This window comes from Malaclemys terrapin, chromosome 1, assembly GCF_027887155.1.
Source record: "Malaclemys terrapin pileata isolate rMalTer1 chromosome 1, rMalTer1.hap1, whole genome shotgun sequence".
Lineage (NCBI taxonomy): Eukaryota > Metazoa > Chordata > Testudines > Emydidae > Malaclemys > Malaclemys terrapin.
In genome coordinates, this window is record NC_071505.1 from 40,363,642 (window position 1) to 40,435,730 (window position 72,089).

Sequence of the window (72,089 nt, forward strand, 5' to 3'; positions counted from 1 at the left end):
TTTTTTCTGGTAACTTGGTCCTCCATCCAGATCCCTGTTTAGTCCATCCCTTCTGGGGTTATGAAGTCCAACAGAACTACTGTCTAAATGCCTTCTCTGGATAGTGTTCAGTCCAATGATGGAGCTCTGTGCCACTATACCTGTAGTAGGTAGCGGAATCAGCTGCACTGTGTTCCAGCTGAGGGATCCTAAAACCAGCAATCCAGGTCTGCTCAATCCCCATTCCAGTTTCTGTTCCCCTGGGCTCCTTCTTGCCCAGCCTCTCTCTCTCTTCCCTTGCCTGTTTCTAGGTTTACCATGGAAGCCTCCTCTACTCCCCATGGCTACTTCACCCCCTCCTAGCCTCTTGTTAGATTGCTTTCTTCAGGGCAAGATCACAGGTCTTTTTCTCTGGACTTCCTCCTTGTCCCTGATGACCTCCCTCATCCCAGGGAGTGACTGTAGCCTCCTTTCCCTGCAGCCCTTTTCTGCTTTCAGCCTCCTGGCTTTATAGTGCTGGTCCAGCCCTTCCCCAGCGGGGCTTCACTCTTAATTAGCCCTGGCCCTCCCTCTCAAAGGTGATGCTGGGTAACCTAATTGGCCTCTCAGGCCCTTGTTAATCCTAAAAGGGATGGTATGGGATGCACACCTCATCACAGAGAATTAGGCTCATAATGACTAAAGTGCTTTTGCAAATTTTACTTGATAACTCCTTGCTTCAGTTACATTGCTACAAACTCCACATCAGCAATCAACTGTTCACCAGAATTTCAAATTCTGTGAAATAAGAGTCTGAACTCTCATTAGAGTACTGTGGTATATGAAGACAGGAACCATAATCTGGTACCACGTACAAGCTAACTTCTCCTAATTATTCATATACTATTACATTTTTACTCCCAAGAGCTGTTCATATACCTCCAAAAATGACCAAGGCTGCAAAGGCCTTCTCTAATATCTTTTGATTATGCCAACGTGCTGCAGCCTCACTTGCATGTATGTTGTTTTGCTCTTGTTTTGTAACATCTTTCTGGGAAAAATCACTACAAAAGATAAATTGCATTAATTGTATTTTCCTTTCACCATCCTTTTTCTGGTCAGTTTGAAACCCCAATTCTCACAAGTCATATAGATTTTCAAACAAATAAGGAAATGATTGGCAGTTTCTTAACTTTCAGGATAAAACTCATCTTAACTGGAAACACTTTTGCAATTTGCATATATTGACAATTGCTGATCTCTGGTATCTCCAATGCACAAATAGACACAGATACAGGCCAGGAAAAAATAAGTCTCCCAAAGTACTGTAAAATATGGGAACAGTTAATATTTTAAATGAATGGTAATCTCTTGATTTTTGCCCTTATTTTTAACTTTGTTTTATAACGTAAATACAATATAGGGTCATTGATGTTAAAAAATTTCAACATTTGTTCAGTTCTACAGTGTTTCTTCTTAGAGGAGGGAGTAACTGCAAAATCTCTCATACCACTGCCTGATAACTGTAGATAAATGTTGATATTTTAATTACATCAAATATGGGTAAAAATGTTGTATATCTCCAAGATATATATGCAGCCCAGTTTATGACTTATGACCTGTACCTATACCTACAGATACAATATTATTATCAGTTAGATCCTGAGTAGCATTTTATAAATCTGCATTGTGTATTATTTATGCCAAATGCTCAGTAAAATCGAAGGTACAAATCCCCCCAGAGAGATAATACTTTTAACATTTTTTTTATTTTTAAAAGGAAAAATCCATGAGACATTTTGTTGTCAGTTTAATTATATCATTCAGGAGAATCAAAATGATGGCATTTTACTTTTAATTTCTTCAAATTTTGTTTAAAAGCATCTTGCCAGTATTCTAGATGCTTGCCTAGGCAAATAACATATAAAACATTTAAAGGATGAAAATAAATAGAAAGACCATTCAAACCAACCTGAATACACAAAATATAAAGTGACCAACTGTACATGAAGATTAATCTTCACCATCAGACCATCTGCTGAATCAGGCACTAGAGGAACTCAAACCTGGGCAGCTCATATCCTAGGGGAAGGACACTAACCATCAGGTGGCTCTTTTAGGAGGGGTCTGTCTTTGGATGTGTTCTTTGGATGGAAGTTCTGAAAGGTCTCCATTTTGTTCTGATGTGGAACAAAAAAAATTCGAACTTGCCAAAATTTTTCTGAAGTGGATTCTTGTTTTCTGGCCAGCCTGACTTCTTGCTTCCTCATCCCATGACCCTGTGGCACCTGAGAATTCTGCTGATTTACCTGCGTTCTGTCTTCCCTGGCTCTTAAGATGTGTCATAAACATTTTAAAATGAAAAAAATTAAATGAAATTAAAAAATACTAAGGACATTCCTGGACATTAAACTGTAGTTAAGATTGAGACCATACTCCAGACTGAAGAGTCAAAGCCCTTATCATTTCATAGCTGTTAGAGAAACCAACAATAGCTCTGCTAAAGATCTGCTTTTTGTAATTGAAAGAGTTCAAAAGTCTTTTCATGTCATGCATTATCAGTTCAGAGAAGCAGGTATGAAAATACCACACAATACTAAGTTCATTATTTTTAAAAGGAAGTAAAAGTGGTCAGTTATAATATGCACTCAATATATTCTATACTTGACAGCTATTACATGTCTCACGTAACTTATCTTCCTGTTAGGTAATTTTGCATTTCTTTTAGTATCAATATTCATTTATGGAGGTTTAATGTAGAATACATAATGAAAAATAAGATCCTACAGGGAGCACTAGGTGAAAAATATGTCACAAAATCCAAAGCTACAGGAAATTTGCATGATATCAGGTATTGTTTCAAACTTCTGACTCATAATAGGATTGCTGATAAGTTCATAAAAGTATTGAGCAGATGGTTTTCCATTTAAATTATTTATATTTTATATTTTGCAGGTTTTCAATGCAAAGAGAGTGGCAATTCAGAAGTTGTGAGTTACACCTTTAACTCATAGATTGCTCAAACCCAAAAGTCAAAGTGAACCATGAGGTGTCAACCTACACACACCAAAACCAAGGAATATAGTTCACAAACCGCTAAATAGCACATAGATCTACCCCAGGTACTTATGTGACTTCATTACAGTAGTGTCAGAGCACCTCACAATCTTTAATGCAATAATCCTCATAGTGCCCTAGACATGGGACTATGGGACATTCTAGCGTAGGGACTCTCTCCTGTTGAAGTTGTTCCACAGTGTAGGAAATACAAAATTAGAAATTTGTTGTACCAGAGAGATAATGACTCTATACTCAAATGGGTAGGACACTTATCTGAGATGTAGGGGGTCTATGTTCAAACCCCTTCTCTACACCAAGCAGAGGGGAGAACTAAACTGGAGTCTCCAACATCCCAAGTGCAGACCCTAACCAGGGGGCTAACAGTTATAAGGGAGGATGTCTCCTCCTTTCCTTCCCCTGCCAGCCGTTTTGTATGGAATTAGATGTGCTCTGAAAACCAGATCAGGCCCCGCAATCAAGATTACATGGGGCAATGCCTATTTTCTGGATCTCACTGAGGCTCAGTTGGGAGCTAAGGCTGAGCGTCAGAAGTGAGGCAGCTGTGCGCATGCTCAGGGCTGAAATTTAGGTGCTTTGGATTTTAAGGGTGGAAACTGAGGCACATTGGGGATTTAGGTGCCTACGGGGCTAAGTAGCTGCTGAGCAGGGATTTTGCTAATGCCATTGGAACCTAAATATTGGGCTTAAGCACCTAATTCCCCATGTAAATATAGCCCTAACTGACTTGACCAAGGTCACACAGGAAGCCTTTGCCAGACCAGAAAATTGAGTTCTAGTCCCTTATGTTCCGGGTTAACATCCTAACACTTAGGCCTGGTCCACACTAACCCCTCACTTTGGACTAAGGTACGCAAATTCAGCTACGTTAATAACGTAGCTGAATTCGAAGTACCTTAGTCCGAACTTACCGCAGGTCCAGACGCGGCAGGGAGGCTCCCCCTTCAATGCCGCATACTCCTCTCACCGAGCTGGAGTACCGGCGTCGATGGCAAGCACTTCCGGGATCGATCCCAGAACATCGATTGCCTGCCGCCAGACCCGGAGGTAAGTGTAGACGTACCCTTAGTTATCTCTCCTTTCTCGTCTATGTTTCATGAAACAGCTTAGATCATTTTAGTAGACATTTGGATCATTACTAGAATTTGCTGTCTCTCCTCCTAAATACTGATATCCATATTTTAACAGAACAGAGAGAATCATTAGAAAGTAGTCTTAGCACAAGTCTTATTAAGAAATATTACTTTCTAATAATTTTGATAGCAAGGGAAATGTTTCCTTTTTTGAGTTAATATTTTATGAGTAAGTGTATTTAAATATTTAAAGAGTAATTGATTTAAACTCTAAGCATCTATGGATTAATATTTCTTAACAAATTTTATTAGATTTGTGTAACTTTAGCACGTTCGTGGCCAAGATGGAGTCTGCTCTGCAAGCAGCTCTGACCAAGAAAAGGCATACACAGGAACTCAGCAGGGAAAGTCCCTTCTACTGGAGTGATCACAAATACACCAAAATAGTACAATGAATACAGGAAAGGGAAAATATTGATTTACAGAGGGATGAATGGAGAAAAACAACAGGGGGGAATATAGTGGAAGCAGTGAAACATGGTTACATCCAACACAAGGCCCCACAGGCCCAGTGGTATTACATGCTGAAAAGGCAGACACCAAGCAATGTGTCTGCACACAGAGTTCAGGAGTCCTGGGCACAGTTCCAGACCAGCAGTGAGTTTTGTGTGCTCCTGGTCATCTTCGGCACAATAAACTTTCTACAACAAACCCCTCCAGTGCCCCTCCTGCTGCTCTTTGCAAACCCACACAGAGTGACCGCCTCCCCACTTAGCTAGCTACAGCCTGCCTCCTTCTTCCCAATGCAAAGTCACAAGCCCCAGTTCTCACAGGCCCCATACAGCTCTGGGCAGCAGAGATACTGGGTCCAGCTTTGGTTTGTCCTTTTCAGGCACAGCGTTCTTCCTGGCTCCTGTCCTCGGCCATCCCCCGTCGGCCGCTCTGTCCCTTCTGGGCTTCGGGCTGATTCTTAGCTGCTTTACAATGTAAAGGTCGCCTCAATGTAGCCCTCTTGTCTGGAACTGAGACACACTCACCCTGTCCCTCTCCACTGCCCTGAACAATCATCACTTTCTCTCCATCAGGACAAGGTTTTAAAGGGGCCACGTTCTCTAAACCCCAAAGGGGTTACATTTTTAATAGAAGAAGGATTGCCAGTGCTCCATATTTCAGATCTCGGGGTCTGGTTTAAGCTGCATGATATAATTATTATTAGATATAATTATTATTAGAACTGGTCAGAAAAAGGTAAATATTTTCTGAAATAAATAATAAATAAATAACAATTTTTAAAAATCGAGTTTCAGTTTTTTATCCTAAAATCAGAAAATGTTGAAAGAAACTAAATAATCTGTTTAAAAAGGCCATTTGATATAAAATAAATATTTGTAATGGAAAATGTCAACCATCTGTAGATATTAATGCTAAGTAATGCACATTGGGAAACATAATTCCCATTTAACATGTAAAATGATGGGGCCTAAATTAGCTTTTACCACTCAAGAAAGAGATCTTGGAGTCACTGTGGCTAGTTCTCTGAAAACTTCCATTCAATGTGCAATGTCCGTCAAAAAAGCTAACAGAATTTTGGGAATCATTAGGAAAGGGATAGATAATAAGACAAAAAATATCATATTGCCTCTATATAAATTCATGGTACTCATCAAATTCATTATTCATTTTGTGTGCAGATCTAGTCACCCCATCTCAAAAAAGATATATTGGAATTTGAAAAGGGACAGAAAAGTGATTAGGGGTATGAAACAGCTTCCATATGAGGAGAGATTAATAAGATTCAGACTTTTCAGCTTGAAAAAGAGATGACTAAGAGCGGATATGATAGAGGTCTATAAAATCAGGACTGATGTGGAGAAAGTAAATAAGGAAGTGTCATTTACTTTTTCTCATAACACAAGAACGAAGGGTCACCAAATGAAATTAATAGGCAGCAGGTTTAAAACAAACAAAAGGAAGTATTTCTTCACACAACGCACAGTCAACCAGTGGAACTCTTTGTCAGAGGATTTTGTGAATGCCAAGACAGGGTTCAAAAAAGAACTAGATAAGTTCATGGAAGATAGGTTCATCAATGGCTATTAGCCAGGATGGGCAGGGATGCAAAACCATGCTCTGAAGTGTCCCTAGCCTCTGTTTATCAGAAACTGGGAATGGGTGACAGGGGATGGCTCCCTTGATGATTACCTGTTCTATTCATTCCCTTTGAAGTACCTGGCATTGGCCACTGTTGGAAGACAGGATACTGGGCTAGTCTGACCCAGTATGGCTGTTCTTATGTTCTTATTATAGTTTAGTCAATTATTTCCTGTCTCCTGACTAGTCACAAATCTTTCCATTGAACTCAGTATGACTCTTTGTTTGAGTACAAATAATTATATATTCCACTTACATAGCACCTTTGCTTCATTGATCTCAAAGTGTTCTAGAGCCCGACCTTAAGTCCACAGAAGTCAATGGACTTCAGATCAGACCTTTATAAACCTGAATGTGGGTTATCCGTTTTTTTCCACAAAGTGGGTAACTGAGGTATGCAACTTGCCTAAAGTAATCCAGGGATTCAGTGGAAGAATTGGGGAGCGGGGGAGAAACAGGTTTCCTGGCACCCAGGTACCTCATCCTGTGTTCAATCCATTAAAGTACAAGTTCCTCAGACATCAAAAGGCTGCAGGACATCATCAGTAGAAGTAAAAAGAGTCTTCAAAGTCTCCGAAGAGCTTTCTTATCCATTAACCTTCACTAATGAGTGCTGGATAGGAAATAATGGGCAATCTACAGTGATCCATGATTTGTAGTATTAACATAACCCAGGGTTAGATTTTCCACTGTGCTGAATCTGGTCTCCCTGTTATGGTGCAATGTGTACCCACAGAATTTGTAACCACATTTTGCTCAGGCAAAATGAATGGTGAGTACAGAAATGTGGCTGAAATGATTGCATAAGCATAATATGGCTTAATTGGCTTCCTGAGAATTAGCCTTGTGTAAGGGAAATTCCTCAGGCAGTGTCAAGCTGGTATAGTAGCTGTACACTCCTCCATTTCCGAGGCCCCTGAAGTAGGGGTGATTTCCAGAAGAAAAGGGGCATTGCCTTGAAAGTTATTAGTACACCTTGACAATCCCAACCAGACAAGTCCTTAAGGCTGTGGGCAGGCATGCATAATATAGAGCAGATCTGAGGCTTCTCTAAATTATGCTGGAGACCAGCCTGCCTACAGCCCCCGGAATGGGGGAATGCAAAGGTGACTTAAAGCTCAGCTCCATAGATTGAGCATATCTCAGTTGCAGCTAAGGATCTAGTCCATTCCCATGTAATAACTTTCAATTGCAAATGGACCAGGAATGAGATTACTGATCCAACAAGTCTTTTTATTAACTTCATTGGCCATTAAGACCCCAATTTAGCAACATGCTTAAGCACAAGTGTAACTTGACTTCAATGGGACTACTCACATATCTGAAGTTATACAGACTCTAAAGTGCTTTGCTCATCCAGTCAGTTCTTCCATTGCCTCTAGTGGGCTATGGATCAAGCTGCCAACAGGTCCCCTTCAAGGAACTGACTTGCCTTTGGGTATTCCAGCAGGAAACTAACTAATTTGTTGCTGGCAGCCCTGATCATTAATTCTCTAAATAGTGGTCCTTCTAGAAATAATAGCAACAGTCAATCAAACAGTAACACTAGTTCTGTGAAGTCATTCTTGGATGTACTGTACTTTTGGAGTATACTATTTGTACTATCATTTACAATGTTCTGTTGCAATGTGGTTAGTTGTAATATTTTACCCTTACATGAAAAAAGTATCAAATAGTCATCAAGCTATGTTGAAAAAAGCATCTTGACAAGAAAGTAAAATCAGAATGGAATATAGAAAGAAATGTTAGTTCTTTAAAACAAATGTTCCACACAAGGAGCAATTATTGCTACATACAGAGTTAAAAATGCCCTATAAAAATCTTTATGGCCAAATTACTGGCAGCTGTGTAGCAGGGTCACATGTTATAAATTTACTTCTCCACTGTATATCAATTTATAGTTAATAGAAACAGCTAATTCACTCTAGATTTTATAGACATTTTTACAGCATATCCTCATTACAGTGAAGAAGCAGTGTTATCCTTCTATAACATACTTGAAGAGAACAATAAAGTAAGCAATAGGCCCCATACTAGCAACTATGAATAATTTATACTGTAGATATCCTATGTGGATATCTTTTTATTGTCTTATTTTTTTGTTGTGGTTGTATTCATCAGAGTCAGGGCCACAAATGGCTTGATGGCAAAATGACAAAAATGATTAGGCACTAAATTAAAGCTACCTTAAAAGTATTATGAGGGATGTCCCTTCAATTCTAAATAGATTATGTATTTTTAAAATTGCCAAGAAATTACTTAAATGAAATATTTTTATGGTATGATCCTATATTTTTTGGTTCTGCTTTTACATAAAAATATACGAAGATAGAGTTCCTAACCTGCTCTGAATAGAATTTGATGGGCATAATTCCACCCATTTCTCTCAGTTGGCTTTACCGATAACTCAAATAACAAACACCAGTTATAGATATCAGCCTGAACTTTCTCTTCAGTCTTGGCTGTTCCTCAGGTTTTCCCTGCAGGACCTCTGATACAGACAGGGCCGGCTCCAGGGTTTTGGCCGCCCCAAGCAGCCAAACAAAAAACCAACAACAAACAAACAAAAAAAGCCGCGATCGCGATCTGTGGCAGCAATTCGGCGGGAGGTCCTTCGCTCCGAGCAGGAGTGAGGGACCATCCGCTGAATTGCTGCCGAACGTCTGGACGTGCCGCCCTTCTCCAAAGTGGCCGCCCCAAGCACCTGCTTGGTAAGCTGGTGCCTGGAGCCGGCCCTGGATACAGATCCAGTAGGGCTCCCCCTGCTAGCAACCCACCAGACTGCTTTGCGGTGTTTTAAACATCCCTGGGTCTCAGTAGGCTGCAGTACTCTTTCCTCCCTTGGCCTCTCTGGCATATTTTTGGGGCACCGACTCTTAATTAGTTACCCCTTCATGGAAATGGAGCCGTTCAGCCCACCTGCCTTAGGCCCCCAGGTCCAGCATTGACTTCCAAGATACTCCAGTTGCTTAAACACTTCCTCTCCCAGAATCTCATCAAAGGTATGAGCCTTCTGGGTTACAGTTTATCTCTCTCAGGGGGCACATGGAAGTTGTCATGCATATAGCATACAGAGAGTTTGCACTGAGTCTAAGACATTATTTTCTCTTTACTTAATCACACAAGAAAGACATACATCTGTGCAAAAATAATAAACCCGCCATGCATTTCCCCTGCCTTGACATCACCCTTCCTTTGGGAGTGCTTGGGGGACCATCTGAGTTCAAGTAGGCAGGGTTTCCTCCTACCACAGTTCATCCAGCTCCTGCAGCAGCTTCCCTCATCTTAAACTGGGGGGAAAAAGTCAAAGGAGAGCAAATAGATCAGCTTCTGCCCTTTAATAAACATCCAGTCCCTCAATCAGTCTCAACAAGTGACCAAAGCCTCCTACCAGGTGACTTTTGCTGCTAGGTGACCTATCTGCTTCTAAACCAGTTCCAGAAGCCAGCCTTTCATCTAGGATGCTTTCTTTTTGAATACAGGACAATCAAGATTTAACAACCCTCTATTGTTAGCTCTTTGCTGTTTCATTCACAAAGAATGAAGCTGAATGCAGGTTAAGTTGAGCAAGTGGAACTTTATTAAACCCTGTATTGCCTGCTCCGTCTATGTGGCTGAGTTGCCCCAGCCTAATTGGCTGGTGTTCCCTGTTTCTCTGGTGTCCCATCAAATAATCCCTCGAGGGGACTGATCCTGATACATTTGCCACTATCCCATTTGGAATGTTACTACAAATTGGAAGAAAAAGGGCCACAGAGAAGACAAATGGCTTCACTTTCAGAATGGAGTTTGCAGCTTGGTAAAAATACCTACAGAGAGTTCATAATTTCACATTGAATACATACATTTTACAAACAGATTCCCCAAATCATAAAACCTCCTGTGTCCCAGTCCTTATTTTCATCTACCCCAGAATAACTCTTTGTAGTTACTTGGACTCTTGATCTAGCCTTAACTTGACTTAAAAAAATCACCTGCACCTTTCTATGCCAGTTCAAGGACTAAACATTAAGGCTGGCTTTGGGGGCAGTTAAATCAGGGTGGTCGCTGGAGGCATGAAATCAACATCTGATGTGTGTGTGCCAAATGGTTTTTGTTTTGTTTTTAAATTGGGCCAGAGGACACACAAAAATGTTCTGCCTTAGGCAGCAAAACAACAACGGACAGCCCTGAAGCCCTATGTCACAATTCATAGAATCATAGAATCATAGAACTGGAAGGCACTTCGAGAGGTCATCTAGTCCAGTCCCCTGCACTCAAGGCAGGACTAAGTCTTATCTAGACCATCTGTGACAGGTGTTTGTCCAACCTGCTCTTAAAAATTTTGTCCCTACATACTTTTGTTATTTGTTTATATTCATCCTTTGTAATTTGACTACTTTTTGAAGGACTCTTTTTTGAGTTTTAGATTATTGAAGATCTCCTGGTTATCTCCTAAGGCAGGGTGGTCTCTTGCCATACTTCCTATCTTTCCTATGAAGTGGGATAGTTTGCTCTTGTGCCCTTAACAATGTCTCTTTGAAAAACTGCCAACTGTTTTCAATTGTTTTTCCCCTTAGACTTGCTTTTACCTACCAACTCCTTGAGTTTGCTGAAGTCTGCCTTCTTAAAATCCATTGTCTTTATTGTGCTCTTCTCCCTCCTACCATTCCTTAGAATCATGAACTCTATCATTTCATGAGGACTTTCACCCAAGTTGCCTTCCACTTTCAAATTCTCAACCAGTTCCTCCCTATTTGCCAAAATCAAATCTAGAACAGCCTCCCCCCAGTAGGATTCTCCACCTTCTGAAATAAAAAATGGTCTCCAATACATTCCAAGAACTTGTTGGATAATCTGTGTCCTGCTGTGTTATTTTCCCAGAGTAGTTGAAGTCCCCCATCACCACCAAGTCCTGTGATTTGGATGATTTTGTTAGTTGTTTAAAAAAAGCCTCATCCACCTCTTCTTTGTGGTTTGGTGGTCTGTAGTAGACCTCTACCATGACATCACCCTTGTGTTTTACCCCTTTTATCCTTACCCAGCGACTTTCAACAAATATGTCTCTTATTTCTATCTCAACCTCAGTCCAAGTGTATACATTTTTAATATATAAAGCAACACCTCCTCCCTTTTTTCCCTGCCTGTCCTTCCTGAGTAAGCTATATCCTTCTATACCAATATTCCAGTCATGCATATTATCCCATCAAGTCTATGTCATAGTTGTGTTTATTTACTAGCATTTCGAGTTCTTCCTACTTATTCCCCATACTTCTCGCATTAGTATAAAGACATCTAAGATACTGATTTGATCTCCCCAGTTCTGTCTTGTCTCTCATTTATTTCTGCTATAACAGCCCATGCTCCCTCCAGATTCTGACCTTTCTCCCAGGTCTCCATGTTTTTGAATTACCTGTAGGCTTTGGTCACCTGCATCTGTTGAACCCAGTTTAAAGCCCTCCTCACTAGGTTAGCCAGTCTGTAGCCAAATATGCTCTTCCTCTTCCTCTATAGGTGGACCCCATCTCTGTTTAGCATTCTGCGTTCTAGAATCTGCAACTCTTTTACATCAAGGTAACCAAGAATTCCTATTCCCAGAACTGTGGTGACAGTGTTGATAGTTTTCAAAAGTAAAAGTAAAAGTAAATAGTCCATTCCAATGTAAGTGAAAAAAGAACAATAGTACACTAGAAGATGGTGGGACAGTACCTAAAATTGAAGAAAAAAGGCTGCGATATAGAACTATGGTAGATTCTAAGAACCTTCTTTGTACTCAAGACCTTGTCAGAAATACCTTAAAAAATCGATACTTGACACAAGCACTAGCATATAATTAGCACACTAGCTGCCTTTAGCTTTTTTCCAATTTTGACTTAGATAATTAGTCAGTTTCTTTAGTTTTAATTTCATATTTTAATATAATGAATATCTAGACAATAGTGCAAATATTGAGGTAGAGTGCTTAATTTATCTAAGATAATAATTTTAGAGGGCCGCCATTGGAGATCATTTCTATTATTCCTAGAAAGGTCACCTTCAGAGTTATTTTAGAAGAATAGCTTTAGGTCATGATGAAAAACCTGATTTCTCTTTTGCTTTGTTTACCTCTTCCATTTTTGCAGAAGGGACAGCACCTGAGGCCACGCTGGAGCCCTAGCTGGCCAACACAGAGGCCATATGTCAAGCTGTGCAAACCCTTTCCAGCTTTAGCATTTGGTTCCTTGGCAACTCCCCAGCAAACTGTGTAGCAGCTTTCAAGTTGCCCATGGGCTTGTCATATGATTTGTCTTTTGTGAGCCTGAATGCACTGTCTTGTTGTTTCCCTGAAAACTAATTTGCTTTCACTCACCTGGTTTTAGGGATTATGCAAACAAATTGTCAGCACTACATGCTTGCCATTTATTTATAGCTTTCTAGATGTTAGCCTTGTTTTTTTCCTAGTACACAGGGATTGTTTTTATCTTGTGTGATCTCATGAAGGGGGATATATGGACTAAAGACTCTTTTCTTAAGATTTTTTTCTATATATGTAGAGTTTTCCCATCCACATGAAGATGGCTGTTGTGATCATACCTTTCATTTTGGTCAGAAATACTACTTCTCATTGTGCTGTGCAATCTTAACCACTTTTCAGTTTTAATTGTCTGATAAGTCAGTTCAGGTATTCAAAGACATCTCACAGAAACTGAGAAAGAAGCTTTGTTTTATGGATGAATTCAGGTGTAGAACTGATCAAGTTTCTTAATTCAACAATAAACTCTAGGGAAAGGAGAAGCTAGAACAGCAGAAACTGGGACAAGTAAATGCCCAAACTATTACCATTTCAAGGAATTTTTCTGCACTAAAATGGGGATATTCACACAGGTCTTGCCCATCCATGTCAATGGTGTCACTCCCAATGTACTCCAGTGTGAGATCAGAATCAGGCCCTACTGAGCATGTATTTCACTTTATTTACCTGGAATGACTAATCCTTTACAAAGATTATGTTTCATTTATCACACTCAGTTCAACCTATTTTTATTAATATTACTTATGAAGCTATAAAACACAAAAGTGTATCAGAAGGTTTTTCTCATTTTCCAAAGGAAGAGGTAGCAGAACCTGCTACTATATTTTGCATGAATCACAAAAGTTTTGTTCACACTAAACCCTCCTGAACTTGTCTTTTCCAAAGAGAATTGCTTTGTTTGAGTAATCAATATTAGGTTTACAGTCAGCCTGAGCATATAAAACTAAAAGCATGTTCCTAACAACTGAGTTCTTCTAGCATGATTAAAACAAGACACAAAATATTACAACCCAGAATTGATACTGAACCTCCTTTGAAGTTCAGAAAAATGTGGATAACATTTTATTCCTATTATTTTTCATTTTCACATTCATTCACCCTTCCTGGTCCCCAGCTGAATGCGAAAATGTAGAAGTACAATGAGACGTATTGTTCCCTCTGCATTGTAGGAAGAACCAGAAATCTATGGCTTCTAGTTCAATGTTAGCAGACCTGAGGTTAATCCAAAGCAAACTGAGCTGGCAAACCTTTTTAGGTACGTCAATGAGTCTTGTACAATTGTATGCTGAAGATTATATATAGTGGTGATATATTGCGCATTTTGCATAGCTTACGTGCAATTACTTTGTTCCTGGCTCTGCACAGAGTATTTTTCTATATACTGTAAGTCATTTTATTCTCTCTAGGATTTTATATAGCACCCATCCTTCAGTATCCAGACATTTAGAAATGCATGTTGTATACTGAAAATAAATATTCATATTTTGTTTTGGTTTTTACTGTACCTATTATCTTCCTCTAAAAAGAGAGATAGAGTCCAAAATCTTCTACATGAAAAATGTAAATCAGATATAAACTAGATAGTGCTTAGTCCTGCCATGAGTGCAGAGAGCTAGACTAGATGACCTCTTGAGATCCCTTCCAGTCCTATGATTCTGTGATTTACTGGGCTTATATAAGATATTCAAAGTAAAACTATTGATTGTTGAGCAAACCCAAATTGAAGCATCTCCATATTCTGGTGAACTCAGGGCAGTAGGGAGTGGTTAGGGCAAGTAGTGTAGAGGCTTGATTTATTTTAAACTTTAATTTCTGACATACTGACGGACAAAACCATGGATGAATTTTATTCATCGGCTCAGTGAATATTCAATGAAAATGTTAGTTTTCGCTGTGTTGGACAGCTATAGTCATCACACATAGAAACTTAAAACTGTCTGTAGGTAAATAACATACACCTCAACATCTGCAGTATATCCTGTTGTAAGTATAGGAAATTTTTTCCTCTGTATAACTGGCAAACTTTTAAGAGTGACCAGAGTAACATATCCCAAAATGGAATTACCACATCTTTGTGCGGGGGAGGGGGGAGGAAGAGGGTACTCTTAATCTGACATATGTAATGTGGTTATTGCATTGGAATGCTGTCTAGCTTTTCCCTTTCACCCAACTAATATTTATGGATGAGCTACTAGATTCCTCTTTTGTTTGCAAAGCATCTTGGAATGTTCTGTATGAATGATGCAGTGTAAAAGTAATTTATGTTTGGGACTATGACTGTATTTCTTAAACCAAGACTTTTCATAAACTTATGGCCTGATAAGTACTGTCTTTAAAATTACATTTCAATGTGTTGGGCAAAGTACTTGATACATGTTATTGACTATCCCAGTTTGGGAACTGAATTTCCAGAGAGGATGTGATAGAATAATTAGTTTATAAAAATATAGTAGAACCAATTTAAGTGCAAATACAAGTATAATTCTCTCTTTAATGAGCAACTGTAAGTGCAACTCTATTCCATGTTTTGTACAACCTTCTTTGAGTGAAATTCACCACTGTGCAGAAGACCATCATGAAGCCTGTGCTAACAATTAAGTCTCATTTATGACCCATTCTGAGGACTTAAGTGGTACATAGACCTTGTGCTGTCCCCCTGCACAGTGGTGAATTTTACCCATAGTCCTTACCAAAGCTGGTTTTACATTGTATTTGAAGAAGTTCAACACTTACTTAGTGAATGTCTGTGGAGCTATTAATAAATTATTTATGAGAAGTTTCAAGAGAGTGCCTTGTGCAATTCCAGTGTCATGGAGTAGATGTTTAGAGACCCTCAGAAGCCAGTAATTCTGTCTGTTGATGATGGTGGATGGTGCTGTATTTTCAGTTTCCAACATGGCAATCTAGAGCATGCCACTTGCCCCATCGCCAGAGATCACATGACGCCTAGATACTCTGATGACAGACACAATATAAATAGAACTGGTCTAAAATTTGCCAGTGCCATAAGGTACTGAGATGTCTACATTCTATAATTCTCAAAGGCCAAGACTGCAAAAGCCACAGTCAAGGTCCTAGTCTGACAAGTTTTCTTTAGATGGGGAATCCCTGTGAGAATAGAATCAGACCTGGGATTACACTTCACCAGACAGTTCTTAAAGGACTGCCTTAAACTGATGGGAGTCCCACAGAGACTATATGACCCATACAGAGCACAGTCATCTGGGATAGTGGAATGAACCAATCACATCATAAAAGTGATGTTGAGGAAGTTGTTTAATCCCATTAACTGGCACACCCAAGTGCGTTTGATTTTAATGGCATTAAGAGCCATTAAGATACTCATCGAGGTGATGACAGGCCAAAACGTGAAGCTGCTAGAACACAGAATATGGTACACAGGTGGCACTCAACTTCATGGAATCAAAATGCACACCTACCTGCAAAATATGCAAGAATATTTAAATCAGGTCCACTTGCAGGCAGCTGCTATATTGGGAAAATCCAGATGTAAGGCAAAAGACTACTTGGAGAAAAGCCAATGAGAGAATGTTTAGGAGGTTGGAGACCAAGTAATACTGTTGTCCTATAAGGCACCAGAACATGGGCTCAGAAATCGATGAATCAGACCTTTCCAAATCATTGATAAATTAAGTTTAGCAGTGTACAAAATAAGAGTGACAGGAGGCAAGTGTCCCAGACATAAAATCTACCATGCTAATCAGCTAAAGCTATGTCAATCACCGAGGTCACAGGTGGATAAACTTGCTTTTCAGGGACTAGGTGAACAACACTCTGTGGGAACACCAAGCGTGAAGCCAGCAGTCAACAACCATGAAGTGGACACTGGTATTTCTGATTTATTACACGCTTGTCTTTGCTTCAAGGGTAGGACTCTGCCAAAATCAGAATATTGGTACTCGTATACTGCAAAATAATACAGCAGGGTGCCCAAGACCAAGAAGTACAATGACATACAAACATCAAACCATTGAAGCACCTGAGACAAAATTCACCCTTGGAGGAGATCTAACCATAAGGTTGTCTTAAAACTACACAGCAGTTCTTTAGCAAGTGTTCCTACTTTTCTAAGGTTGTAAATATTTTGAATCCAAATTCAGTGATAAATATTGTGTGGAATCGAAAAGACGAGACATGGAATCAGAAAGATATGCGGTAATTTGGGGATGGAAATATGCAGAGAGACTGGGGAGACCAATAACTACAATATGGGGTGAGACCAAATTTACTCTTTGGACCATTGAGACTGCACTAACAATACACATACTCTTAAACATGTCAGGCAGATACTGGGTAGGAATTTGAGTAGGGGCCCACACTCCCAAATTCCCTGACAACTGTGTTTAGTGGAAACATAATCAGCTAATTGTTGAACCATTGAACTCAAGAAAACAATTCATAAGTGAAATTCTAGATGTTGTAAACTTGGGCTCTGACCCACAGTTCATCCATAGGCCTGTCCAAGAGGTTAAGGGAATAAGAGCTGAAAATGTTAGTTTTGAGTGTAAATTGGCAGAAGTAACTTCGCTACCATCTAGCAGTTGGAAAAAAGATATCATCAGAAGCTTCATCTGACTCCATTCCACTCAACTCCAACTCCTACTCCAAAAGAGCTCAATTAAATTTCCCTAGCTAGCTTAATTCTAAATTTGCACAAACTTAGCATTCAATGTGGCAGTGTCCCTCCCAAAATGGTAAACCCCTGACCTAATTAAACAGCTTAACAATTATTTCTCTCTGAATATTCCCAAAAGCTATACTGGATCCATCCTTACAGAGAGTACGTATTCCAAGAATTAACCTGAAGAGTGGGGGTTGGTTCCCTCTCTTCCCTTGTCAGCTAGTGTGCTTCCTAGCATATCAAGGGGTGTTTACTCTGTCAGGACCCACTGGTCACTGCGACAGCTATGGGCAAGCTTGCACAGTCTCTCCAAGATGGATGGCTCAGGATTGCAGTCCTCAGAAGCTGTGGGACTTAGATAAACTCTGTCGGTCTTAGGGTGACCAGATGTCCCGATTTTATAGGGACAGTCCCGATATTTGGGGCTTTTTCTTATTACCCCCCACTCCTGTCCCGATTTTTCACACTTGCGGTATGGTCACCCTAGTCGGTCTATCCATAGATATGGACAGATTCTGAACTATTGCAGCCTGTTGGTGGCTAAGAATAGAATAGGAAATCAGTTCCACTGCCACTTCAAAGTGTGAGTCTCCGGGCCCCACTGCTACTACTAATTTAACTTTAGGTACCTTTAATATCACAACACAATTCAACATACAAAGCACACTTAACATGTGTATCAACTTTAAACAGCATAATCTCTTCCTTCTTGCAAAATTCCAAACAACAAAGAAACCACACAATAAAATATGACTAATCGATAAATCAGTGTGAATCATGGTTGTGGAAATGGCCAAGAAGAAATAAAAGAAGAAATACCTCACTAGCCACACCAGGAATAAGAAGGAAAAACAGTGAAAGAGGAACTCTCATGCCTGAAGCTAATTCAGAGCACAGTACCTGCTGGCTGAGACACAGCTGCTTTGATATCTAACTCCGGTTTGCCCAAATGTGAGAGCAACCCATCTCAGGGGTCTAAGCCACAAGATGGGGGTCCCCACCATGCATCCATTCAGGTCCCATCTGGGTTGCCACCTGTTGCCTGATTCTTCAGTGGTTGTTCATTATTATTGATTTCCAGTTAGTGCCAATTTAAGAGTTGAGGATCGTAGGGTTCTAGTCCAAGAATCAGGCACAACAGAATCAATGTTATCAAGTTCAGAACCCCTGTGTGAACAATGATGACACCCACACTGAGGGCAAAGCAAAGCTTTAATCACTTTTATTAGTAGCACAATTAGTTAAGATACTAATACTCCAAAACTCATAAAAAGGTAGCAAACATGCAGTTAAGGTAATATCTCATACCATTCCTCACATATTTTCACACCCTCTCTTGGGGATCTGGTGGTAAGAGACAAAGATCTTGCTCTGTCCCTGGCATACCATATAAGTCTGATGGTCCAGATCTCCCTTTACACAGTAGTCTGGTTTATTATAGGGCCTTGAGATTGTCATGAATATTCATACATATGCTCAGCCTCCCTTGTCCATCTCTAACTTCCTCACCCTAATATTGTTGGGGTGCCCTTGTCCTATAGGTTAGTATATTAATGATTTTATCTTACTATCATACATGTCAACTCATTGCCAAGGCAAGTTTGTGGTTAAGCATGTGCCAACATTTCTATCCTACAATATCCAAGCCTAGTATTATTTCAATGTTCCTGTGGTTACCCGGTATCACTTTGTACAGACTCCCTGCCTAAGCACAATGTTCCCAGTTCCCCAAAGCGCAGGGTGACTTATCCATGCTGAAGTTCATAGGTGTCAAAGTCTGATCGCTAACTGCTTAAGTTAATGCCTTACAGGATACAGGTCTGTAGGTTCCTTGCATTCCTGATAAATAAAGTAAAATACTACAGCTAGCTCTGTGGGCTACAATATTAATAATTATTAGTGTTATGACAGTGTCCAGGGGCTCCAACCTAGGTCAGGTCCTGCTGTTCTACACACTGTACAAGCATATTATTTGCTGTCTCAAAGGATTTATGATATGAATAGACAAGACATATCGCAGAGGGGGGCGGGGAGAAGTACTATAATCCCCCTTTTATAGATGGGGAATTGAGGCATAGAGGTGCAGATCCTCAAAGGTTCCTAACTTCCATTGAAATCAGTCTGGAAACTGAACTATATCTGGGTTTCAGTCTGGTACCCTTAGCCACAAATGCATACTTCCTCTCCAATTTATTTAAAATTAATTAGCACCCCCAAAGCAATTATGAGTGCAAAAATAGAATAGAATACAATTCTGCCATTCGGGTCAAATTTGGGCCTTTGTCTTCATCCATGCAGCCTCACAGGACTACATAAATATAAGAGAAAAGTCTCTCAGGAATAGCATAGGGTAAAACTAAGGATTATTTATTAGCATATGTACTTTTCCTTTATGTTATATCCTTTCCAACCTCCTCCCTCTCCCAAGCTCAGAATCTACTTTGATGTTGTGGTTGTGTGTAATTCATCAAGTTACAGGACCAATGGCCCTAGACGGGATCACTTTGTTTGACTCTGATGAAACACTTATTAAGCTTGACATTCATGAAGTGATACAAACACTTATTCATTAGCATTTAGCAGCCTCATTTCATTGAAATTCACAACTTCATTGCATGGATGAAGTACCACATTTTAGATAAGAACGTGGAAATAAACCCAACAAAAGCTGGTTTATAAAATGGGATTAGAAAGGAGGAGGGAGAAAAACAGATACAAAATCAAATTGGTTTACAATTCATGCCCAGCAAAGGGCTTTCCTTTGCACAGCATTGATCCCAGTAATTCATGTACCATTTTAATTTTGCTGCTTAGTACTTTCAGGACTTCATTCACAGATGAATGCCACATACCTCAGTGAACACGTAGGTCCTAGCTTTTTAAATGGTAAGAGTTTTTTTATTATTTTATTTTAGCAAGTACTTTATTTGTTCTCTTTTCACAGTTTTTGTAACTGTTTCAAAAATGATGCATTATCTATTACTAAGCCTGGCACACTATACAAAACCTAATGTTATGAAAAAGTAAGAGGGGGGACAGATAGGGAGAGAACTGCATGAACCATTGTTCTGTAAAACTGAATGCCATGTCACTGGAATAAATTGAATGTCAGAAAACTGCACTGGACAGCTCTGAACAAACAGAATTTGTTGATTTATAATGGCACAGGATATGTGTAAAAATAAGTGAAATATTTTTATAAGCAGCAGATAAATAATCATTTGTCTTATTGAAAAAATAGCATTTTGGGGATGAAAATGTTATCAAAGGACAAAAAAAATACCGTTTTCTATGTCACTGACCTAAAACAACAAAATAATAATAAGTTAAGATTGTTGTACATTGAACTTGGCCACACTATGTCTCTATATAGGGACTAAAGAATACTGACCATATAAATTCAGGGTCTGTTGAGCTACATGGAACATTTCTATTCAATCAGTTTCATGGAGACCCAGGCTGGCATAGTTATTGATGCACAGACTCTTTTAAACAGAAAGTGGGAGTTTCTCTAAACCACCATTCCAATTGCACTTGGCTGGTACTAAGTCCGTATTGTGATAAGGGATTGATCAACAACTGTGCTTAGACTAGACAACTACCGTCATTGCTCCCATTTATTCTCCTCACAGACAAATCTGGTTGTTTGCAACTTCTTTCTTATACCATTATAATAGTTGGTACTATTTGCCTGGCATTTAACAAAGGCCCTAGACCAATCTGTTGCTTTTTGCAGCAAGGAATTTATGATAGGAAATTGTGCCAGGGTACTAGCTGAGAACCAACATAAGGGTGATCAGTGTGTGCCATAGCAACAAAGGAGAAATAATGCAAAAATCCTCAACACCCCAGAATGAAGACCCACTTTTCAGGCTGTTACTGTGGTGTCAGGCACATGGTTTTAGCTGGAAGAGCTTGAATATAGTTTCAAAATGCAATACATGAGACCATGGAAATGTAGAACAACATACAGTTTGTATTTGGCAGTACAATTACTAGAGGTGATAATAAAAAGGAATTATAGAATGTTTCATGGATGAAAGGCACAGGTGCAACCATGCAGATTTATTTTGGGAAAGAGGGTAAAGGAGAGGGACCAGGATTAAAAACAAAAAATGGGTCAGTCTCTGGGTCACCTTCAGAACATTTCAACATACAGATGCAAATCCCTGCATTCTAGAAGACTTAAGACATTCTGGAACTCTGATTTTTGCTGGGATTCTATCCGCTAAGCCGCCAATAGCACATTGTGTTATATTACAACACAGAAAATGCATACAAAAAACCACAGAGCCACAGATCTTATCTTCATCCTCCCTTCCCAGCATCCAAGGTCTCCAGTCTCTCGCTTTACCCAACCCCTCCAATATGGCATGCAGATATTGCAGTGATCAGTACACTGTATTTAGACATATACTATGCCAGATTCTGGTTCCTGCTACAGATGCTTTAGGTTTCTCCTGTAGCATAAAGGGGCTTCAACAGTGCAGGAGAAACATAGGAAGGATGTCAGCATCCCTACACTACTATGGCCCTTCTGTGTGAGAAATGGTGGGGACATCTGAGAGTGGGAACACAAAAACTCTGTCAATTCTGTGAATAGCCCAGAAACTAGGAAGTGCAAAAGTGGAGCAAAGCTCCCATTGTTCCCCCTTTTCCTAGACTGCACCTCCTGAGAAATGGAGCACCGAATGTGGCCTTATCCCTGCCCTCTACGTTCTCCTCTCACTACTCCTTACTATTAGGTCCTTTCTATTTCCTGCATATGCTGTTGGCTTCCACTCAGATTGTTCTGACCACTCATGCTGAACTTCCCTTCATGATCTAATTCACTAAGGGGGGCATGGGTGAGTCAGGTGGAATCACTGACTCAGGAGAGCATTCAGCAAAGAGGCATAGCCTTATCTACCTGCCCTGCAGCGATTAAAGGCAAGGGGACCTTCACATCCTCCTGCTCTTGAGAGGGATGGGCAGTCAACCGAAGCCCCCAAGCTCTACTGTCAGCCTCACTCCTGATGGGAAAGCATGCCTTCTAACTTCCAGTATCCTCCTCCAGTGGTTCCAGATGGACAAAATGAACATATATCACTAGGAACATTTGAGTATTTAGATCCTGCTTCTTGTAAATTTTAAACAGTGGTTTGTCCAATTAGTTATGTATGTGTACACTCAGCAGACTACCAACGAAAAGTCACCAGTTACCAGGGCTGGTGAAATTGCCAGCAGGTTGGCCGAGCATGCATGCACCCAAGGAATCGATCCCAGTTCTGCCACACCATAAAATTGCTACTCTGACATCCATGAAGCCTTCCAATGAGACTCTTTCTTACCCCAAACCAGCCCTCTACTGCACATAGACAGAGCTGTTTGGAGTCTGAGACACTGGGCACTGCTGTGAGTGAGAGCCTACAGACAACTCAAGTATATATAAAAGTAGTTAATGAGCCAGCCCAGAACAAGTTACCTGTTTTTTCACCTTGAAAATCTGGTCTCTCTAAACCTAGAATAGAGCAATGTGATATCCATTCACTCTCACCCACACCAACTCTCCATGCTGCAAATAGGAACAGTTGATAAATGGACCATATTCTCTGCTGGAATAAGTTGGCACAACTGCATTAACTTCAATTTGACTGCACCAATTTATACCAGTGAAAATCTGACCCAATAACTTTACTGCTCTAGAATTATGTTTTAATCTTCTGTGTGATGCTTAATCAGGCAATTCAGCTAGTGAAACCAAGCAGGTGAGGGGCACTGTAAGCTGTGAATGACTTCACCTTTGCTTTCCATATTAAGGGACTTTTTTGATTTTGCTAAAGTTGACTACTTGGGCTGCTTCATTTCATCCAATGCCCTTGAAGCATTAATTGTAGTGGGTTGGCTGTGAAATCTCTAATATTTCCTAATACACCTCTAACCCGATATAACACGACCCGATATAACACAAATTCAGATATAACGCGGTAAAGAAGTGCTTTGGGGGGGTAGGGCTGCGCACTCCGGCGGATCAAAGCAAGTTCAATATAATGCGGTTTCACCTATAACATGGTAAGATTTTTTTGGTTCCTGAGGACAGCGTTATATCCGGGTAGAGGTGTAGTTATAAGGATTTCAGGAGTAGTAGAGAGAGATTGGTGACTCCCACAGCTAGCAAAGATAAAACATGTGGGAATATATCCATAGATGCTACAGTCTCCTATTTTCTCAAGAAAAAACAAAAACAAATTTTATCATGTTTGTAAAAAGGGAATTTTAAGAATCTTAAAACTGTGTCTCAATGCAGCATTGAGACAGAGCAAAATTAAGACACACTGCTACTTTTGAAAAGGATTTGGTATTTCCTTTGGCTGATTGTCCTACTGCCCCTTGGCTGTAAGGCAGAGTTAAGGATGTATCATTTCAGTACCTTTTTCTCTCAGTTTGATAGTCAAAATTCCTATTACAGGAAGGGGTGCAATCCCCTTTTTAACAAAAATATATTTAATTTAGACAGCTTATCCATAACTGCAACAGCCCATAGTCTACTTATTTGAATGCTATCATGCAATGAAGATTTTTTTTCTTTTATGTTCCCTTTCCTAGAATAATTTTAGGATTAACTAAGAAATTGTTTAACAGATTGAACCTTTATTCATGCAAAAATTACATCCTGGCTAATAACATGAGTGCTAAACTCCAGCCTGCCTTAATTTGAAATGGCTCAAATATTATTAACTCTCCCAAGTCAGCACTTACAATGGCAAAGTTAATCAGACCTGAACTCCTTGGTCTTATTGGCTTTGATATTTGGATTGCTGGCAATGCACAGAAAACTTGGAAAATTTTACTTCCAGCAGTACACAATTAACTACATTGGCACTGTGGTACTGCTGTGCACTGTGCCTGTGCCTAGTTTTCAGAAATGTTGTGTGTCCAAAACTCCAATGAAATTAATTGAGAACAATGGGCACTCAGCATCTCTGAAAATTAGTTCCATAGTCGTGAATATTTTTTCTTGATAACTCCCAGACTGATTGCATTTGGACATGCTGATCCTGAAGTTATGGCTCCATAATTAGAAAATTGTTCAGTGGTTTTAAATGGACAAATCACAGTTTATTATTAATTTGGTGATCTGCTTATTATGTAAATATTCCAGCATGGTTTTTGGTATGACACAAGAATTTCTGATATGCTAAGTATGTTTTCGGAGTGGGAGTCGGCTGTTAAATGCACCAAGTCCCAGTTCAACCAGCAATGTTGCATCCTCATTATTATGTCATACAAGGGGGTACAAATACCACTTGGTATATGTCTAAGTAATCCTCATTTGTAAGCACAAAGATGCATTTGCAAAGTGAAATTGAGTTTAAAAAAAAAACAAAAAACTCCCCCCAAAACAGGCCCTGTTTTGTGTTGTCTTTTCCAATGTGAATCAGTTGTCACTTTTTTCTCCCCTCCCACAAATTACCTCAAGTTGCTCTGCTTCCCAGGCCTGGCAATGCATATCACTTACCTCTTGCTGTGTGCTAGGATGCTATTTTTCATATCATACTTATTCATTATGCATGTGATCCCTTTCTCTTTCTCTGTGCCCTTACTGCACAGAGGCAGTCCTTAGTCATCACACTTGGAACTGTAAGTGTAATGCTAGATCTCCCTGGGCTCATTGAGAGCATGTTTGTGCTTTTATTTTGCTCTCCTGCCTTACCCACAGCAGGGAAATAAAGGAAAGAAATCTAGGGGCTGATCCTCAGTTGGTGTAAATTCTCGTAGCTCCATTGAATACACACTGTTTATTCTGCCCCACATTGCTTATGGCCATTCTAAGCTCCTAGTCAATCATTTGGCATTTTTATAGGAAATATTTCATATCCCTACAGCTGCTACACCACCAATTATTTGTGCTAACAGAATTATTTAACTTCTACCAAAATTATTTACATATGATCCTTACTCTCCACTTAATGTCACACATGCATTGGTGATGTACATTATCTACCCACCCTCTGAGACATACTGTCCGATCATTGCATGCTAGCTCTCACCAGTCTGTACTGCCAGCAAGTCACTGTCTTCATGGAAAAGTATTGCAGAGAAGCGTTCACTCCATTGAAATCACATTCTTAAGTGGCAGCCAGAAAGATAACCTGTGGCTCGACTTTAAACAGTGATTTGTGCTTTCTTTATCTCACTCTTTTCAAAAAAATAAAGTATGTATCCTATTTTATTCCACGTTCAGTTTTATCTACACTACCCACTGTAATTCAAGACCACACTTCTCTGTAGTTTAAGGTATCTTAGTTCCGTACTGATGCAATATTTGCTGCTTTAGCCAAAGCAAAGTTTGGTGGTTTAGACAGTAGAGTAGTTTGTAGCAATATTACACATGACTTGCAAGTCATTTCTCCCTGTGCCTTCAGGGTATCCCTCAGGTAATTTCTCCCTCATATAAATAGAGGCCACAATCTCTCTTTAAATTCATGACCAGCCACCAAGCTGTTATTCACACAACAAAGGCATACACATATATATGTATTAGGGCTATCAAGAGATTTAACAAAAATAATCACAATTAATCACACAATTAAAAATTTTAATCATGATTAATCATGCGATTAATCACATTGTTAAACAATAAGAGAATACCATTTATTTAAATATCTTTGGATGTTTTCTACATTTTCAAATATATTGATTTCAATTACAACACAGAAAACAGTGTACAGTGCTCACTTTATATTTATTTTTATTATAAATATTTGTGCTATAAAAAACAAAAGAAATAATATTTTTCAATTCACCTCATAAAAGTACTGTAGTGTAAACTCTTTATCATGAAAGTTGAACTTACACATGTAGAATTATGTACAAAAAAACCTGCATTCAAAAATAAAACAATCTAAAACTTTAGAGCCTACAAGTCCACTCAGTCCTACTTCTTGTTCAGTCAGTCACTCAGACTAACAAGTTTGTTTACATTAGCAGGAGATGCTGCTGCCTGCTTCTTGTTTACAATGTCATCTGAAAGTCAGAACAGGTATTCATATGGCATTGTTGTAGCCGGCATCACAAGATATTTACATGCCAGCTGCATTAAAGATTCATATGTCCTTTCATGCTTCAACCACCATTCTAGAGGACATATATCCAAGCTAATCAGGAGTTCTGCTCGATAATGATCCAAAGCAGTGCAGACTGATGCATGTTCACTTTCATCATCTGAGTCAGATGCTACCAGTAGAAGGTTGATTTTCTTTTCTTGTGGTTCGGGTTCTGTAGTTTCCACATCGGAGTGTTGCTCTTTTAAGACTTTTGAAAGCATGCTTCACACTTCATTCCTCTGATTTTGGAATGCACTTCAGATTCTTAAACCTTGGGTCCAGTGCTGTAGCTACCTTTAGAAATCTCACATTGGTACCTTCTTTGCGTTTTGTCAAATCTCCAGGGAAACAACATGTGCTGGGTCATCATCCGAGACTGCTATAACATGAAGATATGGCAGAATGTGGGTAAAACAGAGCAGGGGACATACTATTCTCCACCAAGGTGTTTAGTCGCAAATTTAATTAATGCAAGAAGTAGGACTGAGTGTACTTGTAGGCTCTAAAGTTTTACATTATTTTGTTTTTGAGTGCAGTTATGTATTAAAAAATCTACATCTGTAAGTCAAGTATCAGGGGGTAGCCGTGTTAGTCTGTATCTACAAAAACAACAAGGAGTCTGGTGGCACCTTAAAGACTAACAGATTTATTTGGGCATAAGCTTTCGTGAGTAAAAACCTCACTTCTTCGGATGCATCCGAAGAAGTGAGGTTTTTACTCACGAAAGCTTATGCCCAAATAAATCTGTTAGTCTTTAAGGTGCCACCAGACTCCTTGTTGTTTACATCTGTAAGTTGCACTTTCACACTAAAGAGATTGCATTACAGTACTTATATAAGGTGAATCGAAAAATACTATTTTTTTATCATTTTTACAGTGCAAATATTTGTAATAAAAATAATAATATAAAGTGAGCACTTTGTATTCTGTGTTGTAATTTAAATCAATATATTTGAAAATGTAAAAAAAAATCCAAAAATATTTAATAATTTTTTTAATCGCCATTAATTGTTTTGAGTTAATCGTGTGCGTTAACTGCGATTAATCGACAGCCCTAATATGTATATTTAAGTGTCACAATGCATCGCATTCTGTCTACTATTGGCCTGATTTTTAACAAGTGGTCTGCATTTTGTGGGCACATACAATGTCTAAGAACTTGACTTGTAAGCACAATGTTGCACTTTGCACAAGTGGTAGCCAAATTGGGCTCTTTTTAAAAATTAGACCCTATATCTATGTCTGTGACTATGCTGGGATTTTGTGATAAGGTTGCATAGTGCATATGAGGCTCGAGGGGTCAGATTAAGAGATGTGTCATGGAAGACAGAAGGGAAATTGGTGGGAAGGGTTTTGCTTCTGGGTTTGAGAAAATGCTGCCTGGTGAATTTGTGTTTCTAAAGACAGAACTGAGTGAAAAAGAAATATTGCTGTATGGACCTGTTTGGAAGTGGGAATCCTTGAAAAAGCACAGAATGATAAAGGGATGATGATAAGAAATGAAACACTGAGTGTTTTCTCTTTTTTTTTTAAAATGCATGAAACTGAAATTAAAGATGGGAAAAAGATGCAAGTAACTGAAACTTGCCAATATCTTCTCTTCTGCTGTCACAGGAATTTACCATTGCTTTCTATCTCAGGGATCGGCAACCTTTGGCCTGCGGCCAGCACATACCTCGGCCTGCGCAGCTTCCCGCAGCCCCCATTGGCCTGCAGTGGTGAACCGCGGCCAGTGGGAGCCACGATCTGCCAAACCTGCAGATGCGGCAGGTAAACAAACCCGCCTGGCCCACCAGGGTGCTTACCTTGGAAGGCCGCGTGCCAAAGGTTGCTGATCCCTGCTCTATCTAGATATTTATTCTGTGCCCGCAACCACCTTATTTGAGCCCCTTTCAAATATCCAAAACTGATCCCAAAAGTGGATTATTACTCAGTTTTTCATAGTAAACTGGGGAAAAGAAAGGAATACCAGTGGGATGCAGAAATTTCCTTTCAGACTCCAAGTTTGCTAAGCACTCCAAACTTGTGGGTGTAAGAATCATCACCATTTACACCTAAGATACAACTGGATAGCCAGGTGGCTGTCTGAGCTCCAGTAATGTGGATTATCCCAGTATGTACCTGAAACTTTAGAATTCCATCTGTTTAGCAGAAAGAGAGTGTTATTCACTCAAGAACTCAGTGTTATTCACTGCAACAATCCTGAAGACAGGAAATCTCCAGGAGGAAATCCCCTAGTGGGAATTTTAAAATGTACATTGGTAGCTCTCAAGGCAGAGAATTTTCGATCCCCTAGGGGGAAATGCTTTTTAATGGATTTAATCTCTCTCTCTCTCTTTTTTTTTTTTTTTTTTTTTCAGTTTGCAGGAGTTACCATGTATTTTCTTATTGCCAGGCTGAAGTCCTTGTTATTAGGCCTGGACGCAAACTAAGAATTCCATTCCATGAAAAATTTTGAGGTTTTGACATTTATTTCCATTTGATGTTCAGCAAAACTAAGACCTTTCAAAATTTCTTGCATGCGCGTGCGCACACACACACACACCCCGAAACCAAAAGACAGCCTAGAATAGCCAATGGTCATAAATGCCTGAACGAGAGGTTCTGGGGATACTGCAGCATCCCTTGGCTTGAAGTGATTTCTGTCATATGCAGGGTTTACAGTTTGGTTGAATAGCTCTCAGTGCCCCCACCATAAAAATTGTTTGAGCACCCCTGCCAATAGCCCAGTAGTTATGACACTGTGGTGGGAGTCCTAGGTTCAAATCCCTGAGCTACCTCTCACTTTACCAGAAATTCCATCCTGGATCTGAGAAACCTTCTGATTGAAAGTTTAAAAGCTAAGTTTTTGTGAAAGGTATTCTGTTTGATGGACTGGCATTCTTTGAAGGAACAACACGTAGATGAAAAGATACTAAATGAAGTCATGTTCATATTTGATATCATAGCTCATATCACATCACCAACTCTCTTAATGACCTCACCTACATGTAGAGGACAACAGAATGGATTTTTCAGTTTTATGTGACAATACATGACAGAATATTTCAAGCAGATGAGCAATTGTTCAGTGCTATTTCCTGGGGTCTTACAATAAAAAACGGAGCAGAGTCATGCATGTGCCCTGTTAAGGGCTACGGGTGGATCAACAAAACTTTAGTGTCAATGGAATCAAAGGCTCTGGAGCCTCTGTTGCTAGACTTTAAAACCCATGGAGAAGAAACCATGATTGCTTCTTCATTTGGACAGCTCTGAGCACAATGACAGTGACTAATGACTAATAAGAAGAAGCCTTGCTATATAGCAGTTTAAAGACAAGTAGTATTTACATTTTATGGTCCATTTAACAGGCACCAATGGAGCAAGCTAAATAATGATATAATCAAATTTGCTACAATATTCTGTATAGAGTACAGATTAGAGATAGGCAAAACGGGAAAACCAACCAGTAAACTGTTAAAGCAGGGCTCTTCTTCCATGACAGCCACCAAAGGGCGAGAGGCAATCAGGTACAATGGAAAAATTTTTATTCATTACTTATAAAATGCATACCCTGTGTGTACCTGTGGCTATGTCTACGCTTACAGCAGCATGTAGAATACAACTCTACATGCAGCAACATGCTCTAGTGAAAGGCAGGATGTGTCCACACTTGTTCCTGCAGTGTGTAGGTACACGTGGCAAAGAAAGGCTCCAGCAGCAAGAAGGCAGTGGGACACTACACTACTAAAAATAGCAATGTAGACATGGGAACTACTGCTTGGGAGTAGAAAACCCATATAGGGTACATGCCCTGGGAGTTCAGGCATGTAGGGCACTCTACGCTACTCACCAAAGCCATGCCGCACCGACAACACTGCTACTTATACCCGTGTTAGCTGGGCACGCAGCATCTGTACTGTACACACCGCCATAAGTGTAGATGTACACTACATCAAATAGAAAAGATCCTAGATAAGTGGGTCTCAGGCTATTTAGTGCTTTATATGGAAAAAACAGTATCTTAAAATCCATCCAGAAACCAAAAGGCAGCCAGTGAAGGTCACGGAGCATACATTTAATGTGCTCATAAAAAGGAACACTGCTGGTGACCTGGACTGAAGGTTTAAATTGTAAGTGTCATGTACAGTGCTTAGCACAACAGGTCCCCAGTCCTCACCGTGACCTGGGGGCACTATTTCAGTATAACCTATAATTCACAACAAGAACAATAGTTCAGTTGTGAAGTAACAAGAGCTAGGACTAGTAACACTGCTCTACAGCCAAAATGCTTCTGAAGTAAATGTAGTCAAACTTTACTAATTCTGGGTCACTGAGAACAAAAATGATGCTTAAAATTGTTATCGGCTCTAGTTTTCAAGATATGCTATTGGGTCAGTATATACAACCCTTGACTTGGGAATGGCAGAGGATAAGTGAGTTATAAAGGGAAGGGATCTCAATTTAAACCAGAAATGACTAAAATACATCTTTGACTGGATCTATGAATAAATCTATGACTGGGTTTGGACAGTACTTGATTTTTATGCAAAACAATGAATGATGCAATCTGAAGCTGGTATTGCATCATACATGCTATGAATTGCATCATGTTATTTCTAGAAGTCATGAATGATGCAATCATAACGAAGCTTACATCACTCTGCTGAACAAATTGCCCTATATCAGCTCTAGAAATCATACAGTGTCGTGCTCTCTTATTTGTCAGTGTTTGATTTTGCAAAGGGACACATTTCTGTTTAGCCAAAGTGAGCAGAGATGCCTCGTACTTGTGTGAACAGTGCAGATAACTTCTGCTATGTTTGTGGTGAAGTGACTTTTGCATCACAAAAGCACAGTCTAACCACTATGATTAAGAAAGCCTATCACCTTTATTTTGGCTGCAAAATTGGAGATCAGGACAAGAGGTGGGCCCCACACATATGCTGCAACACTTGTGCAACAAATCTTCGCCAGTGGTTGAACAGGAAAAGGAAATCTATGCCTTTTGCAGTGCCAATGATTCGGAGAGAGCCAACAGATCATACCAGCAATTGTTACTTCTGCATGGTGCCTCCAGTTGGGAAAGGTGTGTCAAAGAAGAAAAAGTGGACTGTGCATTAGCCAAATATTCCATCAGCTATACGCCCAGTACCCCACGGAGAAGGACTGCCAGTTCCTGATGCACCAGAATCATTCTCACTTGAGGCAGACGAGGAAGAGGAAGAGGATGAAACTTCTGGTCCTGAACCATCAATGTCACAGGACCCACATTTTCTCCCATCCTCCTCCTCTGAACCACATCTCATAACACAAGGTGAACTGAATGACTTGTCAGGGATTTGGAACTACCCAAGAGTAAGGCAGAGCTGTTGGGCTCCAGACTACAGCAGTGGAATCTCCTGGCAGGTGATGTTAGGGTTTCCATGTTCCGTGACCGTCAAAAGGATCTTGTCCCATTCTTCTTCATGGAAGGTGATCTTGTAGCCTGCAACAACATCGATGGTGCGATGGCAGCCCTCAACATCGTTCACGATTCAGATAAGTGGAGACTGTTCATTGATTCATCGAAGACGAGTCTTAAAGCTGTTTTACTGCATAATGGCAATGTTTTGCCATCAATTCCAGTTGGTCATGCAGTCCATATGAAGGAAACCTATGACAACATGAAACCACTTTTGAGGTGCATAAATTATGACCAACATCAGTGGCAGCTTTGTGGCGATTTGAAGGTTGTTGCTCTCTTGCTTGGTCTGCAGACTGGATACACAAAGTACTGCTGTTTTCTCTGTGAATGGGATAGTTATGCAAGATATTCCCACTACATCAAGAAAGATTGGCCACTCCGACAGTCATTGGAGCCTGGGAGGAAAAGTGTTCAGCATCCACCACTTCTTGAATCAAGGAAGATTTTGTTACCACCCTTACTCATCAAGCTGGGTCTGATGAAGAACTTTGTCAAGGCCATTGACAAAACACAAGCAGCTTTCAAGTACCTCCATGGAAAATTTCCAAGGTTAAGTGAAGCTAAGATAAAGGAAGGTGTCTTTGTTGGTCCTCAGATTCGTGAACTTCTTCGAGATGATGCATTTGACCATGCACTGTGTGGCAAGGAAAAGACTGCATGGAAAGCCTTCCAGTTAAGGGCAATAAATTTTCTCGGAAACAACAAGGCAGACAACTACAGGTTGTTGTTGGAAATCCTCCTCAAGGCATACAAAAGCCTTGGTTGCAACATGTCACTAAAGATACATTTTTTGCACTCTCATCTAGATTTTTTTCCACCGAACTGCGGAGCAGTGAGCGACGAGCACAGCGAGCGATTTCACCAGGACATTGCAACAATGGAGAAATGCTATCAGGACAAATGGAGCCCATCAATGCTTGCAGACTATTGCTGGACAGTGACAAGAGATGCTCCATTTAATGAATACAAGAGACAAGCCAAGAAGCGCCGAGTAGACACTGAATAGGACTAAACTACGTACATAATAGTTTTTTGCTTTTTGTTTCATAATAAATTTTATTTATATAACCCTTTTGCTGATTTTTAAAGTGTTACATAAACCGGACAGTTGAAATATTATCATGTAAAGCAACCATAAACACATGAAAAGACCTAGGTTTACAATTTATGATTAAAACTCTACTATCTACACAATATACATAGACATAAAATGTAAAAACTTAAATATCTTAGAAACAGTAGCCAATCAGTTGTTTTAATTGTCATATTTGAATTCAGCACATCAAAATACATAATAAATAGCACATTTTCTCTCTGAAGCAGACGACTTCTCAAAAATTGTAGACCAGTGTAATTTGGCTGCTGGCATGATCATATATATATATTAATATTTTAAAGGTTAAACAAATGGTAGAAGCATGACAACTTTGGTGCTAATATGAACAAAAACATGAAAGGACACTCTCAAGCGCCTAGCCAGAGGAACTGGACATACCGGGAATAACTGACCTTGAGAAAGTAAGAGACAGGAAGGGAATGCTGACTGTCATCTTGACCCAGCAGCAATATCTCAAGGTCAGATGCTCAGCTGGTGACGTTGGTGCAACTACACTTCTTTGCAGCAGCTGAGAATCTGTCCTTCAGTCTTCATCGTGTTTATGGACAAAATATTTCTGAACAACCAGAAAAAAACCTTTTCCAGCCACTGGCGCTACATTGGCTAATCCCATCTAATATGGACAAAGGTGCATGTCTGAATATTGTCAGTATAGAGAACATAATTAAAGTACTTAGTTGTAAGCACTTTGGGGAAAGGACTGTCTTTTATTATATGTTTGTTCAATGTCCAGTATAATTCAAAACAGTTCCTGCTTGGGCCACTGAGCATTGCATTTCTATTATTTGTATTAACAATAAACAACACAAATATATAAAGTAAACCATGTGATTAAATAGCAGCCTCAGGAGGCAATAAATACAGTGGACAAAATTATGGACCCAGGACCAGTCCTTAGGGGATCGACACATTTAGATTAGAACTTAAGAATTCAGAGCCACAGTGTATTCAAAAGGAATGGCTGGTAATACAGACCCACATTGCTGAAGTGTGGGATACTAAAAATCAAAGGAAGACAGGCAGTAAAACAATATCTATGGTGAATTGTATCTAAAGAGGTAGATCAAGTAAATTCACAGCAGACACAAAACTAGTTTTAAAGAGACTTACTTCTATCAACGCTGCTTCTTTAAAGTCACTGGGTCAAAATGTGATCTCATTTACCACTAGTAGAATTTGAAGTAGTTCTGCTGGTTTATGTGAAGTTACTCTGGATTTACACTGATATAACTGTGAACAGAATGTAGCCTGAAGGCTGCAAAGTGGTAAAGGAACTGTTTAGGGACATGAAATAAGACAAACTGATTTAAAGAAACAGCAAGGAAAAATTAGACTTATAAATCAACAATTGTTTCAGTGCTAGACTAGAATGTGCTATAAAAGCACAGCTAATAGGGGCTATATAGAGCTGCACTACTCCTTCAGGAGCAGGGGGTGGCATTCTGCCTCCAGGTGGCAGAATGTCATCTGGTACTCCTAGGTGTACATAATCTATGCAGCCTTTACTGTACCCCTGTGTGGAGTACTGCTTATTCAACATTAGTACTGGTAAATGTGTTTCACAAAACATTCTGAAAATGTGTTGCTTTCTTGAAATGCTATGCCAAAACATTCAAAATTTTCAAAATTTTCAACAACAAAAAGAAAGAAAGAAAGAAAGAAAGAAAGAAAGAAAGAAAGAAAGAAAACCAAGCTACCAGAATTTTTTGATTTTCAGTTATTGCTCCCCCTCTTTTCTCTCTGTATTTTTCTTTTTTTCCCCTTCCTCCCTCATCCCCACACTGCTATTGGAGAAATAGAGTTGGGGGGAGCTGTGAATTGCTGGGCTAAAAGATGGGGACTGAGGGATGGAGGGGGGAGAGAAATTAACAGTCAAGGGCAGACTGGAACTTCGACAATAAGCCCTGAGGGGGAAACTAGGGCAAGAAGACTGTGACTGGAATGAGAATTCTGAAGAATTCCAGCAGGTAAGGAGCATGGAACTGTGAGAAGGGTGGGGAAGAGGCAGAACTGAGACAGGGAAGGTTGAAGGGAATGGGTATAAAAGTCTGTGCCCACTAGATCATGGAATGGAACCTAAGATTCCCGAGTCTCACTATTTCACTGCGGGAAGCAAATATCTGTGGAACTCATTGGCAAAGGATGTGTTTCATACCATTTTAGTCATGGTCCTTGGAAAGGGTGACAACTTCCTATTGTTGTCAGTTACTCCATTAGCTGAAGTGATAGTGTATAGGATGGACCTGCTGTGGGGATGAATCGGGATTGTGTAATGAAGAGGACGGACTATTTTCTGTAGGACCCTTGCTTCATTTGTTGCTGAAATTGGAAGGTGTCACTGAATGAAGCAGGGGATGGAAAGAAGAGAAAGGAGAATCTGTTGTAATAATTCTGTCTACAAATATATCCTAATTGTGAATTCAGCTGTAAATTGTGAGTATAAATTCATAAAATATCCCAATAACCTATAACAACAAATGCAGTGAATCTAGCAGTTCCAACTAGAACTGGTCAGAAGTTTTTGGATTGAATGCTTTTCCATTGGAAAATGCTGATTTTTCAAATGTGAAATGTTTTGCAGAAAGTGTTGCTTTTGAAGAAATTTCAATGTTTTTTTCTGGTATTCTCTTTCATGGGATATTTTAAAATTTTGTGATTTTGTTCCAGCTTAGAGCACAAAAAAAATCAAAATTATGGAATATTCTAAGAAATGGAAAATCCAGTTGCTGACCAGCTTTTATCCCAGTTGATAACCCAGGTGAGTTGTCAAGCTAATGTCACATGATGGAATTTTCATTTTTTTAAGTCGGCTTTTTTTTAAAAAAACTATGAAATTACACACAAAAGATATTAAAAGTATATTATTAAGGTTGAAAAACCAAGCACCCAAAAGTTAGGAAATGCCATTATTCAGATAGCTTGTGCAGCCTTAATTCACACACACACACACACACACACACACACACACACACACACACACACACACACACACCTCCATGCATATGCATTATGATGCAGTCTTTAATTAACATGATCACATGGTATTTTTTTCCACAGGACACTTGTCTAATTCAGTGCACAGGATGGACCTGCTTTGGGGATGAATCAGGACTGTGTAATGAAGAGGACTGTTTTCTGTAGGACCCTTCCCTCATTTTTTGCTGAAATTGGAAAGTGTGCACTATATAGGGCAGAGGATTGCAAGAAAAGAAAGGAAGGTCTGTTTCAATAATTCTGTCTACAAATATATCCTAAGTGTGAGTTCAGCTGTAAAATGTGCGTGTAGGTTCATAAAATGTCCCAGTAACCTATAACAACAAATGTTGATAGGGAAAAGTATGAAAGGGAGACAGAAAGCCTGAATTGGTCCAAACAAAAAGGCCTACTGATATAACTCAAGGACTGTGGTAAAACCAAACAAGAAAAGTTTGGAACCAAAAACCAGTGAACCAAAATTGGTGTGTTGGAAACTAGGCCTAATTGGTGGACAAAATAATGAGGTTATTCCACTCACCATTCCCTTTGTGGGTCCTTAAACAAACAAAACAAACAAACAAACAAGAACGATTTGGGGAAGAAAAATTGGCTATTGGAGCAAGTTCCACCATCACGGCTGCCACCATCTTCTAGGACCCCAGGCCCTAGTCATCCTGATCCTGAGAGATATCCTGACCAGACAGGGCCAGAGAGAGGGACACAGATGACATCACCACCTCTATCGGCTCCAGCTGAATCCTCAATACCAACTGGGATGAAATAGAATGAGACTTTAATGGCACCAGCAACAACCAGAGTTCCAGTCCATGTCAACTAACTTCTTCTCTCTTCCCCACTAGGACAGTTATTACCATCTTTGATGCCATCTAAGGGACTGTCAAACAAATTTTTTTTTATTTCCTTCTAAAAACAACAAGGAGTCTGGTGGCACCTTAAAGACTAACAGATTTATTTGGGCATAAGCTTTCGTGAGTAAAAACCTCACTTCTTCAGATGCATAGAGTGAAAGTTACAGATGCAGGCATTATATACTGACACATGGAGAGCAGGGAGTTACTTTGCAAGTGGAGAACCAGTGTTGACAGGGCCAATTCAATCAGGTTGGATGTAGTCCACTCCCAATAATAGATGAGGAGGTGTCAATTCCAGGAGAGGAAAAGCTGCTTCTGTAATGAGCCAGCCACTCCCAGTCCCTATTCAAGCCCAGATTAATGGTGCTGAATTTGCAAATGAATTTTAGTTCTGCTGTTTCTCTTTGAAGTCTCTTTCTGAAGTTTTTTTGTTCAATGATAGTGACTTTTAAATCTGTAATAGAATGACCAGGGAGATTGAAGTGTTCACTTACTGGCTTATGTATGTTATCATTCCTGATGTCCGATTTGTGTCCATTTATTCTTTTGCGGAGGGACTGTCCGGTTTGGCCAATGTACATGGCAGAGGGGCATTGCTGGCACATGATGGCATATATAACATTAGTGGATGTGCAGGTGAATGAGCCCTTGATGGTGTGGCTGATGTGGTTGGGTCCTCTGATGCTGTTGCCAGAGTAGATATGGGGACAGAGTAGGCAATGAGGTTTGCTACAGGGATAGGTTCCTGGGTTGGTGTTTCTGTGGTGTGGTGTGTAGTTGCTGGTGAGTATTTGCTTCAGGTTAGGGGGTTGCCTGTAAGCGAGGACTGGCCTGCCTCCCAAGGTCTGTGAGAGTGAGGGATCATTTTCCAGGATAGGTTGTAGATCGTGGATAATGCGCTGGAGAGGTTTTAGCTGGGGGCTGTATGTGATGGCCAGTGGTGTTCTGTTATTGTCCTTGTTGGGCCTGTCCTACTTATTTCCTTCTAGAAACTCACTCCAGCTAAAGATAAAGGAAACAAGGGATGTTGTCAATATGAAAGCCTTAATACTTTACATTTCAAATGCTTTAACTGTTTTTCCTCCTTTTCTTTATCTTTAATAAAACATTAAAGGGATTTTAATGCTGTGTTTTCCATAGAACTAAAAAGGCTACGGTCTCTGTATACCAAATCCCTCACCTTGTCTAACACTGTTTAATGTTGGATAGTAACTGGGTTATGTTAACACCTTTAGCCCATTTATTCTATTTATATTAATACAACAGGTCTTATAATTAAGGCAGTCCCGGAGAATTGGATTCTGTCCCTGCCTCTGCGGTGCTGGGCAAGTCACTTAAACTGAACTTTTCACTGGTGGTCACTAACTGTGTGTTCCTCCTTATTTGGATACTGAACTTGAGACCTTGGGTCTAATTTGCAGCAGTGCTGAGCATTCACAGCTGAAGTCAATGGGAGCTGTGCTTTGAACATATAAGATGCCATAAAATGTTAAATACTATGAGGAACCAAGTCCTATTTTGTGCACCCTAGATTTGTGGAAATTCTCTGTCCCTCAGCACTACTTCTGTAAAATCGGGATAATCCCAACCCCCCACCTCACAGCTGTGTTGCAAACATAAATTCATTAACGTTTGTGAAGCACTCAGGTACCATAGCAGTGAATATCATAGAAAAGTCCGTGATGACATTAGTTATTCAATCTTCAGAGCAGGGTTTGAAAGTGTGCAGCAAACAAGGGCTAGGGCCTACATTGACAAATGATGGAAAACCAAAATATTGATTAGCTGCTCATTAACTGAGCATCATATATCCTGTGCACTAAATGAGGCAGGGGTCCTGTGAAAAAAATAGTAAGGAACATGCAATTAAAGACTGCATCATAGTGCATATATACAAGGGAGGAAAATTAAGGTTGCACAGGCAACTTTAATAATGACAGTTCCTAGCTTTTGAATGCTTGATTTTGCAACCTTAATTATTTTTTGACATACAGTATTTTGTGTTGTTATACACACACACACACACACACACACACACAGGAGTTAAACATTTTTTAAGCTTGTGGTACAATCACACATATATATATGTTTGTAGTACAAACTGTTTCATGCTGTGCTGTTTTCATATCATCATTTCTCCACATAACTGATATTTTTACAGCAATAAGAAAAAGCCTAGATAACCCTTGCATCAGTATGGATTAGTTTTTCCTGTGCCGGTTAAGATGTTGAAAAAGCCTTCTGGATAAACAATAACAATTATGAAATCCCCGTTTAAATTGCTGATTTACTATATATGGGGCACAGAAAAAGCAGTTCTTGTGAGGTTGCAGTCTGATACCTGAATTCTTTATCCTAAACTAACTGAATATGATCATATAAGACTGACATGTGACACACATTCCAATTTTTAAGCCGTACATATAATTAATTTTACCAGTTATCACATCTGACATACAAAACTCTCATTAATCTCATTTTATATCTACTGTAATGAGATCCAGGGTGCATATAAACCACTATGACATATATGACCTATTAAGATTACATTGCTTCTGGCAATAATTAGTAAATGTACCTTAAATTTTAAATAAATAGACATGTGAGTAATAGAAGATAAAAAAGTACATAAGCCATTCCCTAAAGTGAACAGAAAACTTATTTCTGACTATTCACTGTCTTAATGTCTGATATGAATATCAACAGGAATAACAAAATACTTGCACCAGACCTGCAGTTTTCTGTCTCTATGTAAAAATGTCTGCCAGCAGCACAGAAATAATTATTGAATAAGCCCATTGAGATAAAAGAGCTTATCTTTACCCTTCAATTTACTCTGCAGTATCACATATTTGCAAACTATTCATTGTTTTTGTCAGGTATGATGGTCTAGCAAAACTCACTTAGTCAGCTAGCATGGTTCTCCATGGCTGCTAGATTTATGAGCTCAGGGAGAGCTTAATTAAAACCAATACAGTTTTGTTTTTGTTTTTGTTTCAAATGAAGAAATAAACAGGACAGCAGAGGAAACCCTGATGTTTCTTAATTATGTTTTGTATTTTTTCTCAACTGGATCTTCCTACCAACTCCTCTAACTAATGCAACTAGCATATGGAGTATTTTTGCCTGTGAACCAGAAGCAGCAGACACACAGCTGTGAATATTTGGCTTACAAGTGTTTGATTCTTTTATTTGTTAATCAGTTAAGATTTTTGTTTGGGGATTGGAGGTAGTAATCCTCTAAGAAGAGATAGTGAGAGTCAGGGCCGGCTCTAGGCACCAGCAAAATAAGCTGGTGCTTGGGGCGGCACATTTTTAGGGGCGGCATGGCCGGCGCCAGAATGCCGCCCCTAAAAATGTGCCCCGGCCGCCCTAGCTCACCTCCGCTGCTGCTGCCACGGCGCGCGAAACAGCTGATTCGCGCGCCGCTACTCGCCCTCCCTCCCAGGCTCTCGCTGCGGTGGCTCGGGGTCTCCCCCTCCCTCCCAGGCTCTCAAACCTGGGAGCGGGGGGAGATCCCGAGCGGCCGTTTCGCGCGCTGCTGCTCCCCCTCCCTCCCAGGCTTGGGCGCCTGGGAGGGAGGGGTAGAAGCGGCGTCCACACTGCGGCCACTCAGAGTCTCCCCCTCCCTCCCAGGCTTTCAAACCTGGGAGGGAGGGGGAGCAGCGGCGCGCGAAACGGCCGCTCGGGATCTCCCCCCCACCCAGGTTTGAGAGCCTGGGAGGGAGGAGGAGACTCCAAGTGGCCGTGGGCGGCGCTGCTTCTCCCGCTCCCTCCCTCCCTCCTAGGCTTGAGAGCCTGGGGGAGGAGGCAGGGCTGGGGATTTGGGGAAGGGGCAGAGTTGAGGCAGGGCCGGGGGTGGGGTAATTAAATAAGTGGGGGGGGGGTTGGCCAAAATTGTTTTTGCCTTGGGTGGCAAAAATCCTAGAGCTGGCCCTGGTGAGAGTAATCAAATGGCACTGATAATCCTCCCCAAGGACTTCATCTGGCATTGTGCACCAGCAGATTACTGACTGCACCAGTAGATTACTTAAGCACATACCTGCATTCCCTTCAAGTGGACTACTCACATGCTTCAATTTAAGCACATGCTTCGCTGGATCATCAGGCCACAGTGCTGAGGATTGTCCTCTAACAGGTTGTCTAGTTTCTAAGGAAGAGAGGGCTAGGGCTCAGGGTAGCCAACCCTGATTACAGAATGAAGCACACCTAGGTTGAATCTGGTCATTCCCTGTAAAGGGAAGAAGGTGGCTATGATGAAGGGGAATCTAAGATGCTCTGGTAGGATTTGCAGAGAATAAGGAAAGACCAGGAGAGTTGACCCAGACCTGGAGGCCTGGCACAGACCCTGGCCAAGCAGGGAAGGGACTAATGTTCTCCCGACATGGAGGAGGAAGAAAAACCTTGTGTTGGATGGATGTAGGAATTAGGATTGTGCGTTTTATTTGAAGTTTATTTTATATTAATAAATCTAGTCCCTAAGGAAGAGTATTTTTGACTAAGAAAACACTTGAAGGGAAATTTTATTTGAACAGTCCAAGTGGGGAAACTCAGGCAGGCCATGAGGAGGCTCACAGGAGGTTGCCAGCACAGATATGTGCTGCAAAGAAGATTCAGTACTTTACCCATTCATTTCATTCTCCCCATCCCCACATCTACAGTGGGTCTCCGCCTGTCTTCACAACTGAGAGCCCCAAAGAGAAGATTACATAGACTGTAATTTGATAGGAACATTAGTGATTTACAAATAAATAATAATAGCTTCTTAGAGTCTTAGGGTACGTCTACACTACCCGCCAGATTGGCGGGTAGTGATCAATCTATCGTGGATCGATTTATCGTGTCTAGTGTTGACACGATAAATCGATCCCCGATCGTTCTGCCGTCGACTCCAGAACTCCACTGCGGCGAGAGGTGGAAGGCCAGGTAAATCGACCTACGATACGCCGACTTCAGCTACGCTATTCGTGTAGCTGAAGTTGCGTATCTTAGGTCAATTCCCAACCCCACAGTGTAGACCTAGCCTTAGTCATAGACCCATGCCCCATGGTGCTAGGCACTGTACAGACACACAACAAAACAGAATAGATGGAAATATTAGTTCAGGTACATTATACTACCACTTTTGAAGGGGAATGGTTTCACCTTGACAACACTAGTACCGGAGTTACCTTTCTGGAGAATTTGGGGGAAGAAAGGGGTGGGGGCGGGAAATCAGGCTTACAATGGAAAGCTACTTCAACCTTCCCTTTGGAAATGCTGCCTCTCCATAAAAAAACAACAACAAACCTTGAGCAGAGAGGAAACCACACCTGAACATTTAATCCAAAGTCCGGATCTGGTTTTGAATTTCATGACTTTGGCACATTTCTAGACTTAACTATGTGCTATTGAGGACATCCTCCAGGAAGTGTAAAGGTTCCATGCTTCCTATGCACTCTTCATGAAGTGGTATTCGTGTGAGATGCTGGGTAACAAAGGAGCCCAGGACAGGGGAGACCAGTTGCAGGCTAAAACCAGATAACAGTAGGCAGTTTTATTACTTTTTTTTTCTGAACATAGTTTCCTTCCTACTGAAGGGTTTATCATATGACCAGTCTTGCTTGCGAATAGGACATGGTACTAGAAGTGGAAGGCATAGTGTACTGGAAGACCCAGTGAGTGAGAAAATGTTAAAATGGCTACTCCAGAGCCTGTGCAACTGCAAGTAAATCTCACACAAGCCCGAGAATCAGGGGAAATACTGAAGATGGCTGGAAAGGGATCAAACAATAATTTGAACTGTTGATGTTCCATCTATAGCCTCCATCTTTTTCTCTTTTTTACCCTTTCTATCTTTTTCTCATAATTTCACTAACCATATTACCTCCATTTCCCCTCTAGAGTGTTTCTTCTTGCACTTGCACAGGTGTCTGCTTACTGCTCAGCAACCACTTTTAATGCTGCTCAGTTCATTCACTGTGCATAGGTTCACAAGAGGAAACATCTCCCTAGATACAATCAGGTTTTCTCATCAATCATCCAAATTGACAATAGACCTAACTGAAAAACACAGGTGTGAGATGAGAATTATTATTACGTGTATTATGATAGTGCCTACAGGCTCCAGCTGATATCAAGGCCTCTTTGTGCTAGGTGCCAAAAAAAATATGGAGAGACATTTACTGCATCAGAGTTCACAATTTAAATAGACAAGACAGGTGGAGCATGGGAGGGGGAAAACAAAGATGAGATGACTTGTTTGAGGTCACACAGCTAGTCAGTAACAGACCTGGGGAGAGGGACTAGAACTCAAATCTCCAGGCTAGTGCTTTATCCACTGGACAGAGAATCAGCCCCCCCACACACATTTGATGTCACTGAAACATGACTAGATATCCTTAGTCAGATGAAACACGTCTCGACAACCTTTAATAAAATCCTTGTGTGATAAAACTGGCTGTAAGAAAAGGGCTTTAAAAGTTAATACTCTATAGAGAACAGGAAAATCCAGTGGCAGACATTCGTTCACAATATGTTTCAGAGTGTGTGTCTATTCAGCATATCAGTGCTTGAATATATTGCCTTCTGTGTTTGATTAGGCACAGCTGGGTGTTGTATTTTTGATCATAGCATGATACAAAGAAATTCTTTCTTCTTTTTCCATGAGAATAAATGTACCCCATATTTCCTTGCTCCAGCAGGTTCATAAGTGGCTGAACAAATCCAAAGCCTCTTGGTTTCCCTTGGTCCTAAAGTCTCAAGAGCATTTCAGTATTTATCACAGTATGATTTTGCAAGAAAAACTGTGTTCATAATGTTTCAACGGGGTTCCCACATTTCTCATTTTGATTGAACTGCCTATGCACACAGCTCCAAATGTAAGAAAAGTCCTTTTCATTTAAAATAATATGAGAATAATGAGTAGCTACACAAACTTGAGGCTTTGGCCTCCATGCATCCAGTCTGAAAGCATATTAATCTGAGCTCAAAGCCAGCCCATTTCCTCCCTGGCAGCTAAAAGGGTGTGGTTCAACATCACAAGCAGGGCTGAATTTATGATGCGGGTGACAACAGAGTACAGCTACTTGAGGGCTACCTGCCTGGCAGTATATGGAAGGTCAGTGAGGGACTTTTCACAATTGCCAACACCTTTGCCTTCAGGGACTGCTCACTGTGCGGGTATAACACCTCAAGGAGACAGAGAGGAATAGGCCCATGGTCCTGTCCACCCTACCCTGTGGTGTATCGAGGTGGCAGGGAGTGAGTGAAAGCAGGCTGCACCATCCTGTCACCTGTGCAGCAAACATTCAGATTCAAATGGATCTTACTGCAGACATAAAATAATCCCACATTTGTGCTACAACTGTTGCTGTCTCTAAATATCAAGGTGAGCAGCTGCAGTAGCATTTATAGCACATTCATTTTACAGCCTGTATGGCCATCTGCTAACAAACAAAGAAATGGCCATTTTCAGCAATTGGCTACTGTGTTTTGTAATATTTGCAGAGTTTAAATTTTCATTCCACAGTAAAACAACGGACTCCCTAAATGTCTTAATTGCTGTTACCTTATTCTCTTTCTTTCTGTTTGTTAAGGTCATACATTTTCCAAGTGCAAATTCTTACTCTAAATGTTTTTATTCAGTGACCTTTATAGCTATTTTAAAATCTGATGGGCTCTTATTTGATTTAACTGAGTTCAATTAACATGTTCACATTTAGCTCTAACAATCCCTCTGCTGGGGGAAAAAAAAGTACCTTCTCCACTGACAGCTCTACTGTTCTTTGCTACTTATAAATGATGCATTTTTACAGTCAGTAATTATGAGATTTGGACTATGATAAGCAGTTTGTTAGCTATTATATATTTATAATTAATAAGGCATATGTTTCTGAAGCTTTACAACTAATCTACAAATAAAAATCCTCTCCTTTTCACATTCATCTAGCTTTTCTCCCACCTCCCCATTTTCTTGATCTTTTCCATTGGGTATTCTTCATGCCATATTCTTTTTCCCGCTAAACAAAATTAAGACTGTTGTCAATGTATTCGGTGATAGATAGCAGAGCTGGTTGGGAACCAGAATTTCCATTCCATAGGAAATTCCAACATTTTTTTAAAAAATTATATTTGGAACAAAAAGCTGAAGCTTTGAAGTTTACTGTGAAATGAAACATCTGTTTGTTTGTTTTTTAAATTTGGGACCATCACATATTTCATTGTAATAGTATCATCTTAATTTATTTTGTTTCAACTTCTCTATCATATTAAAATATTATATATCTCATATAAGTAACATAAAATTGAATACAATATAATAAAATAAATATCATAATGGGATAAATTTAAAACAAAATGAATCAAAACATCAAAGTCAAAATGAAACATTATTGAAATGAAACATTTTTACTTTTTTCCTACTGAAAAAAATATCAGAATCAACATGTTCCTGGGAAACATATTGAGTCTGATAAAACAGTTCCAATTTTCAACTTGTTCTACTAAACAGGTCATTGACTTAGCCACTGCAGTGGAATTAGCATTGACAAACTGTGAAGAAGCAGGGCTTGCTCAGCAAGGGCTTGCTCCTGCACCATTGAAACCAACAAGAGTTTTGCCTTTATCTTCAATGGGATTAGAATCAGGGCCCAACTGTCTCTTTCAGGAAATTTGGGACCCTGTAGTCTAGTGATACCAGCTCACAAATGGGGATTGCAAAGATCAAACAGGAAATCAAACCCATGGATTCCTTGCATTATTCACCATGTCTATGCTTAACTTTTAAGCATGATGATCAATATTTACTGTACCTTTAAATTTTAATGTATTTACTAATGTAAAAGTGCATGAGTGGTCTGTACTGAATACTCTGTAAATAAGGGCCCCGTACATACTAGTAACTCCCTTTAGCAGAGAGTACAGGCTATTTGAGTATCCAAAGGGGAACCCTCTGCATCCACAACTCTTCAGTTACCATCTACTCACAAGTAGGGGCAACTAAAGAAGCCACCATCAGGGGCAAGCTGGGAGCTGCTGGTATGCACAGATTCATATTTTCCAAGGCCAGAAGGGAACACTGTGGTCATCTAGTTGGCCCACCTGTATAACATCAGCCATAAAACTTCTCAAAAATAATTCCTAGAGCATCCCTTTTAGAAAAACATGCAATCTTGATTTAGATTTTTTTTAGGGCTGGAGAATCCACCACATCCCTTATTAAATTGTTCCAATGGTTAATTACTCTCACTGTTAATAATCTACACCTTTATTGCCAGTCTGAATTTGTCTACCTTCAACTTCCATCCATTGCATGGTGTTATACCTTGTCTGCTAGATTGAAGAGACCTTTATTAAATATTAGCTCCCAATGTAGATACTTATAGACTGTATTCAAGTCACCCCTTAATCTTCTCTTTATTAAACGAAATAGATTGAGCTCATTGAGTCTATCACTACAAGATTTGTTTTCTACTCCTTTAATTATTCTCATGGCTCTTCTCTCTATTCTTTCCAATTTATCAACATCCTTCCTGAACTGTGGGTACCAGAATTGGACACAGAATTCCAGCAGTGGTTGTACTAATGCCACATATAGGGGTAAAATAACCTCTTTACTCCTACTCGATATTCTCCTGTTTATGCATCACAGGATCTCATTAGCTCTTTTAACCACAGTGTCGTATGTTCAGTTGATTATGCACACTCTCCCCACAAAAAATTCAGAGTCACTGCTTCCCAGGCTAGAGTCCCCCATTTTATAAATATGGCCTACCTTCCTTGTTCCCAGAAGTATACATTTAGTCTTGTTAATTCTTATATTGCTAAATCATATTACTTAATTCTCATATTGTTTACCAAGCAATCTAGATTGTTCTGAATCAGTGACCTGCCCTTTTCATTATATATTACTCCCTAATTTTTATGTCATCTGCAAACTTTATCAGTGATGATTTTATGTTTTCTTCCAGGTCATTAATAAAGACATTGAATAACATAGGGCCAAGAACTGATCTCTGCAGAACCCCAGGGGAAACACACCCACTTAGTGAGGATTCCCCATTGATAGTTACATTTTGAGACCTATTAGTTAGCCAGTTTTTAATCCATCTAATGTGTGCCTTGTTAATTTTAAATCATTCTAGTTTTTTAATCAAAATGCCATGTGGGACCAGTCAAACACCTTCCAGAAGTTTAAGTATATTATGCCAATACTATTCCCTTTATCAGCTCCTCCCTCTGATTTGAAAGGCAGCTTATGGTTGGATTGGGAATGATTCAGAAAATGAAGGCTGAGCCTATTGTCCTGAGAGATGCTGTTTTAGATGCTGCTAAGGTCTATCTCAGAGGCAGGGAAGGAGAAGAACTTAGCAGTTATAACAATAAATCACTTAGTACCATTCTTGCAGAGTAATCTCAAAGTGTTTAAAGATGGGCTCAGATTTCTCTCCCAGTCACAGAGGTTCAATTCTGGATTTATACTGGAACAATCAATAAAATAAAAATTTGGCTTTGTATCTGTAAAGATCCCTTTACCCCTCACTTAAATAAATGTAGGGACTTCTCAGGCAGGAATATCACACAACAGGTTTTAGAAGTGAGAACGAATGAATAATACATTAAACTGAAAGTGCGAGGGGAATTTAGATTGCTAGAATGAACTGGAATTTGCCCAAGAAACTGGAGCTGACGCACCTCTTTTTCTTTTTCCAAAGAAGCAACTGTGGCCCAGCAGTTTGAGGGTGGTAGTGGGAGTCAGAAAGCTTGGTTTTATTCTCATCTGTGTCCCTAGCCTGTTGAATGACTTCGAGCTAAATACCGAGCCTCACAGTGTTTCATTTACTCCATCTGATAAACAGAAAAAGAAGAAGATAATAAATATTGTTTACCCACCTTTGAGAGCCATGGACAAATATTGCTATTGACCATAAATGAAAGTTCCAGCAATATTTCTTTGTATTAATATTTCCAAATAGAAAAAAGGAAACAAAAATAAATCTGATTTCACATATTGGTATATCGGTGTCATGGGACTTGAGAAACTGACTAGGGTTATGGGTCTTTATTACTTTATTGGAAGTTTTTTTTCCCCCAATTGCTTTGCTATCAGAGCTTGGTGAAATATTTAGTCATTTTAAATATAATTTTTTAACAATCTCCAGGCATTTCCTAATGTTTGAGGAATTAAAAGAAAAAAAATTCTGGTGGAAGCAAAGTGCAAGATTCTCAGGTGGTATAAATAGATGTAGTTTCATTGACTTCAGTGGAGCCAGTTGGATTTTTGTCAGCTGGGATCTAGCACGAAGTACCGATGAAAGGTGCAAATGTGTCTCAGTCCTGTCCTGGAAGTACTAGCTCTTGGTGTAAGAACATCATTAGGTCTCAAGGGATATTCTGTCTCTGACATTTCTTGAAGACTTTCAACCAAGTTGCCAATTATCTATTGTGATAAAGGTTATTGTGATATAGGAATCTAATATAAGTACATTAGACAAAGTTCTATTCTCAGTAAGACCTACCCCAGTTATTTTATTCCTTGACACAAACTGAGCTTCAGAATCTGCTATTTTACTCTAACAGCATTTAGCATCTCGAAAGCTATAGTGTATGTTACATATTCATCAGTCTCTTTAATACAAGTATGTACATAGACAAAGTTCATGTTAATAATCACACACTGGACCTCATCTGCTTCACTCTTTAGTCAGGTAAAATACTCGTTGAAGTCAATGGGAGCTGCAGGTGCAAAGCACCATTAAGCATCAGACCTCTTATTGTGGTGCCTAAATTATGGATTAAGTGACTAATTTGAGGTACCCAAGTTTGAACATTTTGGCCAATGCTATTTCCTTTATATTTTATGAATTTCTGACAGATCTTTAAAGTCTAGCCCAGCATGACAAACTTGCTCACTAGAATCATTAACATTAAGAATTTCTAAGTGTTTACATCCTGTTCACACATCCTTAAAGGTATTTTATAATCTCACTGTGAAAATCTGCTTCAGACTCAAAGCTAACATTGAGAACCCATTCAGGGGGAGTGGGTGGAAACAAAAAGGGAATTAGACAGACACACGCTACATGCTTAACACATCAGATCAGCCTGAACTAAAAACTTTCCTCTTAACACTTCCAAAACTGTGAGGAAGCTTGGCTCTGGAGTTCTGTAGCTTCAGCCTATCTCTGGTTAAAATGAAATGTCTGAGAAACTCACTACAGGAAGGAAATTGAAAATTATGGATTCACATTCCTCCCCTAATTCACATAACTGGGTACTATACTGCTGGAGTTTGGAAATACTGGTCCATCCTAAATGCTATGTTGCAATACCTCAGCAAAATGGCAGGAGTTAAGATCAGCATCTGGTATTAGCAAATATCTCCAATGGTAGAAGATGGGACACTATGTGGGGAGGGTTCTGATTTACTTTAGAGAATTCTCTCCCAGGTGTCTGGCTGGTGGGTCTCACTCTCATGCTCAACTAGGATTGCCATATTTGGGTTTGGGAAGGAATTTTCCTCCAGGTCAGTTTGATAATGACCGTGGGTTTTTTTCATCTTCCTCTGCATTGTGGGGTATGGGTCACTTGCTGGTTTGAACTGGAGTAAATGATGGATTCTCTGTAACCTGAAATCTTTAAATCAAGATTTGAGGACTTCAGTAACTGAGTCAGAGGTTAAGATGCCTATAGCTGGAGTGGGTGGGTGAGGACCTGTGGCCTGCAATGTGCAGGAGGTCAGACTAGATAATTACGATGGTCCCTTCTGGCTTTAAAGTCAATGAGTCTAACATAGAGTGACAGCCTAGATTCCAAACTTCATGTGCTCTACTTCACTGTAAATCAGACTCTGTTGGATATTTTAACATTTTGTGTGTTAATATGAAAGTTTTTACATAGCTTTTATTCTTTTCTTGACATTAATACCTTTCACTGCTTATACCTAATGGTTCAGTCAAGATATTTATCATGCTCTTGGGATTCTCGGTTGTGAGCTTCTTATTACTTATACCCAAGCTCCAAGGCTATCTGTCTGCTCTGTATCATGTAATCTTAATATTTTTATAATTCTGTTTTCTCTGTTGAAATTTACCCCTGGGGATAGAAAAAATAGATTAACTGAATGCTATGAATGACATAGCTACTTATGAATGAAAAATTAAGAACAGAAAATCAAATTTTAAGTTCTCATTCCATAACCAGCATTTCAGGTAGAAGTGCCCTTCATGGCAATCTATTACTGTTTCTGGTGACAAAATTGAAATGGCTGGAGTCCAGATTAAGGCTGTGTTTCTGCCAATCATTCTTTCAGCAGCAATGTGGTTTCACTCTATAGTGCTAAGCTTTACTTGATGGCACTGAATGAGAATTTCTTTTTCTCCTGTTTAATGTATTGCTACAACACAGCTACAGGACCAATTTCACTGGAATAAGCTTGAAGAATTATTAGTTTCTGAAATGGAGTAGGCAAATAGAGCTACGAGACTTTGATTTAACAACTGAAAGTTCAAAATGTAGAAAAGGTTACTCAGACCTCTCGGTGTCTGGAAGGCAGCTCTGTGGTTCAGGTGCCCTACTGGAGGTTTGGGAGAGACCTTAGATCTTTTCCTCCCTATGTTAGTAGAACTCAGCTGAATCACAGAACTTTTGTTCTTAGGCTTCACAGAGGAAACAAAATGATCATTTTCTCTGTAAGTGTCTGTTGTCAGTCCATATGCAGAACATCATTGTGTTGTCATCATAGGCTGCTTTCCTATATGCCCACGCTTGTGGTTGTATTTGGCCACCAGCAAAGAAGGGAATGTAAAGATTCAAGGGGACAAAGAAGTTCCCCTATTGAAATAAATGCTTGTTTGTTACTTCTTAGATAATACATTTTATACCTTATTAAATAGTGTTCTCCTTGTCTGCACCAGTTGCATTTTATACCTATTGTATATCATGGGTTTTTTTATAGTAAAGCAGAGCTAAATAATATAGAGCTACAGAGAGAGATTAGATAGATCTGCATTACTCACAAGCAATTTATACAGATTGTCCCAAACAAATTGCCAATGAAACCTTTATACCTCACCAGGATGTATTGTGTAGGACACCATTTTACAGAAAATCTTATTTTAGAAGTGTTTTAGAATTTTTCAGAAATCATTGGGACTACTTGTCACATCAGTTACTATGATTCCAACAGACCTCTGAAGGTCAGTAAAAACATATAAAATGGATACATTAAAAACAGATGTAAAATGACCTGTGAAAAAGGTTTTGATACATTAAAACATATTTAAATTCTGATATCTGGAGGGGAAAAGAGGGTTTATTAGTGGGCAGAGTGCAGTTGAAGTGGCCAGAGGTACATGACAAACGTAGTTTATCACGTGGCTCTGAATTTTATCACATGCCTCCACAGTTTATCTCATGGATACATGCATACTCCTGTGATCCTGTAACCTCATCTGGATCAGGTGTTAGTTTTAATTAGACATGACAAAGGGAGACAATGCCTAAATGGATGAGGGAGTGGGGAAATAATCATAAAAATAATAGCTGTTATACCTAGATAATGGGGTGGATCTTATTCACCTTGAATTCAATGAGAGATTTTCCCACTTAAGCTGAATTGGAATTGACTCAATTAACCTGTTATTTTAGAACCTGTGAGTGAAACAGTCTTTCATTCTGGCAAGTTACCATGACCCTATTTGTTCTATACAAACACAAAAGAAAAAGATAGCCTCTGCCCCAGAGAATTTACAATCTAAGTATCAGAAAAGAGACAGCAGGTGGCTACAGACGGGAGTACAAGGAAACAATGAAGTAATATTAGTCAGCATAATGGGCAGCGGTCTGCACATCAGTGGCCTAACAATTGTCAGTTCTTTATAGGCATCATAGTAAAGGAGATTTTTAAGGAGGGATTTGAAGGCAGGGAATGTGATAGCTTTCTGGATGTTTCTGAGCAGCTCCTCCCAAGTAAGAGGGGGAGCATAGGAGAAAGCAGGAGGGTGCTTGTTTGAACACTGTTTGAACATTGCTAGCAAAAACAAGAGGAAAAACTGTGGCATGTGAGCGCAGCCTCACCAAAGTTGATGGATGCTTTATGCAGTATTGTGTTTTAATGTTAAAGAAACAAAGACTTAAGGTGCAATAGCTGTAAAAATGCAAGCAGCCCAGCCAGTCAGAATACTAATGCATAAGGGGAACAGACAAAGACAGAGCGAGAGAGAGAGAGATCCTTTAAGCAACAAATATCATTTAGTTCTGTCTGGATTCCCTCTAAAGTGAAGCCCTAAAGGAATCCTGGCAGGACCATCCCATTCATCATGATATGACACTTGGTGTTCACTATTTATAACCGAACTTGGTGTGTTTAATATCTGTCCATTTTATCATCTTACCTTACGAGAGAAACCAAAGTTTAAGCATAAAAGAAAAAGAAAAGAAGAAAGTATAATGACTGTGATCTCAGCCAATAAGAAATTAATGCATTTCTATATCAATATATTCCCACTAAATAACTGGAAGAAGGAACAGACACACATTCACAAATAATTCATAAACCAGGGCTCCTGGGCACAAAGCTAGTAATTTTTACATTACAAATAGATTTGTGCAGGGTATAGGAATTTTGTAATGGCTAATTCTAATTACAGTGGATGCTTTTAGCAGATAACAAATCTCTGCTGGGAAAAAAAAGTATCATGTGTAGCATTATTGTGATATAAAAATCAATTATATAGTAATCAATACACTGTATTTAGCAATGGATAAGTGTGCCGTTTACAATAATGAACCAGTCATGCCTCTTTTAGCACACATCTGTTGACTTACTGTATTCATACCCAGATATATGGTCTTTCCAAATATGTAATGTCACTGCTGTTAGAGTTCAACTAAATAAATATAGTTGCACCTGCTGGATGATAGGTAGCATCACTGGTAGCAAGATATTTGCCCTGTGTATGGGTCAAGTGAGGGCTCCTAGTATGTGGCTTTTATCCAAATCCTCATAGGTTTATCCTGAGCTGGGAACAATATCTTATTTCTAGCAAGAACTGAAAAAGATTCCTGTAATTTTGGTTAGTTACTTGTCATTGCAAATTTAAAGGTAGATCATGCTGTGTGCATGTAGCCCATCTTAAGAGTGGTACGCAGGTGCACTGCCTCAGAGATACACCTGGAAGTATTGCGCCCACTAGCTCTAGGGAGGGAGTAATTTACCACATGACTAGAAAGGGTGAGCATACCCGCTCTACTAGCCAGCATGTGTGTGTGTAGGATGGGACGGAGGCAGAGCAATGTCTCTATCTACTCTCAGTTCCTCCTAATGCACTTGCTTCCAGCAGAGGTATACAGATGCTGAATCTACGCTCCTCTAAATACCAGTGTAGCCATTGTGACTGATCCTTATGCAGCCACTTAAGAGGGAGGGGGAAATCCTTACTCCCACCTAGTCCCCTGCATGGTCACCTAAGCCCAGTCACAAACTGTCCCTTAATTTGTGAAACAAAAGCTGTGAAATACAAATGGCAAGAAAGTTGTTGCATGACAAGGTCAGGAGGTGATGGCATTCATAAAACTCTACCTCTGCCATAAATCACACCAGCTGGAGCATTGCACTAGTTGAGGGTCAGAGTGCCTCTGCCCATTTGACACATCTGCTACACAGGTTTGGTGAAACGGGTCCTGTGCTGGCTTTATGGCATCCAAAGATTCTGCTGCACTCACAGAAGCCTCAGGGGTTGTTTATATAGCAACATCCATGAAAATTAATCTGAATTTGAAGTGGACTAGTTAAACTGCATTAAATCCCTGTGTGGACACACTCATTCAGAATTAATTCAGTTTTATCTTGATTCACTTCCAAAGGGGATAGATTCACAAAAGGATTTAGGCACCTAAAATGGCAGAGTTCCAGAATCAGGCCCCACTGGGATTCACAGAAGCCCTGCTCAGCTGCGACTAAATCCTGTAGATGCCTAAACTCGCTCAGCGCCTAAATCTTTGCAGTAAATGTTCCCTAGGTGTCTATCGCAACACCGCATCAGGCATCTGGACATGTAAGCACCAGAGTGATTCGTGGACCAAGGAAAGGTAAATGTTCCTCCAACTAACTCACTTGTGGGGCCGAATTTGGTATTGGGCTCACAGCTTGCCTTCCACATCAGGCCCCATAGGTGAGCTTACCTAAAATGGCTGGGGGAAAGACTTTTAGCCATTGCTCAGGTATTCACATGCAATGGGAAAAGACCCCTGGTTCCAGTCTCCACCCATGTTCCCGGAACCTGCTACTTCTCAGGTTAGTGTCCTAACCACTGGATTATATGATATTCTGATGTGGAGCTCCCCCAGTCTCTCCTGTGGAAGCTGTTCCACTGAGCATTAAATAATTAGGATCTTTGGGCCTCAGAGCGAGAAAGTGCAAGCATGAGACTGACTCTGTAGCCTTGTGGTTAGAGTACTCACCCTGCATATGGGAGAGCCATATCCACCCTGCTCTAATGACTTTTTAAATTAATGATTCACAGTGCAACAGCTTCAACAAAAGAGACTGAGGCCACCTCCCAGACTGGAATATCCTATAGCCCCAGTGGTTAGGGCACTCTTCAGAGCTGTGGTAGCACCCTGTTCAAAGTCCTTCTCCCCCTCAGGTAGAGGGGAACTCGACGGGGGGTCTCCCACATCCCAGGTGAGTACTCTAACCAAGTTAAAAGGGAGGTCTTGGTTTTTCTCCTCCCTCTACCCTTACACCAGCTTCTTGCAAAAAATGGTGTAGGCACCTAACCCCCAAAAGAGGGTTTGCTTGCACTATTGAGTTCCTGGGGGTGGGTGGGCACATGGCATCCACATCTAAATGCCCCTCCCACAGCCTAATGGGAGGAGCCACTGGACCCAGGTCTCAAATAAATGCGGGGAGCAACAAATGAGAAAACAGGGATAGGAGTGAGGGTTACAGGGTCAGAAGAAGGGAGCCTGAGGGGGACGCCAAGCAGAGAACCCTGGACAGCACCCATGGCTCCTCGAAGGCATCCAGGGAACCAGTGGACATCACCCAGAGGAACTCTGCCCAGAGACGGTACTTCAGGGATGAGCAGAAATAGGCCCCACAGTCACAGAGCACCTCCGCATCCAGCATCCTCCTCCTGATATGGTGAACGGCCACCTTGGCCAGTGCCAGGCGGAGGTTGACGAGGAGGTCTCGCGACTTTGTGGGGCCATGGATGTTGTGTGCAAAGATCAGGAGGTGCAGCCAGAACCTGAGGAAAAGGTTCTGGAGGAACCAGAAAAGGGGCTGCAGCCTGGCACACTTGATGTAAATGTATGCGAGAGTCTCCCTCTCACTGTGGAAGGGACAGGTGTCAGGGAAGGTGAACCATGCCAGGTGCACACCCATGCTCATGGTTCCATGAAAAAGCCACCAACTAATGTTCCCAGTAGGCTGTGGGATCAGGGTGAAATATAGACTGGCACACTGGGGCTCCTCACCTTCCACAGATGGTTGGAGATCCTGCCACTTGGTGTTGGGGTGGGACATGAGGGTGAGGAAATGGAGCACAAGTGTGTTCAGTTGTTACCTTGGCAAGTTTTGGAGATGGACTGGCTGCAGTTTGCACAGCCAGCTCGGGTGGTGTGGATGGGGACGCTTGCAGGGTAGGGGCCTAGTGGTGAGGTCCTGAGGGCCTGGGGTGAGGTGTGGGCAGGGAAAACTCTCCCACAAGACCCGATTGGGGAAAGCCCAAGAAGCGGGTGGTAAGGCTGCCCTCACCTCCTAGAGTATATGCCAGGGGACATGAGGGGTGGAGAGCCCCATGCACTGGCCGAGTGCTAGGGGGTCCACCCAGGCCCTCCGATCATACTCCAGGATGTCTCTGATCCTGGTGGTACCTGCCTTTGCTTGCAGCTGAGAATCTCAAAAGGGTGCCAAACTCCCTGAGAAGGGTGTGGTTTAGGACACATCCCTTTAATCAGCCTCTTCCATAGGCTAAATAGGCCACGAGCTGCCTAGTGTGCTAGTTTTAGTTAATCCCATTCTGAGGTGCCTATCTTTCCCCATTCATTGTACTGGGAGCCTAGGCACCTCACTCAAGCTTTATGAATCCTAGTGATTTTCTAGCTGCCTAAAGGTTAGTGTGGCAATGCCCAGTGGCACCAGGTTATTCTCCTTTGTGAATCTAGCCTTTGTGCCATACAGTGCAATAAATTTTGAGTATTATTATTTTGCTGAAGATGTTGGGCCAAACTCTGCGGTCAGTCTGCTGCCTTTTCCTAGGCTTGTGGTCACTGGTGTGGAAGAGAGGGGGAGAAAGACAGATACCATCGTTCCAGCAATGCTTTCCGCTCCAAGTGATGGTGAATATAACTGCTTTGTTTTTGTTTCCTGCCACTTCCTAGTTTCTAGTTGCCTGCACAACTCTTCCCCGGGCCATTGCTAAAATTAATACACAAACGCACGTTGGAATTAGTTTCTTCTGGATACAGAGCTATCATTGTATCATCGCACTTTAAATAAATGACTCCATTTATTTCAAAAGGGAAGTTTTTGTGGGTATTGCATCCTGATAGTAAAACAGAATAATGAGGAGTACTTGCCTGCACACTTTATGGGTACTATACCTCGTGGCCCAATTTATCACGTTTTTTAGTTGGCACCCACCCAGACCTTTGGGATACAGTGAAAAAAGCAGCTATATCAATACTCATCAATTTCTAATAAAAAGACGTGTTTATAGGCTTAATAAATACATGAAACATTATTGAATCATAAAGCACCTAATTAGTTTGGTGAATTTAAAGTGCTGTGTTTGCACATTAAAACTAATTAGTGATTATATGCATTCCTGAATCAAAGATCCTTCCTTTTGCTTTCCCTATGATTGTAAACTTACATTCAACAGAGGTTGGTGGCCTTTCATTTTAAAACAAGTGTAGGAGCTGACAGTCAGTAAATAATCATATTGTCTACATCCTAGAAGTCTTCTCCTGTCTCATAAGTCTTATCACCTGCAAATCTTATTTTAAATCATCACAAATAATTCACATTTTAGCAGCATTACACACTAATGGGTATATTTGTCTCACTATTATGCATGAGCTCTAATGTCAATTGGATTCAAGCAATTAATTCCCTGAGAAGTTAAGGCTCAATTGTGCCTAGCCCAGGTGCAGCTGTGTAGGGGAATAGGAGACCGTCAGAATTTCTGTCTCTCCTTTTGTGGCTGCATTAGCACATAGCCACTCCTGGCAGTTGGGGGAGAAAAAAGGTTGCATGCCAGATGCTACCTCTAGGAGCAAGTGATTGAAAATAGATAGGGTTGGGTAGGGTGCGGTGAGGGGTAGTCAGACCTCATGACCTTCAGCACTACTGTTTATCCCCTTGGGGATGATGGGCAAGCAGAAGCCCATAATGGGTGTAGAAGACTATTATCCTGCAGGATATTAGCAGAGCCCAGTAATAATTGTACCTCTGAGGAGTTTCTCTAAAGCCTCCTCAGGTGCCTATAAATCACTCTTTGATTTGGGCTGTGAGTCGTTGGTACAAATTAGCCCTTAGCAGGGAATGCACTTCATAGTAGGGGCATTTTCCATTTACATTGCTCATATATAACTTCAGTAACATACCACACACCATAACAACAGAACAATTAAACATATACAGTATTCTTATTCTATGTGGATATGTGTGTGCATACACACACACACACATTTCATTAAAAGACCAAGAGAAAAGGAAGTTAAAGTGCCAGGGAATGAAGTTATTAATCAGGGTACCATTAAGCGGAAGAACGGAAGTCAGAGACTCAAAATTCCTTATGAAGAAAGGAAGGATGTTGTAATTAGGGTCCCAGAATGGCCTACAGAGACCTGGGTTCAGTTCCTGAGTATATCACAGATTTACTATGTGAACTTGGGCAAATTACATGAGGTAAAATTCCTCCATCTTCCCTTACTGACAGTGACTAGTACCTTAGTCTGCAAGTGTTGGTTGTGATAGCACTGGTCAATGAATAAATTATATTTCAACATGAGAAGAGGTGACATAATCTGACCCTAATTAATCTCCTTATGCGTGAGTTCCCAATGTGCAAAATGAGGGGATAATAATACTTCCCTACCTCAGAAGGACATTGTGAGGATAAAGTCATTAATATTGGTGGGGTGCTGACATACTAAAGCAATAGGTGCCATAGATAAATAGCATATTGTAGATGAAATGCCTGTTAGTGATTAATTCAAATACCACCAAGCATAAATTATCAAGATAGCTATGAATGACATGCAATTCAACTGCATTTTGTATAGTGCATTCCATAGAGACTGTATCCTAAAATGTCTCACAAAGTTAGATTACATGTTTACAGATTTAGAGTGAATTCTACCCTCAGATACACAGATAATTTGAAATTGCACCCAATTCTGAGAGCAGAATTGGACTCATAAATAATAAATAATTGCCAATGGAAAAAGAAATTAAGAAGTATAGGCAAGGGAGCAAAGATATGCCCTTAGCTGAGATCTGAAACTCGATGGAGAGTCAATGAGGCAGAGAGACACAGGACAGCTTTTCCAGACAGCAAGAGCCGCAGAGGAGAAGGCGATCACTCTCAAAAGTGGGAAAATGGTGTTTTAGAGACAGAGAGATTCACTGAAGCATTAACTCCAACTCCATGCTCTCTTGCCCTCTCAGCAGTGGTTGAGAGGGCACAAGACGGGATTCAAGGGAAAAACGGTTCCTTAATAACCCAAACTGCCAAGGTGAGGGATGTCCCAGGGAATAACACTGATTGACTCTTCAGGCAGATGCCTCAAGATCCACAGAGGTGGATGCAGGGTTCCCTATGAATCATTGTTATCATAATGGGTTAGAGTCCATTATCAATACTCCTTCCATAGGCCTGTGAGGTCTTCCCTCTTCCTGATCCATGGGAGATCAACCATAATAAAGTTCCATAGTTCATTTTCCCATCTCATTTTTTTCCATAAGAAGGAGTGATATAACATTACATGTATAAATTCTGCAATGTTCAGAGACTCCCTCAAAATACATATTGGTTCATATAGAAGGAGTAATTGGTTAGGGCGGTAGGATGTGGCAGTTAAAGTGGATGATGGATGAAACATGAGTCAACAATGTAACTGTTGCAGAAAAAGAAAATACCAATTGGTTAGTATAATGGGAGTAAATGTAAAATACTAGACATAATTATTCCGCTCCACTCAGCTCTTCTAGAAATTAAACGAGGCACTGCATTGAGTGAGTCACCACATAGCAACAACAACAACAAAAAAGTTGGAGTATAAAGTATTTGAAGTAGAAAGTTTAAGAAAACAGGTAACATTTATAGTTTTCCAAAAAGACAACTGACAGGAGATGTGATAACTCTCTCTAGAAATACATAAAGGGGTGTCTCAAGGAGGACTCAAATTTTCTCATTAGTCAGAGGAAAGAACATATAGCAATGGGCCCACACTGCAGAAAGGCAATCTGAGATTACATATTAGGAATATCTGTAAAACTACAAGTACAGTTATGGAAACAAGAGCTCTGTGTAAGATCAAAAGCGTGTAACTCTCACCAACAGAAGTTGGTCCAGTAAAAGCTATTACCTCACCCACCATGTCTCTCTAATATCCTGGGACCAACACAGCTACAGCAACACTAAGTTCAGTTACAGGAAGAAGCTACCAATGCAAGTTCCTGGATGTCGCCTCACATTCCTCACTCCTCTATGCCTTCGTCTGATTTCAGCACATATATTTTTTGCTTCTACAGTTGAAAATATGATGTTAGTGACTGGTGGAGCTCAACAGTTTCAAGATCTATTCACCAAGGAGATGTGCCAAGGCTTCTTTTCCTCCTAACAGTACTTTTTTAAACTATAAAGTAGTAGTGCAGTAGGATGCAGTAGAGGAATTACCAAGTCCCACTGTGGTACAACAGAGTAATGTGCTGGCGGGTCCTATTCTGAATATTAATGATTCCACTAAGGAAGTGGGTTTATCAACTTGGATTCTGTACCAACCTGCACAGAGGATACTGAATGCCAGTGGAGGAGTGGTGTACTTGGTGAGGTGCCAGTGCTGGAGGAAGGCCCTGGGTTTCCCCTTCCTCCAAGACCTGCCAATGCATAAAAGAATCGGGAAGGGGGAAGTCTGTAGGGACCATATTGGCATGTCTATATATCCTCCTGAGGTGATGGGGGACAAGTCAACCGAACATTTTCAAACCTTCAAAGCAGTTTGGTTTATGTTCAGTTTGAGAGATGGGTAAAATACTCAGGGTGTTTCTTTTTTTCAGAACACACAGTGCTACTAGGCTATATAAAATCCTAAAAATGCTTTAATCTTAACTGCAAAATGAATAGGGGCAGTAAGTAGCAAATAAGAAAACAGCTACACACACAATGTATTAAAATGAGTGGAAAAAATTGTTGCCATGACATATTCAAAGGAATTCATGTGAGAAAGAAAATTTTGTAGCTACAACATTATAAAAGCCAAGTGGGCATGCCTCCATTCGTAATTAATTCCCAAAATGTTTATTTACTCATCAGTGGAATTACACTTTTCTCTGTACAAAAAGCATTTTCTACCATAAAAGAAAATGAATTGTCTGAAAATGAAGTTGGTGCTTCATTATTACTCTATAGTTCTTGTAAAGAACTTTCGAGATCAAAATATCCAACTTTGTTATAAACTCTATGCATTACAAATAGCTTGTAAATAATTGATTGAATAATACAGTTGTAAACCAATGATACAGATACATATGTAGGTGGCTAGAACAAGGTCATAGGTGTGTAACTTCTTCCAGCTGGATTCTTTAAATCTATGATATAAAACAAGGCAACTAATCACCCAAAAGGAATACTGGATAGGATATTATGATTATTAAATATTTATATTGTCCCACCACTTATGCATATGCAGAAATTAAAAAGAAATGGTTCCTGCCCCAAAGAGTTTACAGTCTAAATTAGACAATCTTAGAATATGAAGTTAGTGGACAAAGGCAGGGGGTTGAAAAAAGAAATAAATAATATGAACATAGTGCATAGCTATCAAATGTTATAAATTCTGATACTTTTAAGTAATGACAGAGATAGAGCAAGAAGGGAGGAGCAGACAGCAGAACAGTGGTAGCACAGCAGTGGGAGACCGGTGGAAAGGAAGGTAAAAGAATATTTATTGAGCCCAGATGGTTGAAATTCTTTCATTTAAAAAAAAATGGAGAAAAATTCCTTTTTGACCAAAGCAAATAATTTCAAGGAAAATTGTCATTTTGATTGACATTTTCAGGTCTTCATTGAAAAACTGAACATCAAAAATTTCCAGCAACTAATTTCCCCCCAAACTAAAGAAATACAGTAAAATTATATTTAAAACCAATACTTGATACTCCCTTGAGGACTCTGAGTCCATAAACTAATGAATGCAACATAAATACTATATGCTAATGAAAACATAATGCAACATAAATACTATATGCTATGTGAAAATCATGTTCCAGTATTTTTTATATTCTTTAACAGGAAACTAAACCCTTATTATTCAATCCAGAAGCCTAAAAGTTTGGAAGCACTTCTCAGCATGATCAAACTGGGAAACATATTTGAAAATAATTGCTTCTGACAACTGCCATTAGACACATATTTGCAAATATATTTTATAATTCATTAGTGGTTGGAAATGCTTGCTATCTTTTGAATTTTTAGGCTTTTGGGGTGAGCAACATGAGAAAATACAGTTTTGTCTTAAATTGACCCTGTGTAAAAAACAGAGGGGATTGGAAATTACTTGTACAAAATGATGGAATAGCTACTGGCCAAACAAATTATGCTGGTGGGTTGTATGTAATTTGCATAAACACAAGGTCATTTGCATGTACAAATGTGGGGTTTGTGTTCAAGTGCAGATTTTTTTGTAAACACAAATTAGGTGGCCATGAGAGAAAATATGGACCTTGGCATGTTGTAACTTGACTTGAGTAGATTACCTCTGAACCAACCAAGTATGATTTGGGAGAAGTTACAAGAACTGGAAAATATCTCAACTGGCTCACAATGAAATAGTCTTCCACACTAGTTATAGGACTGGGGGACACACTCTTTTGCTTCTGTAGACTGACCTCATTGAATAAAGCAGGGACTCATTGCATTCTTCCATTTTCCCTTAAAAGGTCCCTGTGTACCACTTTGCATATCCCTCTATTTCTGGAATTTACTGCTACTCCTCACACCCCCTCCCTCATGCCAAGGACTCTGTGTGACTACCCATTCCAGTGTCCTACTTTCTTTCTGTGATGGGGTATACAAACCCTACACTGGGCAACAAGAGGTTAAAGACCTACTCTGGGCTCAGCTAGCCCTGCCCCATCAGACCTGCAAGAGATGCACAGACTAGAGGAGGCGTTAAAAGGGAGCAGAACAACTCACTTGGGGGCAGTCCAGGGAAGAGAAAGGACCTTTACCTTGTAGCTCCTGAAGAAAGGGCTGAGGGAAGGCAGGATCTCTCACATCAGCAACTGGTTGTCACTCCATAGTTTCATTCTGCTTTAGGAAACAACAGGTCCTCAGGGCTCCTAAGAATGCTCTGAGGCTTGAGACGGGTGAGATTCAGAGTGGTGCAGATCTCTGTGCCTTGTGCCCCAATAAGGTAAAATAAGCATTTTACTTTCCTGCTGTTGTCATCCTTCTGCATGGCCGGGTCCATGTACAGCTCAAACTCCTCTTTCTACAAGATCCATGGGCTACTATTGTGCCTGCCAAATCCAGGGTTTCAGACTAAGTTCCACAGCTCACAGTGCCAGCTGCTGCGCTTCAGAGAACTTAAAGCTCTGTCGCTGCCATCATGTTTCATGTTGCAGCTTGTGACACTGAATGCCAGTTAAGTTAAGTTTATTCATCCCTGTGCATTCTTCTGTCTATGTCTATGGTTCTCCTTGTGTCCCATCAGTAAAAATCTCTCCAAGGAGCATGGCTCTCTGACTCCAGTTCACTGATTATGCTACACATGCCAGGGGCTCTGTGCATGCCCTTTTCCCCATTCCCCCCTTCCTCTCCATACCAGTGTCCCTCATTCTTCTCTCTGTCAAGGGTTCTGTGTGCCCCCCCTCCCATGTACTGCCATGCCGGTCTCCCATTCTCCCTTCCAAGTCCAAGGCTCAGTGCGTGTCCCTCTCCTCCCCTCTCCCCATTTCTTAATCTTCTTTTCTTTCTCTTTCAGGGTGTCAACATTTTTAAACTGTATTGGGAAGATGGATAGAGCTAAAACGAGAGAGATTGTTCTGCGGGAATGTGTTATCGGCTGCCATCAACTAGTCCTATGATCTATAGACAATTACAGAAATGCTTGAAGCTGCTAGCTTTGCTTATCAGATGCCAGAGGCTCCATATGTCACCTCTTTCCCCCTTCCAGTTTTCATTTTTTTACCAAAATCAAGAGGGTTCTGCCCATTGGTGCCTAGAACATTCCCTGAAATGTTGGAATTGGTCAGATGTGGCATTCAAAAGTTACCACATTTGACAGTAAAACAGTCAAATAGAGATATGCCATTCAGGTATGTGTAAGACCTTGCAAGCTTGCCCCGGACTGTTTTCTGACAATGAACACATTTGCACCTAGATGTCTGTAAAGCATAGTTCATGTGGCTTGTGAAGTACTGAAGTTTCTTAGTTGTAATCCTGTTTGTAGCATATTGTCTATCCTAGCTGAGGATTTTTCTTTCCTCTCATTAATACTGATCCCTATGTTATAGAATTCAACTGTATCCCAAGGAGGATAATATCTTTTCTCTCTTTTCTCAAAGAAGGGCCTCCCCCACAAATCACTTGTCTTTGCCAAGTCAACAGAGGCAAAATATCTAAATAATGCAGTCTATTGCTTGCTCGTTCACTGTGTATTGTAAAAGTGAAGTACATTCTGCAGAAAAAAATGACAAAGCTATCTGATAGGCTTTATGAAAGCTATCAAAGTGATGATAACCATTATACTTGAAAGTAAACAAGTCAATGCCATTGGGTTCATTGTAAATACCCATTCAACATGGCAGTTTTTGCCCTTCCTACCGTATTGAACCAAATGAATGGCTTGATCCACTTTGGCATATCAGAAAATATAGAGGAGAGAGTGGGAATTAAATCATTAACTGAAATATAGTACAGGTGTGACCAATGATGAATTAATCTGTATTTGTTCAAAGGCTTTTTGGCCAAACAATGAAGTTTTTAAACTCAGATTAACCTCATTTCCTTAGCATCAATAATCAGTAGAAACTCCAAACATTTCAGATTCTTTTGTGAAACTAATAATATGTAGATCTCTGTTTGGAATATTAAATCTCTCTGATGTCCTGTATGCCCTGTCTTTTCTTGTCTGGATAACTACACAGTAGCTGTGTAAAAATGTCAAATTAATTGGATTTCAGGTTGTTCACAAAAGACTGCTGATAGCTCCCTTATGAATATGCCTTTGCTCCAAATATGTCTGGCTGTTGCATTTAATAAGCATATGAAGACATGTATTTTGCATATTAAAGCTATGTTTGTATCTTTATGGGGAGGAAGAGGGACAAGGGAGGGGGACAAAGCATGACTCCAGAGGGCAAAAGGTAGTTCCCAGAGTTCTCAGGCCATCATCTGGCCCATGATGACTGACCTAATCTTTCTATTTTGACTCACCCAGAGAGCTCTGCACACAAGGATGCTCAGATAAAGATGCTGGGGCCACATTTCAGTACAATGTTCTGCATGCGCAGATTAGGGTAACGGTGTTAGCGGCATTTGATTAGTAAAGCATACTTACACTGTTTTTTGGAAACTTAGATTACCATCGTTTCCCTTCTGGTGCATCTAGATAGGGCTTAACCATGCTACAAACCTGTTTACTAAACTATGCTGTAGGCTATGATCCAATCAGCCAGGAAAAAAACCATGACACATAGCACCTTTCAAGCAAGAACTGTGTTTAAGCATGATTTGCTGAAAAAATTTCCCTCACTAATATAGACAGGTACTCAAAGATGACAGAAACTATAATCTCCTCCATTTTATGCAGCTCAGCAAGCCATAGCTCCCCTGGGAGCCTCCAGCCTGTATGTTTCATGCTCTTAAGAATGTCATTATCAGTTTTCCACTATTTCTGAGAGATTGTTTTGTGGTGTTCTGCTCCTCTGCACTCTGTTATTTTCTGTGACAGTCTCATACAGATACTGTTGTACTTTTGCAGTATGTTTACGTATATGCCCTCCGCTTCTTTCTGTTGTTCACATCCAATCTTTTCTCCAGTCTTCTTCTTCAGCCTTTTTTCTTTCTAATCCCGATTTTTCTTTGCTCGCCATCCCTATTGGTCTATTCTCTTCACACTTCCTGCTACCCATTATTTGTATTCTCTTTCTGTTATGTCTGTTATTAAACTCTTTTGTTAACTGATTTGAAACTCCATTTACTGCTGTTGCTGCTGTCACCATTATTCCTCTAGTCCCGTTTCCTTCCTTCCTTTCTTTTTCTAGTAGGCCAATCCCCATGCTATCAAACACAAGAATTAACATGACTCAGAGTCAGTCAGGAAGAACCTAGTTCTCTGCATCTCCATTAGTGATGGCTTTATTCCAATTAATCTTCTTTTTGGGACAGAAGAGGTCAGAATATTGCAGCCATCATAGAGAGGAGGACTTTGCAAAGTGTATGTCTTAAAGCCTGCTCTGAAGCATCCCATGGATCCATGCATGGATCTGAAGAAGTGGGTTTTTTATCCATGAAAGCTTATGCCCAAATAAATCTGTTAGTCTTTAAGGTGCCACCGGACTCCTCATTGTTTTTGTGGATACAGACTAACACGGCTACCCCTCTGATATCAAGTGGGATGTCAGAGGCCAATGTCCCAGTTTCCTCAGTACAAGATCAAATGCTGGGCATGGCTGCCCAAATTGAGAAATGCCTCAGGGACTGAAAATTAATTAAAGCTAACTTGGCTGTTCTGGAAGGCAGAAACTAGGCTAGAATCAGGGGAGTCCCTGAGGGAACAGAACAAGGGAAATCCAGGAATTTATTCCCAGACTTTTAATAGAAATTCTTGATCTGCCTGAGGACTTTATATTTGAAATTGAAAGAGCCCACAGGCTTCTGGCTGGCAGGCTCGCCCATCGAGCTAAACCCAGAGCCCTGATAATCAAATCAGGTTTATAACAACAGAATCCATTCTATGCAATGCAAGGGAAAAAAGAGAACTTCACTGGGGCAATTCCCCATCTAAAAGAATGAATTTTCAAGATTTTGTAAGGGAAGTTGCAGAGCAGAGGGCAGCTTTTGTTAGGGTAAGGCCACTGGCAAAGCAAAAGGGGCTAAACTATTACATGAGTTTCCTGCATTGTTTCATGGAGAAGTGACCCATTCATTCCAAAAAACCTTAGGATGTGGAGAGCTTCATAAATATTATTTTTGGTGTGATTTGTCCCTAATTACTCCAACTGCTGGCACTTTGTTTACCTTGACAACCATGCAGATCTAGCTATTCCCCATTATGTTTAAACGTCTTTCCCCTGCCCCCTTGAATTTGGGACGCGGACTCCTGGCTGGGTGCGATGAATTTGGAGTCCATGTATATGCTTTGTGTTTTCTGTATGAGGGTTTTGAATTTCAACAATAATATAGCATGGACATGCATTGACTGTCTCACTATTGAATTCTTAATGCCACAACCTTGCTAACTGTGAATCATCGTGGCTGCAATGGCTTTAATGATGCTGCCTTATGCTGAGCGAGAAGAAACATAAAACTGCCCCACACAGACTACACACTAGTGGTCAACAGCAAACCCAATCTGATTCATTTCCTAGCAACCACTAGGTGGCTCTATTCATATTGGGTAGGCCTCTCTTAAAGTAGCTCTGTAGGAAACACTTCTGCAGCACAGAGGAGCTGAGCAGTGTGAAGAGGCACACACAGGCTACCGTGAACAGCAGTGGGTCAGGGCTGTGTACACACTGCTGGAAACCCTCAGAACAGATCATCTCCTCTGATTTAGATTGGGCTATGCCATCGTTGGAGAATACCAGCAGTATAGACCTGGAGACTATACTGAGGGTAGTTACCCATAATCACTTTTGCTTTCCTTCTTCTATTGCACAAGACCATAATATAGCTGTCAGACATGTTTAGTGCCCAAATTGAATGTCTGGACATGTTGATTTACTTGCATGCACTTAAAGTTTGGATAATAGTTGGATTATTAGTTTTGCATCTGCTGAAAAGATGGATGTGGAGAAATATGATGTCTTGAGAAAAAAGCAAAAGAGCTTGATTTGTCTTATTCCACAGCCCCATCTCCAAATTTGTTGCAATTCCTAATCAATTGTAGCTATGTATTCAACAAGCTATATTCAGCATAGGCTGACTTCAACCTATTTTGATTCAGGCATGATTGCGAGGAATCAGTGAAAAAGCTGGCAAGTTGCTGGCATACTGCCTACAACAAAAGGCCTCTGTGTGTAGAATCAGTCATCCATGATAAACATGGTAAATTATGTACATCATCTAAAGATATTAATAAAGTTCTTTAATTTCTATAAAGATCTGTACAGATTGGACACGAATCCCTCCACAGATGCTTTGGATCAGTTTTTAAAAAACGTTACTTTACAGCAAATTACTGCAGCCCAATGTGGAAACTTTTACACTCCCCTAACAGGGATGAGTTAATTGAGATGATTAAGAATATGAAAGTGGAAGAACTGGCTGAGCAGGGGCATCAGATGGATTTCCCAATATGTCAGTGTTGAGGGCTTTTGTCCCTTTTGTAACATAAAGAAATTATTGGATAAATACTGAAAGAATCATTGGCCAGAGAGAAAGAGAGTGGGAATGATGCAATATCCTGGTTGCTAGGGCACAGAGACTGAAGATGTAGGGTTCATTTCCCATGCTCCAATCATGCTAATGATTTATCCAAAGTGGAACAGCTTGCACAGGAGAGACTGATAGAGCCCCATTTCAGTATATCCCATCACTCTGTAGTTACATCAGTGCCCTGAGGGGTGGGACACCCCTATTCAAATCCTTTCCCCCCTCAGGCAGACAGGGAAATTGAACCTGAGTCTCCCACATCCCAGGAGAGGACTAGAAGTTATAAGGTGGGCACCACCAGCAGCCATTTTGTGTGGAGTGAGGCAGGTGCCTAACCCGTTCTTACAAAAAACAACATAGGCACCTAAGCCACCTGACTGCAGGAGAGGGGCTCCTAGTTGTGGATCACTACCAGAGATAAGTGCCTCCCTGCAGCCCAGACTTATGTGCCTACCTCTGTGAAAGGTTTAGGGCATGCCTCTCTCAACAGCATCTCCCATTGTCTAGTTTAGGTAGTTCTCCATCTAGCCTGCTGGCTTTTGTGGATTGCATTCCATGGTGCCTATTCCTCTCCATTAATTGCATAGGGAGCCTATGCACCTAACTCAGGCTTTGTGAATCACAGTAGTGTTCCTGTGATTTTCTAGGCACCTACTAGTTAGGCATTGCAGCACCCAGACTTACAGAACCTCCCTTTGTGGATCTGGGCCTTAGTGTTAGTGACAGGAGGCAATTTTTGATAGCACCAACTCAACAGAGCATAAGTAACAGAAGCAACTAGAACAAGAGAATGTGCAAATCTGGTTCAGTGTCAGGCAGGTAAAAATTTCAAATATCCTGAGCTGGAAAAAAATATAGTGGGCAGAATAGGGTAGATAACCACTAAAAATATATAGTGTTTATTGCGTCTGATAAGCAAGGCCAGACCTCCATTCCTTTAATAGGCAAGTGTCTTCCTTGTGGAGGATACTTCTCAAGTCCTTTTTTACCTGCCTGTCTGATTGAGAAAGGGAGTTTCTCTACCTCAGAGGACAAGGCTATATTTTTATTTCATAAAACTCCCACAATAACTGACATTTTGATAGGGAAGCTTAACATATTTGCCTGTTATCCTTTCATCATAGCAATGCACAGGACATACTGTATTTGCAACTAACTTAACAGCCGTGCTGCTTTATTCTGATAGTGTGACAGAGACAGACATATCCAGCTGTCAGAGATATGCCATTTGTATTGCTTCAGAAGGCAGCAGAGCTCCTTCAAACAATACTGCACCTGAGCAAACCACAGCTCCCCAGGGAGCCTCTGCCATATGTTTCAAGGTCTCCTCATGACTTGTAAGGATTTCATTATCAGGTTCCCACAATTGCTCAGAAATTGGTTTGTGGTATTCCGTTCCTTTACGAGTCTTCCTTTAATATAAGAGTATTTATTACCAGCTCCAAGCAGGCTTGCTATAGACTACCCCACTGTAGCTCCCATATAAATACATGGATCCAAGGAATATACAACATGTAGGAGTCTGTGATGGGGTGTACCTGGCTCTTCAAGGCCCATGATGGAGGCCCTGCAGTCCGACTACATTCCTCCCGAGGAAAGAGCAGTGGAGGTGGGTCCTCCAGGCCTGCCTGGAGAGGCCTTATGGAAGCAGCCAATCAGAGACAAGCAGATGCATATAAAAGGAGCTTACAGGCCTTAGAAAGTCAGTTTCTGGCTGGGACCAGAGCAGTGTTGAAGGGTGCCAAAAGAGCTGGCTAGGCTATGTTTGGTAAACCTGGGAGAGAGAGGACCTGAGAACTTAGTCTCAAGGTAATGGGAAGAGGTAAAGAAACCAGGTGGGAAGACACCCAGGAAATGTACAGTAACTAATTCAAGGAAGCAGTATGTGGCTGCTGTTGATAGGATCCTTGGGTTAGAACTTGGTAGGTATAGTGGGCAGGTCCAGGTTCCCCCACTAACCACTGCCACAGTGACCTAAGCCCTAAGAGGGGGACAATGCTCCTTTAGAAGGCCAAGTGAAGGGCTGGATTTAAAGGGCTCAGAGCTAGGTCTGAAGACCCTAGTGAGGGAAGACAGAGTTTGTTGAACTCTTTGCTAACCCTGTAGGAGTACATTTTTGACTGTGTGATTTGACTGGACAGCTGAGCAACTGAAGACTCACCTAGCAAGATTGGCAACATACAGGGGACATGGGGAGTGAGAAAAAGATTGCAATACCACACTCAGCCACCTGGAGTCACTCAAGAATGAGTGCTCTTTCCTGGTCTGCTGTGAACCAATTAGAGTTTGGCTAAACCAAAACTTAGAGAAGAATTGCCCTGAAAGTGGAATGGATTCAAAATCCAAAACCAAATCTAAATTTCTCAAAGGCCTCTATCTTTAAGGGCCAAATCACAATCTTGGATATGGAGGTTACTTACCAGTAACGGAAAGTGTTTTCGAGATGTGAGGTCCCTATCTGTATTCCACACCTGGGTACACATGTCTGCCATGCACCAGCGTCCAGAGATTCTGAACAAGCACTGTCTGATAGCCCACTGGCAGTTGCTCTCCTTGTGCTCCAGACTGAGGCCATAAGAGTCATTGTGGGCTGTTGCTTCTCCAGTTTCACTGCTTACCATGAATCCAATAGGATCTGAAGCAAAGGGGATGGAGGGTGGGTAGTGGAATACAGATAGGGACCACACATCTTGAACAAATTCTAGCTACAGATAATTAATCTCCTTTTCTTCTTTGAGTGCTGGTCCTTATATGTATTTCACACGTGGGTGATTAACAAGTAGAATTCAGATGGGAGGGGAGTGAGAAGATGCCAGCAGTAAAGATGTTTGAAGAACTGCAGTGCCCACCACTGAATGTGAAATGGAGGGCCTAAACTAGTGCGTAATATTTTGTGAATGTGTGAATGGAATTCCAGGTAGCTGCTCTGCATATGTCCAGTATTAGTATCCCCTTTTGAGGTACTGTAGAAGCAGCTTGACACTTTTGTGTTGTGTGCCATTAATACATCCAGGGAAGGGATATGCATTATTTGGTATCACATGATGATGCAACCAGAAATCCATTTAGAGATTCTCTGAGTAGATATTGCTTGTCGTCATGACCTTTCTGCTGTAATGAGAAATAGTCTTAGTCATTTTCTGATTAATTTTGTCTTTTGCAGCTAGGTTGCTGGGGCACATCTGACATCCAGGGAATGAAGTATTTTCTCTTCAGTGAAAGCATGGGATTTTGGGAAGAAAACAGATAAGTGGACAGGTTGATTGACATGGAATTCAGAAATTACCTGAGGGAGGAATTTAAGATGAAGGGAGACCTACTTCTTGTGAAAAGTGGTATATGGTGAATTGGTCCTGAGTGCTCCAATCTCACTCACCCTTCTGGTTGAAGTAATAGCGACTAAAACGGTGATCTTCCGGGAAGGTGGCCACAGGTACAGATGGTGGTCTGGTGAGTGTTGATAGGACAAGATTGAAGTCCCATTGATGTGTAGGCTTGACCACCTACAGAAAGGTCCTGACTAGGCCCTTCATGAATCTAACTCTTGGGTTCCTTAAAAATGGAATGCTCATCTACTGGAGAAAAGAAGGTACTGATTGCTGCAAGATGGCTTTGCAATGAGCTAATGGAAAGACCTGAGTTCTTCAATGACAAGATATAATCTAAAATGACTGGGAGTCTAAAATGCAGAGTCTGAGGAAGACTGATTGCACTGTGCCCACACAGAGAAACATCTCCATTTAGCTAGGCAGCAGTTCCCAGTTGAATCTTTCCTATTCTAAGTAAGAATGGCTTGGACAGCTCCTGAACATAAGTGTTCTAGATCTGATGCCCATGAAAAAGCCAGGCTGTGAGATGATGTGGGTCTGGCTTGGGCTATCTGATTTTGCCATTTTCCTGAGTTAGAAGATCCAGGAAAGGGCAGATCCTGATAAAAGGACAGGTTGACATTCAAGGAACTAAAACTGCCTTGGTCAATTGGGTGCTATGAGAATGACACTGGCCCAGTTGTGATAGATCTTTCTCAAGACCTGTGGTAGGAGGGGGATGGGCTCAAAGATATATATGAGTTGGTCTAACCATGATAACAGGAAAACATTGCCCTGGGAGTTGTGAACCATAGCTTCTCTGGAGTAGTACAGGGGAAGTTTCCTGTTTGTTTGGGATGTGAAAAGATACCATTCAGGTGTTCTCCACTGAGTGAATATCTCACTCAGGATAGAGTTCTGTATTTCCCTCTTGTGGTCTGCAGAGAAGTGCCCACATGGATTGTCCCCTAGAGAATTCTGAACACTGGATAGGTATGTGGCTTGGATAGTGATGTGATTTCTGATGCACCAAATCCAAAGCCTGACACTTCCAGGAAGAAGGAAAGGGATCTTGCACATGCTGCTTGTTTATATAAAAGACCTAGGTGATTCTGTGAGACATTATTTGGACATTCAGTGAATGTATGAACTGGAGAAAGGCCTTGCAGGCCAGGTAGACCACTCTCAGTTCCAGCTGGTTGAAGTCCAGTGTGGGGTCCAAGTGCCTGGTATGGTGTGGCTTTTTATGGTGAGGAGCCCCATCCCTGATAGGATGCATTTGTTACAATGGTGGTA